The 72089-nt window shown below is 35.9% G+C and overlaps 2 protein-coding genes and 1 pseudogene across 2 annotated transcripts; all 3 read left to right on the top strand.

Annotated features, from left to right (window-relative positions):
- Nucleotides 1–12898: 12898 nt before the first annotated feature.
- On the top strand, nt 12899–13195 carry LOC125840553 (SKP1-like protein 5). The gene has a single exon (XM_049519525.1). The coding sequence runs from the start codon at nt 12899–12901 to the stop codon at nt 13193–13195; it is 297 nt and encodes a 98-aa protein (XP_049375482.1).
- Nucleotides 13196–36856: 23661 nt separating this feature from the next.
- LOC125840552 (uncharacterized) lies at nt 36857–38968 on the top strand (annotated as a pseudogene).
- Nucleotides 38969–43609: 4641 nt separating this feature from the next.
- Nucleotides 43610–50240, top strand: LOC125840551 (uncharacterized). Its single transcript, XM_049519523.1, has 8 exons — nt 43610–43670; nt 43904–43963; nt 44055–44123; nt 44654–44713; nt 44807–44875; nt 45434–45681; nt 49772–49873; nt 49953–50240. Exons 1-8 carry the CDS (start codon nt 43610–43612, stop codon nt 50238–50240), a joined length of 957 nt encoding a protein of 318 aa, XP_049375480.1.
- Nucleotides 50241–72089: the final 21849 nt, after the last annotated feature.

The following is a 72089-nucleotide window of genomic DNA, read 5'->3' as shown; positions in this document are numbered from 1 at the left end:
TTACAGTTATTGGGATAGCCGCGTGATCCTACCTGTACACTGTGGTTTTGTACTAATACTGTACTTGCTTGTTATTTGTTAAGTACAGGGCATCTTCAGGCAGCAATTGATAGACCTTAGCTAGGTGACTAGTGAGTGTGATCGGATTCAAGGGTAAGCCAGTTCTTTTCAAGATGCCATGGATCTTTCTTGTTTAAGTCCACTCTTTTCGGACTCGTATTATTTGTTAAGGTATTAGTTTAGTTTTGGGGTTGTACCCCTTATTCTTAGACTTGTCGTTAGTAGAGTTTTAGTACATTGACTTTCAGGTTCTAGGTTTTGAATTTCCATATTAATTTGGTTAGTTGTTTGTTAAAACCTTGGAGTTTATGGGAACTCCATATTTATAGTCATTTAAACCTGCTTTCGTATCTTTAAATGCCTTAGTTTTCATAAAAATTGTTTGTTTGAGTTGTAGTAATGGCTCTCCCACCGGAGGGTTAGCGTGGGTGTCAATCAAGACGGTCTGGGTCGTGACATAATTAGATCACTCAATTGTTACCAGAATTCCCTAGAAGTTAATGACTCCGATTTCGTCCAAATCTGGACTAGGTTGGGAAATTCCAAGTTACTACGAAAAAGTTTTTCGACCCAAAATTTTCCCCGTTGGCTGTTCTATAACGACGGAACCCAGTCGTTACACAAGTTATCTTAATAAATAATTTAGGACAACTATTTTTAATAATGTGGACAACTATATGGAACCGGGGGCCTAGGGGATTACTAGATTAATTAATTTTTAGTTTTTTGATTACTTTTGTTAGAAATGTAGTTAAACAGAACGAATTGAACAACTATCAAAAATGACTGGTCTTCTAGTAGATGATTAAAGAAATAGTGAGTTTTGAACTTTTCTTGTAACTTTCAATTATACCATTATCCTGATTATCTCAGAGTCTGTTTGGCATCGATCCTAAAAACACATTTTTTCTAAAAGCGCTTTTTTAAAATGGCATTTCAGAGAAGAGACTACGAAAAAAACAATTTGTATTTGACTAATTCATTTGAAAAGTGTATTTCATAAGTAAATTACGTTTAACTAATCTTTTAAAAAAAATGTGTTTTTCGAGTCAAATTACAGAAAAGGACAACTATTAATGTACTTCTAATATTAAAATTATTTTATAGAGAAACAATTTTAAATATCTATAGAAAAAAAATTAATCAAATTTTTATTTTTATTAAATTAAAATGTTTAGATTTCAATCAGTTATACTTTTTTTTTGGAAGGCTGAAATGATGGCATGACCCAGACCGTTGTGATTGTCATTCACACAAATCCTCCGGTGGGAGAACCACTACTACAACTCAAACCAAGAAATCAATATAAAAACTAAGGCTTATAAGTCAAATACTAAGGAAAGAAAATAGAGTTTCCATAACTCTAACAAAAGTCCAACAATAAGTAACAAATGCAGAAGAATTAACCTAGAACCTAAAAGTCAATGTACCAAAACTATACTAACGACAACTCTAAGAACAAGGGGTACAACCCCGAAACTAAACAACACCTTAAATAAAAGTCTGAGTCAGAAAACAATGGACTTAAACAATGAAGATCCATGGCAGCCTAAAAGAACTAGCTCACCCTTGAATCCGGTCACGCTCATAGTCACCTAGCTGGGGTCTATCAATAACCACCTGAAGATGCCCTGTACTCAACAAATAAAGAACAAGTGCATTATCAGTACACAACCACCGTGTAGTGGTAGGATCACGCGGCTATCCCACTAAGTGTAACATACATTAGTCAATACAAAAATATAATCACATGCACTTATCAAACATATACAATATCATTAACATAAACGAACAATGAATAACTTCACGATTCTCACATATCATACTTATATCAATTTAGAGCAACATACCGTCTTCCAACATCAATCATCATTAGATATGAACGAACTCATCACAAGTAGATACACAACACAATTCAATGGTCCTTTCACAAAACCCAATTCAATGGCCCTCTCATGGAACCCAAATAGTTAGTATGCCGGAACGTGGCAATCAGATCCCACATTTATGCCGGAACGTGGCAATTCGATACCATAATTATGCCGGAACGTGATAATCTGATCCAAGTTAGTTATGTCGGACTGTGGCAACCGATCCCCGTTAGTTATACCGGAACGTGGCTACCGATCCCATATTTATGTCGGAACGTGAAAACCGATCCCAGTTAGTGTGTCGGTTCGTGACACCTACCTATTCACCAAACCACAATCACAATCACAATCTATATTCTCACAATCATACAACAAGAGGTGATTCATGACATACAATTATTCAATCATCCTCAATTACAACAAGTGTGATCAATAATGCAACATTCGCATACATACTTGTATCATAATAAAGCAAGAACAAACATAGATCACACAATCATAGAATTACAACCATCACCTACCTCGAATCCAAACTTGAATCCCCTAAGGCACTTAAATCTTCCCTTTTCGGATTCTTTCCACTTGTTCTAAGTCTACAAACAACAATTTTTATACAAGGATCAACAATCAAAGGTCTAATTATCCGGATTATTACAAGCCCAATAACCCTAGACCAAACTCAAGATCCTAATACCTAATTTAGGGCTTTTTCCACCGTAGATTCTACAACAAAACCCTCCCCCATCAATATTCACCCATTCTATTAAATTCTACGAATCGAAAAATGGATTCGGGGAGTGAAAAGCTTACCTGTAGCCTCAAGAATGGTGAAAAACGAGTAAGATTCACATGGGGATCGTTCCTTAGCTCAAAATGTCAAAAAGTGCATAATGAAGTTGTTTAGGGGTTTATTAACGACTTTAGTTCGCGTTGGGCACGCCACATCGGCCACCACCCCGCAACAGCGGCCCTGCCAAAGTAGCAAAACCCAGCACCAAAGCGGCATTCTCTAGATAGAGAGTTATTTCAAGAATTCCAAAACTCCCATTTCACAACACACCTCTAACCCACGACGCTAAGTAAATACCCTTTATGCTAAGATCGATTCCGGGAGCTCTACTCTCCCGAATTCAATTCCGTAAAGTCGTATGGATTTCTTATGAGTTATCTAACTACTTATGTAATCAAAATCATAAATGATTCACCCGATTGCTACTAGATTTCCTTACACCTTAAAGACTCTGATTTCGTCCAACTCTTGACTAGGTTAGGAAATTCGAAGTTACTACGAAAAAGTTTATGGCCCCAATTCTTTCTCCATTGGCTTTTCCATAACACGGAAATCAGGTTGTTATAATAGATACCAATTTACCCATCACTCATCCCCGAGTGATCAACTAGGAAAGACTAGCTAAAATAAGGGCAGGGTAGTATCTGAATCATCGAATTACCTTGGGATACTTGTATCGCATGCCCTTCTTACCGAATCTCATTACCCCCTAAGGGTTTCACATCTCCAACCTCAAACCAACCTATTGAATACCTACACATCCCCCCTTACAATGCCTCAATGAAGTCATCTCAACCCTTGAGTGATAAATATTGTTGTATGTAAACTTTACTGACAACAAAACGATTCCCAACAACCACCAAAGTTGATCGTACACACCCCTGCTACATGTTATTAAGGATCTTGACACAAACATCAGGACGAATCCTTTATCACATAAATATGATAAAATTCTAAATCAATACTCGCTACAATTAGAGGTGGACCTGAACCAATCAACACACACTCATAATACCCAAACAATCATAGTAACAATATCTCCATCCCACAACATAAATTCACATGAACTTAAGTTATAACAAATTTAGATCTTTAGAAATTAGATACTCATCGAGGGATATGTCCAAGCATACAACCCCTCCAACAACACTATCGAAATGCTAGATTTAGTACTTGTAGATTACCTCTTAATACAGTAGAATTGGACCCAATGATCCCCAAATTCAACCACACAAAATTTATACATGACCTCGACGACAAGATGAAATAGTAGATTGTCGGACAACCATAAATACATAGGGTGGCTCTTTTATAAATTCTCATAAGCAAGGTGGTACATGTAGAACCACTAAAATTCTTTAACAACTTTAAGACAACACTAATTATGTCACTCGAAATAACCAAATCTTCCCCCTCAACCAAGAGAACATCGCAGGATTCTATTCCACCACTAGGGATCCACCCATAAAAGTGATACACGTGAAAGCATTAACGAATCATACTCACAATACTAACAACCATCATAAACACTCCGACCATTTACCTTATTATAAGCCAACACTTTTAAATGAAACCTTTCTTAGGTACTTTAACAATCAATAGTAGCAAACTTACGACTCAAGCCAGGTGTAAGTCCTTTCAAATGCTCAATACTGGATACAATTCATCATTCTCACCTTGCCAATTCATACTTTGACAAAATACATCACCACGAATGTAGACTCACAATGGAAAATCTTAATTGTAATTTCCACTAGATAATACAATCCCTTTCTCTATCAACATTAACTTTTACCTTGAGGATTTCTATGAATTCATGGATCTCTGTTTATCATTGATCACATCTCCATCGATCTTACAATATCCTTCGCCAAAATTCAACCGTACTCATTACTAAACTCAAAACAAACAAAGCACCTATCATCACACTCAAGCTAATGTCTATACACTCCTTTCTTAAGTCTCTTTCGATAGTTTTTAACCAATCCAACACATTTGTGACACTATTACCATAGTGACAGCAAAACAAATGAAATCACACATCTCTGAACCCAATTATCTACTCCTCTAAAGGTAACTATTTAGCCTTAAGAATCAAATAAAATATTCTTGCTCTAGCCTCTCTCCAAAGGTTTTACTACCTCCCACTATTTTACTTAATTATGACTCTAGCTCTTTAAATTCTATTTGAATGGTGTCCCACCATCTATTAAAACTTTCCATACAACCACGTTACTCACCAAATATTAGAAAACCATAACCTTAGATACTCGCAAGTCGTAATTACTATACAAAAATTCACTTAACCAACAATTATATTATATAGTTGCATCCCGTCACAATCCATCATGAACTCTTATTACCATTACGCTCAGTCAGCCTTAATTATCACCACGAAGCCAATCTTTCATGAACACGACACCTCAAACCCATGTATACTCATCAAATTCAGAGGGCTAACCCAATTTTTACGCACTTCCTCACTAAAATACTTCAATTTACTTCACCCAAGTATACTCAATGAGACTTTCTTTATCAATAAACTTGTCATTCTGGTATTAATCCACTCATTTATGGCTTAAGATAAATTCACCAGTCCTCATAACACCCTCATTCTACTTAACAAACAAGACAGGAGCACCTCGCGGGGAAGCACTAGGATGGATGAAACATTTATCATGAAGCTCTTGGATTTGAGCTTTAAGTTCTCTCAATTCTGACACCACATGAATAGACTCAATAGAGGGGGGGGGCTCAACCTCAACATCCCAAACATGTGCCAAATAAACCAAACAACCCTGCCCTACCAGTTTCCTAGCCCGAATAGAGGATATGATCTTAGCTAGCTTAAGCTTGTACACCCCTTCCCACTCTAATCTTTCCCTACCGGAGATCTCTCGAGTTACCGACTTAGTATTACAATTAAGCACGATATAATAGGGGGACAACCAAGTCATGCCTAAGATTATGTCAAGTTAGTTATATTCAGCATAACCAAATCAACCCAAATCTAAAAATCCATAAACACAACAGGACTACACGATATACAAGGGTGACTATGACTGACTCTTCAACTAGGGTAGAAACATGGATGGGGGCACCAAGTATATCACAAACGACATCAAATCCCAAAGCAATTGAACTGACACGTACGAATAAGAATAACCCATATCACACAAAATAATATCCATATGGGCATAGAAAAGAGTAGCACTAGTGACCACTGCATCACACCTCAAACTCGGTTTTACGTAGAAAAGCATATAACTGGGCCATGTCATCTTGACGGGAAACCTCCTCGCCTGGCTGCACTACTCATCTACATGCATTACCATTTCCCCGGCCTCCACGACCAAGCTGATTTCCTCATCATATGCCCATGTTCTCCACAATTTTAACATATCTTATAACTGATATTCGATTGCTGAACACTGAATTTGATCGCGGGGGTTAGTTCGGGTACGATTCGGGGTCCATCATTGTGACTAGGGGAAAACAAGGGAGACTGGGCTGAGATTCTGTCTCGCCCTATCCCGCTATGGCGAGTGATATCCCGCACTGGCGGTCTCGCCTTAGTGGGAAAATCTCGCCCTAGCGGCCAAAACGGAAACAGAACCCCTGCCAATAATTTTTCTGAGTTCTTTCTTTTTTAAATTCCACAAAGGTTCCCATCTTTACTTAGCAATTTTAGAATAATCCTCATAACTAGGATAATCGATGTCTACCCCTAGTCAATCCCACGATACACAAACCAAGTCATTCTTGTTAATTCAGAACCACAACCCACACATCCCCATGATACACCCAGAAACTCACACGATCCTTCGTCAAGATCTTTCTTTCACAACGAGTTCACGATACTCAAGTATTTACAACTTGCATAACTTCAACGACCAGGCCAACATATTGTACATATCAAATTTCAGACACACATTTATTGTGCACATAATCACCTCATCGCATTCAAGCAATTACAACTTCATATTCATAGTTAATTCAGACAACCAGAAGCACGCATTCAAAGTTTCCAAGATACAATTCACAGGTAAGTCCAAATTCTTAATTAATTATTTCGCTCCATGGATGACCATTCCTGATCATCCATGCATTCACACAACCCCTAGGGCCAGATATCAATTGGAACCTTCTTAGTTTCCAATTTGCTTTGCTTGGGGACCCTCAATCGTGACCATAACATCTAGTTCAATTCATTGAGATACCAATTGGAATCGGGAGATACCAACTGGACTCAATTCATACCTCAAGTGACAATAGTAGCTACCAAGTCCCACAAAACTGCTAATTTCAATCATAGAACTTGGTCGAACCTAATTCTTAACCACCTCAATATTTAACTGATGGTAACTAGACCTTAAATCAATCTTAGAGAAAATCGATGAACATTGCAACTGATCAAAAAGATCATCTATCCAAGGCAGTGGATACTTGTTCCAAATGGCGACTTTATTCGACTATCAGTAGTCTATACATATCATATCTTGCCAGTGATGGTGTTACCACTTTGTTGCTCTAGTTCAGACCATAGAGTGAAGGACGAAAGATACCAATTGGATTCAAGTCATACCACGAAGGAGTAGAAAGAAGTGAGTTTTTCCAAAAGCCTTATAGCCTCTAGAAGAAAAGTATGGACGTCATCGTACCATTCCGCAACACTCTACTAGACTCATTTTGGTATAATGAGATCAAAGAACCTAGGGCTCTAATACCAACTTTGTCACGACCCATATCGTCGTGATTGGCACCCACACAAACCCTCTTGTGGGAGAATCACTACTACAACTCAAACCAAGCAATCAATCTAAAAACTAAGGCATATAAGTCAAATACTAAGGAAAGAAAATAGAGTTTCCATAACTCTAACAAAAGTTCAACAATAACTAACAAATGCGGAAGAATTAACCTAGAACCTGAAAGTCAATGTACCATAACTCTACTAACGACAGGTCTAAGAACAAAGGGTACAACCCCGTAACTAAACAACGCCTTCAACAAAAGTTTGAGTCTGAAAAGAGTGGACTTAAACAAGGAAGATTCGAGGTAGCCTGGAGGAACTGGCTCACTCTTGAATCCGGTCACGCTCATAGTCACCTAACTGGGGTCTATCAATAGCCACCTAAAGATGTCGTGTACTCAACAAAGAAAGAGCAAGTGCAGTATCAGTACACAACCACCATGTACTGGTAGGATCATGTGGTTATCCCACTAAGTGTAACACACATTAGTCAATACAACAATATAATCACATGCACATATTGAACATATACAATATCATCAACATATACGAACAATGAACAACTTCACGATTCTCACATATCACAGTTATATCAATTTAAAGCAATATACCGTCTTCAAACATCAATCATCATTAAATATGAACGAACTCATCACAAGTAGATACACAACATAATTAATGGTCCTCTCACGGAACCTAATTCAATGGTCCTCTCATGGAACCCAAACCCAAACAGTTATCATGTCGCAACGTGGCAATCCGATCCCATATTTATGCCGGAACGTGGCAACCGATCCCATAATTATGTCAGAATGTGGCAATCTGATCCAAGTTAGTTATGTCGAAACGTGGCAACCGATCCCATATTTATGTCGGAACGTGGCAACCGATCCCAGTTAGTTATACCGAAATATGGCAACCGATCCTATATTTATTCCGCAAGGTGGCAACCGATCCCAGTTAGTGTGTGGGATCGTGACACCCACCCATCCAACAAACCACAATCACAATCAAAATGTATATTCTCACAATCATACAACAAGAGGTGATTCATGGCATACAATTATTCAATTATCCTCAAGTACAACAAGTGTGATCAATAATGCAACATTCACATTCATACATGTATCATAATGAAGCAAGAACAAACATGCATCACACAATCATAGAATCACAACCATTACCTACCTTGAATCCAAGCTTGAATCCCCTAAGGCACTTGAATCTTCCCTTTCCGGATTCTTTTCAATTGTTCTAGGTCTACAAACAACAGTTTATATGCAAGGATCAACAATCAAAGGTGTAATTATCCGGATTATGACAAACCCAATAACCCTAAACCAAACCCAAGATCCTAATACCCAATTTAGGGCTTTTTCCACTATACAATCTATAACAAAACCCTCCCCCATCAATAATCACCTATTCTAATACGTTCTACGAATCGAAAAATGGATTCGCGGAGTGAAAAGCTTACCTTTAGCCTCAAGAATGGTGAAAAATGAGTAAGAGTCACCTAGGAGTCGTTCCTTAGCTCAAAAAGTTGAAAAGTGCATAAAGAGGTTGTTTAAGGTTTTATTAACGACTTTAATTTGCGTCGGGCTAGACACAACGGCCACCCCCTCCCCCCGCCACAACGGCCTCGCCAAAACAGCAAAACCTAGCGCCAAAGCGACATTCTTGAGACAGAGAGTTATTTGAAGAATTCCAAAATTCCCATTTCATAACACACTTCTAACCCACGACGCTAAGTAAATACCCTTTATGCTAAGATCGATTCCGGGAGCTCTACTCGCCCGAATTCAATTCCGTAAAGTCGTACGGATTCCTTAACGAGTTATCTAACTACTCGTGTAATCAAAATCATAAATGTTTCACCCGATTGTTACTAGATTTCCCTACACCTTAAAGACTCCGATTTCAACCAAATCTGGACTAGGCTAGAAAATTCCAAGTTACTACGAAAAAGTTTATGGCCCCAATTCTTTCTCCATTGACTTTCCATAACAACGGAAATCAGTTCGTTATAAATATTTAATTATTGTTCTTTTCTAATCTTGTAAAAGTATTATTGTTAACTTTTTTCTAATTCTGCAAAATAATACGTAAAGTAATATTGTTAAATTTTATATATGAGCAACTTTTTATGTTTCAATTCTTTTATATATTGTATATTTATTAGAAATGACTAATTCACATTTACAGCAAATCAAGTTTTAAATTTCAGGTTCAAAATATTTTAATGACAGATTTCAATGGATACCCAATTTAAATATCCACTAAACAATCCTTAAATTTAGATTACATGATCTCCTATCAGTATTTCTATTCTTTTAGATTTTTCTCTTTACAAGTCTTTTTAAGAAATTATAATTAAGAAAATTGAGTTTACTAATTTATCCTTTAAGAAATTTGTTCGGAACTTTACAAACTTGTTTATTCTTTCTATTCTATTTGCTTCATCTTGATTTTGATTTGCATTTTTTCATCAATTACTTTGAAAACTAGGTTTTTTTGGAGTTGCAGATTTTGATTTTGTGGGATAAGGCATAAGTACCCGCCTAGACTATGATCGTAATCTCAAAGACACACATTAACTAAACTAAGGTCCTATTACCCCCCTGAACTCATTTTTTATATAATTTTGTACAGCTTTTGGATTATATGGCATACTCCATGACTCCACATAGTTCAAGCGCGCGGGAGATATTTGGATGCCACGTAAGTCAAAAAGGTGTACAAAATTACAGAAAAAAAGGGTTCGGTGGAGGGGGGGGGGGAATAGGACCTTAGTTTAGTTAAAGTGTGTCTCTAGAATTTCGGTAATAGTTTAGGGGGTACTTGTACCTTTTCCCTTGATTTTATTTGATATTTTTCGTGTCTCACTGCACAATTCATTTGTCTTTCTATCTATCTTCCTACTATCAAAATTGTTACTTATATTAGTGATATGCAAAAAATTGGAATTTATAATACTTTTCCGTATAGTTTTGGAATATTAAAATTTTTTCTTTAAAATATCAAATTAACACAATCTTATTTCACTTTGAAAATTAGTTGAATTAACTTTCGAAAAGTGCAACACGACAATTAAAAGTGGACAGACGGAGTAGCACTCAACATATTTATGTCAAATTAATAAAGTATACGGAAAAGCGCCAAAAATAACCTTAGACTATTTGAAAATGTTTAAATATACCCCTCATTCATTTATTTTACTAAAAATATCCCTCAATACACTTTTTTGGCCTATTTTTACCCTTAAAACTTGATAGAGTTTTTAAATTTGTTATTATTACTATTATTTATAATATGCCGTATAAGCAATTTTAGCTAAAAGTTTACACAACTACTACAAAAATATCATGAGACATACACAACTCTTTTTGAAAAAAAAAAAAAACATGTGTGGAAAAAGAAAAAGGCTCCTTACATAATGATTACTAAATAATTTTTCTCCTATTTGAGATTTGGAAGGAAAAAAAAGGCTTCATTTTCCTAATTTTATGCGGTAACATACATTTAAGTTGAATTTTTACAATTTCCTAATTTGACATTGTTTATGCAAAAACAGATTTTCCTATCGAACTCTTTTTTTTTCGTTTTTGACTTCCTACTACAACTAGGATGGTAAAAACCTAATGCTCTATAAATTAAGAGCTTCAAACTTCTTATACATTATAATCATTCAAATCTCCTTTCAATATTATTCTCAACAAAAACAAATTAACATCTCTTATTCAAATATATTTTTACCATCATGTCAACAAAGTTCTTAACTCTAAAGACTTGTGATGGTAAGGAATTGTACTCGACGAGGCGATAGCCACTATCAAGAATATAGTTGAAGACTATTGTGTTTCGAACGTCATTTCCCTACCTAATGTCGATAGCAATACAATGACCAAAGTTATCAAATACTAGAAGAAACATTCGAAGGAAGACGTCTCCAAAGAGATGTTGATCGAGTTTGACAAGGCTTTTGTGAAGGTACACCACTCGATTTTGCATGCTCTTATCTTAGCTGCTAATTTTCTTAACGATAAGGAGATATTGGATATGATGTGTTAAGAAGTTGCTGAAAGGATTAAAGGAAAAACACCAGAAGAATTTGATATCAAGAATGATTTTACTGCAGAGGAAGAAGAGGAGATCTGTAAAGAGAATGCTTGGGCGTTTGAATTATTTTATAGCATTTTGGTTTGTTATCGCGGGAACATCCTTCGGTTCTGTTTGCAGATCAGGAACATTCCCAATTTATCTTTCTGCTCATTGGGAGAACTCTCAATAGATTGATTTCCGAGAGTCGAGGTGGAAGTAGATGGAGACTGGGGAGAATAAAAAACCTAGTGCATCTTGCAGGGTAATAATGGATGAGCTCAACATATAACAATAGAAGAAATCAATTATTACAATTGCTATGAAAACATACTTGTAATATTCCAAATTTTAGGGCAATATTTACTACGGCTTCTCAAGTAAATGTATCATTGACCAAAATTATTACTAATTAAATGACTCTATGTATATGTAATGTATCAATATTATATAAATAGTGTAAGATTGTATATATGTATGATAATAACTAAATCACAAACACAATTATTTAATATTTATACATTATAATGCATCTTCCTCACGAGTTGAATTTTTTTTCAATACCGACTAGCTCAAATCTCCTCTAAATAGTCCTAAATTGTAGATATAAAAAAAATTGATGTTTTATAAACGTAAAACAAATTATAAATTTATTATAAAAAAAATTTAAAAATGAAATTCTTAAATAAAATTTAACCAAACTTATGAAATATGTTAATTAATTATTAAGAAATATAGTGGTCTATATGAAAAGGATATGTAGTCTTGAGAAACATAATTTTTGTTTCTGCCTCTACTTTATTAAAAAACAGAAACTTAGCTTCTTCCCAACCGCAAAAAAAAAATGCTTTTGCTTCCATTTAAAAACACTTTTACTTATTTGTTAAACACTTAATTTTTCAATAAAAGTGTTTTTTTTTTTTCAAAAGTGTTTCTGACCTCCCAATACCAATGACAAATAGGCTTTTAAGACATATTATGTAAATTTTGCAAAACAAATTTATTAAACTTCAAAAAGGGAAAAATAATAAGTTTTGGTCTAGATAATTTTGCTTTCCATATTCCTATTACAACTTTGGAAAGTAATTAAAACCTAATACACTAAAAAAGACCAAGCTAGTCTCATGTATTGAAATTATTCATTCATAGTTCTCTCCATTTTCTTTCATGTCTTCAAAAAAGCTAATAACTCTCAAGACTAGCGATGGTGAGGAATTCAAACTAGACAAGGTTGTAGCTATGAGGTCAGAAGTCATCAAGAACATAGTACAAAATGTGGATTGTACTTCTAATGTCATCCCCTTGTCTAAATTTAATGGCAAAACAATGACCAAAATAGTTAAATATTGGAAGAAACATTCGAAGGAAGGTGTTACCGAAGATCAGCTAAAGAATTTTGATCAGGATTTCTTGAAGATGAGCCAGTCAGAATTATTTGATGTTCTCCTGGCTGCTCAATTTCTTGACGATAAGCAATTGAAGGAGGTAATGATTCAACAATCTGTTGATAGTATCAAAAGGAAACCAATAGAGGAAATACGTGAAGTATTTGGTTTCGTGAATGATTATACTCCAGAGGAAGAGGAGGAGGTCCGTAGAGAGAATGCTTGGGCTTTCGAATGATTTTATAATATTTATGTTACTTCCTTAGCTATATCCTTTTTTTATTTTAATTCTGTTAGTTCTATCTTTCGATGTTCCTTTTTGAAGGAAATGTTGTTCGATTTTGATTGATTTATAAATTATGTTGGAAAGAAATTAAAGCTAGTTATATTGTTTGAGAAAAAAAATTATCCTTTCAGATTTATTTGTCACTCAAATCTTATCTAAATAGTCCTAAATCGATGTTTCAATTCTTTTAATATATTGTATATTCGCTAGAAATGACTAATTCACATTTGCGACAGATCAAATTTTAATTGAGGTTAAAAATGTTTTAATGACAGATTTCAATGGACATTCAATTTAATTCTCCACTAAAAAATCCTAAAATTTAGATTACATGATATCCTCTCAATATTTCTATTCATTTAGATACATTATTCACTCAAAATAATTCATGTGTGTGGCGATATCACATTTTATTATTTGAACTTACCTAAGTGTCAGATCAGAGAAGATATGAGTAGACATAGACATAATTAGTTAATGATCAAATGATCTTTCTATTGATTACTTAATGATCAAGTATAGAATCTTGGTAATTAACCATTAATTGGGTAATTTTTTGTTAGAACATTTGACTAAATGGTCATTCTATTTAATTATTCAAATCTACTATGACTAGTAGTAATAACATACCATTTAATTTAAAATATAAAAAATTAAATTTGAATTGCAATACAATCTTTTGTTGTTGAAAGATGATAATATATAACTTTTAAGTTTCACCTCTAAATTATAAGACCTAGAATAGTTTTTCCTCTTAGACCGTTCATGTTGCGAGGATAATTAATATACAAATAAAAATAATATGATGAACCTTCTCATATTAAATATTAGACATTTCTATTTTTAAAAAATCATAATAAAGAAAATTGATTTTACTAATTTATACTTTAAGAAACTTGTTCGGAACTTTACAAACTTGTTTACCCTTTCTAAAATAATTAATTGTAAGAGTAAAATGGGGAATTGCGAAACAACTCTCTTTGTTAAAATTTCGACTTTCTGTCTTTTTCACTCCCCAATTTCTTCTCTTCGCTTTTACCATAAGAGGGGGGGGGGGGGGAGGAGTAGAATTAAAATTTCCTTCAGTCAAGTCACCTGCACGATAGTAGAGTAGATAAACAGTAATAATAATGTGCAGTAAGTAAAAACACAACTAGTTTTTAAACTGGTTCTGAACACCGATGTGGTGCCTATGTCCAGTCCCCTAGGGTTTCAAGGAATTCCTTTAGAGCTTAGGAATGAACTTCGGATGTTACTGAGTTCTGTAAATTGATCCTTTCTGATATGCAAATCAGATGTTCTACCTTGACACTTCCTCCACTTGTAAACCTACACTTAGAATCTTTCTTTCTCTTTTCTTTTCAATTGTTCAAATCACGTGATTACAAAGCTTTATGAAAGATAAAAGAAGATTACACTATAAGCTCAAGTGAAGTTGCGTCCTTCACACTTAAGTCTGACGGAGGTATGAATAGACTTGTGCTCTTGTAAGGAAAACCCAAGGGTGTTATGTTTCAATCAGGGATTTGACGAATCCCTTGATTGAGGCGATTTGTTGATCCATGTCCATATTACATATGTGCATGGTAAATCGCATTTCTTCTTTCTTGACTGATATGGCTTGATTTTGTGCTTGGCTAGAAGATTTATCTTGACTCTTGGCTTGATATGCTTTCCTTCCTTCTCTTGGTGACTTTGCTCTATTCTTGGCTTGATTTATGATTTCTTGATCTCGTCCTATCAATCAAGATTAGCTTGATTGAGCTGTTGTCAGTTTTTGGCAATCTGTTATTGATTCTCAATACGTTTGATTACGCCATTCCTTTCTATAGTATTTGTAACGATCAAAATATATCTCTTTCCATGTTGGTGTTGTTTTCTTGGATCCTTTCATTATTGGATTTCTTTGCTTGTGAGAATTGTGAGTAATTGTTAAGTGTCATTTATCAAAATTTACTAACACTAAGGAACTAACAATCACCCATTTTCTATAATGACGATTAATTCACAATTTTAAATAGAGTGTAGAGAGACAATGATAATTACCTGAGCTAAGGATGTATGTGTAGCTCCCCCTATATATGTGGCTCCACTTGCCTTGAGAGCCTCATAAATATGTTGAACCGGTTCCCCTGTCTTCAGAATTGTGGCAAGTTTTTCCCCCTTTGGCATAATGAAAAAGAACAAGGCACATAATATAAACAGAAATAGGTAAAAGCAACTTAAAGTAGAGTGGTCAAGAGGTAAGATAGTCCTTAGGAAACAGTCCAAAAGAGAGATTTAGGGACAGACCCACATTGAAACAAGTCCAAAACGAGCAGTTAAAATAAGCATTCAAAAGCCAGAGGTTAGCGATCACCCAAAAAGTACGTTAGGGTGTTGATGTTTTTCCCACAAAAGGAATTTTACGAGCATTCCACATTTCGTGAGAAACTAGAGTAAGAGGTCTGAACTGTAACTGCAAGATCATTGTTAGAGGAGGTGACTCCACTTTTGAGAGAGTCAACTTGTCTGATAAATTTTTTGATTGTGGAGATCCCTTCATGTTTAATTCCAGTCATAGCAGTGCGCAGTTTACCCATATCGGTGGTAGAGTCCTTCTGTAGGACAAAACCTTTTCAACAGTATCGTGGAGAGTCTCCAATCCATGTTCTACTCCAAGAAGCCTGGTTTTGAGTTCATCATTGTCCTGCATCAGAAGGGCAGCAGAGTCTGCAGAGATTTTAGTCAGTTTGGAGGTCTTAGCTCTTGCCTTTACGGAGTCCTTTTTGACCTATTTGTTTTCGACCTACACATATCCCATACTTGAAAAAGTACGAGAGTCATAAGTGGCATTAATAACAATTGGCGTAAACATAGAGAGATCCACCAGACGATCCACTAAAATCCAGGATTTAGTGTCTTTAACACTTTCCCACATGTCTTCCTTGAACCATTCTTCCCAGTTGATATGATATTTCCTAAGTAAACAATAAAGAACAAACACATCACGAGTAGAGATATTACTCAGAGATCCGTTCCTGGGAATGAGAGAGGTTGTAACTATATGAGCCAAGATGCGATTCTCGAAGGAGAGAGACAGAGGCCCAAAGTCTGATAGGTCAGAGTCGGGTTCAACGACGACTCTCTTAGCACCTTCTAGAGAGACTTCAAAGTCATCAGGCCATATTTCGTTCATATATGGAATAAAACCAAACAAATTTGTACCAAAAACATCTTCAAACAATAGGTTATTGACTATAATGCGATTTCCCAACACCAGAGTTTCCAACTCACCACTATCAGAAGATATGTGAAGATTCGACTTACCTGCACGTTAGTAGAGTAGATAAACAGTAATAATAATGTGCTGTAAGTAAAAACACAACTAATTTTTAAATAGGTTCTGAACACCGATGTGGTGCCTATGTCCAGTCCCCTTGGGTTTCAAGGAATTCCTTTAGAGCTTAGGAATGAACATCGGATGTTACTGGGTTCTGTAAATTGATCCTTTCTGATATACAAATCAGATGTTCTACCTTGACACTTCCTCCACTTGTAAATCTACACTTAGAATCTTTCTTTCTATTTTCTTTTCAATTGTTCAAATCACGTGATTACAAAGCTTTATGAAAGATAAAAGAAGATTACACTATAAGATCAAGTGCAGTTGCGTCCTTCACACTTAAGTCTGACGGAGGTATGAATAGAGTTGTGCTTTTGTAAGAAACACCCAAGAGTGTTATGTTTCAATCAGGGATTTGACGAATCCCTTGATTGAGGCGATTTGTTAATCCATGTCCATATTAAATATGTTCATGGTAAATCACATTTCTTCTTTCTTGACTGATATGGCTTGATTTTGTGCTTGGCTGGAAGATTTATCTTGACTCTTGGCTTGATATGCTTTCCTTCCTTCTCTTGGTGACTTTGCTCTATTCTTGGTTTGATTTGTGATTTCTTGATCTCGTCCTATCAATCAAGATTAGCTTGATTGAGCTGCTGTCAGTTTTAGGCCATCTGTTATTGATTCTCAATCCCTTTGATTATGCCGTTCCTTTCTGTAGTATTTGTAAGGATCAAAATATATCTATTTCCATGTTAGTGTTGTTTTCTTGGATCCTTTCATTATTGGATTTCGTTGCTTATGAGAATTGTGAGTAATTGTTAAGTGTCATTTATCAAAATTTACTAACACTACGGAGCTAACAATCACCCCCATTTCTATAATGACGATTTATTCACAATTTTAAATAGAGTGTAGAGAGACAATGATAATTACCTGAGATAAGGATGTATGTGTAGCTCCCCCTGTATATGTGGCTCCCCTTGCCTTGAGAGCCTCATAAATATGTTGAACGGATTCCCCTGTCTTCAGAATTGTGGCAAGTTTTTCCCCCTTTGGCATAATGAAAAAGAACAAGGCATATAATATAAACAGAAACAGGTAAAATCAACTTAAAGTAGAGTGGTCAAGAGGTAAGATTGTCCTTAGGAAACAGTCCAAAAGAGAGATTTAGGGACAGACCCCCATTGAAACAAGTCCAAAACGAGTAGTTAAAATAAGCATTCAAAAGCCAGAGGTTAGCGATCACCCAAAAAGTACTTTAGGGTGTTGATGTTTTTCCCACAAAAGGAATTTTAAGAGCATTCCACATTTCGTGAGAGACTGGAGTAAGAGGTCTGAACTGTAACTGCAAGATCATTGTTAGAGGAGGTGACTCCACTTTTGAGAGAGTCAACTTGTCTTATAAATTTTATGATTGTGGAGATCCCTTCATGTTTAATTCCAGTCATAGCAGTGCGCAGTTTACCCATATCGGTGGTAGCGTCCTTCTGTAGGCGAAAAACCTTTTCAACAGCATCGTGGAGAGTCTCCAATCCATGTTCTACTCCAAGAAGCCTGGTTTGGAGTTCCTCATTGTCCTGCATCAGGAGGGCAGCAGAGTCTGCAGAGATTTTACTCAGTTTGGAGGTCTTAGCTCTTGCCTTTACAGAGTCCTTTTTGACCCATTTTTTTTCGACCTGCACATATCCCACACTTGAAAAAGTATGAGACTCATAAGTTGCATTAATAACAATAGGCGTAAACATAGAGAGATCCACCAGACTATCCACTAAAATCCAGGATTTAGTGTCTTTAACACTTTCCCACATGTCTTCCTTGAACCATTCTTCCCAGTTGATGTGATATTTCGTAAGTAAACAATAAAGAACAAACACATCACGAGTAGAGATAATACTCAGAGATCCGTTCCTGGGAATGAGAGAGGTTGTAACTATATGAACCAAGATGCGATGCTCGAAGTAGAGAGACAGAGGCCCAAAGTGAGATAGGTCAGAGTCGGGTTCAACGAGGACTCTCTTAGCACCTTCTAGAGAGACTTCAAAGTCATCAAGCCATATTTCATTCATATATGGAATAAAACCAAACAAATTTGTACCAAAAACATCTTCAAACAATAGGTTATTGACTATAATGTTATTTCCCAACATCAGAGTTTCCAACTAACCACTAGCAGAAGATATGTGAAGATTCGAGTTACCTGCAAGTTACTAGAGTAGATAAACAGTAATAATAATGTGCATAAAGTAAAAAGACGACTAGTTTTTAAACTGGTTCTGAACACCGATGTGGTGCCAATGTCCAGGCCCCTTGGGTTTCAAGGAATTCCTTTAGAGCTTAGGAATGAACTTCGGATGTTACTGGGTTCTGTAAATTGATCCTTTCTGATATGCAAATTAGATGTTCTACCTTGACACTTCCTCCAATTGTAAACCTACACTTAGAATCTTTCTTTCTCTTATCTTTTCAATTGTTCAAATCACGTGATTACAAAGCTTTATAAATGATAAAAGAAGATTACTCTATAAGCTCAAGTGAAGTTGCGTCCTTCACACTTAAGTCTGACGGAGGTATGAATAGACTTGTGCTCTTGTAAGGAAAACCCAAGGGTGTTATGTTTCAATCAGGGATTTGAAGAATCCCTTGATTGAGGCGATTTGTTGATCCATGTCCATATTAGATATGTGCATGGTAAATCGCATTTCCTCTTTCTTGAATGATATGGCTTGATTTTGTGCTTGGCTGGAAGATTTATCATGACTCTTGGCTTGATATGCTTTCCTTCCTACTCTTGGTGACTTTGCTCTATTCTTGGCTTGATTTATTATTTCTTGATCTCGTCCTATCAATCAAGATTATCTTGATTGAGCTGCTGTCAGTTTTAGGCCATCTGTTATTGATTCTCAATCACTTTGATTATGCCGTTCCTTTCTGTAGTATTTGTAACGATCAAAATATATCTCTTTCCATGTTGGTGTTGTTTTCTTAGATCCTTTCATTATTGGATTTCTTTTCTTGTGAGAATTGTGAGTAATTGTTAAGTGTCATTTATCAAAATTTACTTACACTAAGGAGCTAACAATCACCCCCTTTTCTATAATGACGATTAATTCACAATTTTAAATAGAGTGTAGAGTGACAATGATACTTACCTGAGATAAGGATGTATATGTAGCTCCCCCTATTTATGTGGCTCCCCTTACCTTGAGAGCCTCATAAATATGTTGAACTGGTTCCCCTGTCTTCAGAATTGTGGCAAGTTTTTCCCCTTTTGGCATAATGAAAAAGAACAAGGCACATAATATAAACAGAAACAGGTAAAAGCAACTTAAAGTAGAGTGGTCAAGAGGTAAGATTGTCCTTAGGAAATAGTCCAAAAGAGAGATTTAGGGACAGACCCCCATTGAAACAAGTCCAAAACGAGAAGTTAAAATAAGCACTCAAAAGCCAGAGGTTAGCGATCACCCAAAAAGTACTTTAGGGTGTTGATGTTTTTCCCACAAAAGGAATTTTAAGAGCATTCCACATTTCGTGAGAAACTGGAGTAAGAGGTCGGAACTGTAACTGCAAGATCATTGTTAGAGGAGGTGACTCCACTTTTGAGAGAGTCAACTTGTCTGATAAATTTTTTGACTATGGAGATCCCTTCATGTTTAATTTCAGTCATAGCAGTGCGCAGTTTACCCATATCGGTGGTAGCGTCCTTCTGTTGGCGAAAAACCTTTTCAAGAGCATCGTGGAGAGTCTCCAATCCATGTTCTACTCCTAGAAGCCTGGTTTTGAGTTCAGCATTGTCCTGCATTAGGAGGGCAGCAGATTCTGCAGAGATTTTAGTCAGTTTGGAGGTCTTAGCTCTTGCCTTTACAGAGTCCTTTTTGACCCATTTGTTTTCGACCTGCACATATCCCATACTTGAAAAAGTACGAGAGTTATAAGTGGCATTAATAACAATAGGCGTAAACATAGAGAGATCCACCAGACGATCCACTAAACTCCATGATTTAGTGTCTTTAACACTTTCCCACATGTCTTCCTTGAACCATTCTTCCTAGTTGATGTGATATTTCCTGAGTAAACAATAAAGAACAAACACATCACGAGTAGAGATATTACTCAGAGATCCGTTCCTGGGAATGAGAGAGGTTGTAACTATATGAGCCAAGATGCGATGCTCGAAGCAGAGAGACAGAGGCCCAAAGTCAGATAGGTCAGAGTCGGGTTTAACGACGACTCTCTTAGCACCTTCTAGAGAGACTTCAAAGTCATCAGGTCATATTTTGTTCATATATGGAATAAAACCAAACAAATTTGTACCAAAAACATCTTCAAACAATAGGTTATTGACTATAATGCGATTTCCCAACACCAGAGTTTCCAACTCACCACTATCATAAGATATGTGAAGATTCGCATAAAATAGTCTAACAGCCTATTCAAAGAATTCAAGACCACACAAAGTAAAAAGTAGGGTTAACTTTTGAACCTTGAGATAAGAACTTACCGGACAGTGAGAGTCCTTTTGTTGACTGTGATTAATAACAAGGCCTGGAACAATAGGACGAGTTTTGAAATTGTCATACCTAATCTTCTGTTCGATACCCCAGAATCGGTGCATGTCCTTCAGAGAGAGGGATCCTGTCACAAGAGGGTGAGGTTTCTTCAGATGCTTCTACTTGGAGGAAGAAGCTCTCCTCTTAGAAGAAGAAAGGGTAGGAGAAATCTATGATTCACACGAATCGGAGGATAGAGACAGGATGTCTACTTCAAAAGAGCTCGAAGGAGAGGCGATTTTCCAGGAGGCCATTGAACGATTTCTCGTCATTTTTGGTTGTGGAAGAAAGAAAGAGACAAACAATTATATAGAGAAGAGAGAAAGAAAAGGAAAGAATTTAAGAGAGGAAAGGGGAGAAGTCATGAAGGAAAAGACAGGTGATGGGGAAGCGGAAGAGACGGAGCAGGCCATAATTATGGTTGGAAAATCTAGAAAATCAAACACAATAACAAAAAAAAGGCTAAACGAATAAGGAATAAATTAATTAAAGCACGTAATACCAAGGCAATTCCAAAAGAAATAAAATATTTTCTCAAGCAAAGGTTTTGTAAAAATATCGGCTAACTGATTTTCAGAATCAACAAATTCAAGCACAAAATCACCATTTTCAACATGATCACGAATAAAATGATGCTTTACATCTATATGCTTAGCCCTGGAATGATGCACAATATATTTAAATAGACTAATAGCACTGGTATTATCATAAAAAATGGGTACTCCCTTGAAGGATAGATCATAGTCCAAGAGTTGGTGCATCATCCAAAGTAGTGGAGTGCCACAACTTCCGACTGATATTCAGATTCAGTAGTTGAAAGAGCAACGAAAGTCTGCTTCTTACTATGCCAGGAAATAATGGATTTTCCCAAAACTGACATGTTCCACTGGTGCTTTTTCTGCCATTTTTATCACCTGCAAAGTCAGCATCTGAATATCCAATTAAATCAAAAATTTCAGAAAAAGGATACCATAACCGCATATCAGAGGTTCCAATGAGATATCAAATAATTCGTTTCAGAGCGGTGAGATGTGATTCCTTTGGAGCGAATTGAAATTGTGTGCATTTGCAGACGTTGAACATGATGTCTAGTCGACTAGAAATGAGATATAATAGAGACCAAATCATTCCTCAATAATGTTTTTTGTCAACTTCTTTTCCTGTTGTATCAAATTCTAGACAAGTGGAGGGACTCATGGGAGTTCCAAAGGCTTTACCCTTTTCCATTCCAAACTTTTTTATCAACTCTTTTGCATAGTTTCCTTGATTTATAAAAATTATTTTTTCTGACTGCTTAATTTGAAGACCAGGAAAAAAATGAGAGCTCGCCCATTAGACTCATTGCAAATTCACCTTTCATGAGATTTGCAAAATTCTCACAAGAAAAAGATTAGAGCTTCCAAATATAAATTCATCAACATAAATTTCAACAACAAGAATGCAGGAATCAATTTTTTTTTTGTAAGAAGAATTGTATCATTTTTCCCTCTTTGAATATCATTTTTTATAAGAAAAGTGCTTAATCTTTCATACCAAGCTTTTGGGGCTTGTTTTAGACCGTAGAGAGCTTTCTATAATTTAAAAACATAATCAGGACAAGAGGTCTTTTCATAATGGGGAGGTTGTTTAACAAAAACTTCTTTTTTAATAAAATCGTTGAAAAGGCTCTTTTAACGTCCATTTGAAAAAAGTTTGAAACGATTGAAAGAAGCAAACACTAGAAGAATTTGAATAGATTCTAACCTTGTCACAGGAGCATAGGTTTCATCGTAGTCGACTCCTTCTTGTTGTGAGTAACCTTGAGCTACTAACCTGGCTTTATTTCGGATAACCTTTCCGTTTTCATCAAATTTGTTGCGAAATACCCACTTGGTTCCTATCAACGAACAGTTCTTAGATCTTTCAATAAGAGTCACACTTGATTCTTTTCGAATTGGTCAAGTTCTTCTTTCATTGCTTGTATCCAAGACTCATCTTCCATTGCTTAATTAATTCGTTTTGGTTCGATTTGAGATATGAGAGCCAATGAAGCTTATTTCTTGAGAGAGGATCTTGTTTGGATTTTGTCATCTGGTTTTCCCAGAATGAAGTTTTCAGGATAGCTGGCATTGTGTCTCCATTTCTTGGGAATATTGACTTTGTCAGCTGGGGTAGTCCACTCCACTTCTGCAATAGCTGGCTCTTCAGTGAAATTTTCAGTGGACACTTTTGGAATGTCTTCAGCTGGTTTGGATGACTCAATTTCATCCTCACATGCTTCACTTTCTTGTATTCTTGGATTAGTGTCATCAAATACCACATGGACAGATTCTTCAACACTTAAAGTTCTTTTATTAAAGAATTGAAAGGCCCTGCTAATAGGTGCATAGCCTAGAAAAATACCTTTGTCACTTCTTGGGTCAAATTTTCCAAGATTGTTTTTACCATTATTGTGGATGAAACATTTGCATCCAAAAGGATGAAAATAGTTGATGTTAGTTTTCTTTCCTCTCCAGAGTTCATAAGGAGTCTTCTTTAGTATAGGCCTGATGAGACACCTGTTAAGAATATGACAAGCAGTACTTACTGCTTCTGCCCAAAATGGATCAGAAAGACTTCGATCAAGTAGCATTGTTCTTGTTGTATCTTGTAGTGAACGATTTTTCCTTTCTACCACTCCATTTTGCTGAGGTGATCTGGGTGAAGAGAAGTTTTGAGGAAAACCATTTTCAGCTTAGAATTCTTTCAAAGCTTTATTTTTTAATTCACCACAATGATCACTGTGAATAGTTGTAATGAAGTAACCTGCTTCTCTTTGAACTTTTCTACAAAATACTTCAAAGTTAGGAAAAGCGTCATTTTTATGAGTAAGAAAAATTATCCATGTAAACCTTGAGAAGTCATCAACAATTACGAATGCATATCGTTTATCTCCAATGCTGGTAGTTCGAGTAGGACCAAACATATCCATGTGAAGAAGTTGAAGGGGTTTGGATGTACTTACAATGTCTTTTGTTTTAAAAGATGAACGAGTCTGCTTACCCAATTGACATGCATCACAAATGTGATTTTTCTCAAACTTTTAGTTTGGCAGACCAATGACTAGTTCAAGTTTTGATAGTTTCTCAAGGGCATGCATGCTTGCATGTCCAAGCTTTCGATGCCATAGCCAAGGATCACTTGAGACTGCAGTAAGACATGTAAGAGATGGAAAATCAACATTATTAACTCAATCTGCAATGAGGGAGGGCGAGCTTTTTCTGAGGATGTTTCATGATGCAACTAGTTGTATTGAAGGTGACTTGAAATCCAGCATCACATACTTGACTAATGTTGAGGAGATTATGTTTTAGTCCCTCATCCAAATACACTTCGACTAGATCACATGACGAGCTGAGAGTGATAGTTCCAACTCTGGTTACTTCCCCTTTAGCATTGTCTCCAAATCTAACACATCCTTCATCGATTATTTTGATAGTTTTGAAATTTTCTTTCTTTCCGCACATATGTCTGGAGCATCCACTATCAAGTACCCACATTCCCTTTTTCTAGGTTTTCTTGGATTGCTCCTGCAAAACAATAAGATTAATTTCTTTTAGGTACCCAAATATTTTTGGGTCCTTGATGATGAGTAGCTTTTGGTCTCCAGATCCATTTTCCAGTACAGTTAAAAGATTTGTGACCAAGACCAGCACAAGTGTAGCAAATAATTCTAATAGAATTTTCAGGAATATGAAAGTTAGTAATAGATCTATTTGATCTGTTGGAACTATGCTTAGGAGAATTTCTCCTATAACCAATAGTTCTGTTAGATCTGACAGAACTATGACTGGGAGATTTTCTGATGCTATTCAACTACCTTTTTACTTCCTCCAATTCTTCTGTTAGTAAATCGACTTCAATTTGACTTGCTTCAAGAAGAATCTGTCAGTCCTTCTTTTCTTGAGCAATTTTATTGTATTCGCCAATAACCTTCTGTAATTCATCAGCAACCATGTCCAAGGAGTTTTGTAAGTAATTACAATTTAAACAGTTATAAGGTCTTACCTCACTTGTTTCACCTAATTCCATGAAACATAGGTTAGCAAATTCATCGTGATCATCATCGGTTGTTTCTCCTTGATCCCGCGCTCCAAGGCTTTTTAGATCTTTATTTCTTCGATTGCATCTTCTTCTTCATTTCGGACAGTTTTGCTTGATGTGTCCAGGTTTTCCACAGTAATAACATCAATGTAACGAGCCGAACCGTGTTTATTTGGACAAACAAAAAATTGGGGAAATTTGTGACATTGTCTCACCACAGCTGGCATGATGCCGCTAGGGCGGCAGAGCTCGGGAGGGATAAGTTGGCATCATAGCGGGACAGGCGAGATAGAACGTAAATTACGAGAAATCCTATTTTCTCCATCTTCCTAAAATAACCAAATAAGTCGTAAAATACCCTAGAAACCTTAGAAAAACTTCTCTAAGCTTGGGAATGAAGGGGAAGGAGATTTCTAGAGTGGGGATGGCAAAATCTTGCGAATTCTTGGCTGAATTCACTGTCACGAAGCCCGAAAAACTCTGTGCAACTGCTTGGCACCCAGATAGGCTAGGTTTTTACAATTGAGTAGTTATAAATCTATGCTTACTACGTATTATGTGTAAATCAATTGTAGGGTTGTGTGTAGACCTTCGTGCCTTGAGTAATTTCCATGAATAATCCCTAAAACTCAAAGTATATGGGCTATGCCTTGTGAGGAAGAATTGATGAGTTGTTAGAAAACATAGAATTGCTATCATGGATAGAAGTTGGTCAAGAATAAGGACATGAAATCAAGAGTGGAACTAGATTTATGAATGTATGCTACATCTGGTAAATTGAAGTGATGAAATTAAGGAATTATGACAAATTGTGATTAAACCCTAATAAGAAACCCTAATGAAAAACTAGGGTTGGATATGGTTAATTATTATATATGTGATAGGGACTAAGGAGTAATTCGTAGGTTATGGTTGTGATTATATGTTTGTGTGATGTATGCTTGTTCTCGCTTCATTATGATACTTATGGATGTATGAATGTTGCAATGTTGATCACACTTGTTGTAAATGAGATAGATGAATATCATTGCCATGAAATCATGACTTAAATGTATACTCTTGATAATGTACTTGTGTTTGTGATTGTGGTGTCTGAATGGGATCAAATTGCCACGTTCCGACATAACTAACTTGGATCGGATTGCCACGTTTCGGCATAAATATGGGATTGGTTGCCACGTTCTAGTATTACCATGGGATTGGCTGCCACGTTTCGGCACACTAACTAGGATTGGTTGCCACGTTCTGGCATGCTAAATGTGTTGGGTTTGGGTTCCATGAGAGGACCAATGCTGTGATATAAAATGTGAGTTGTTTGTTGCTCGTGTGGTTGTTGATAATATTGTATATGCTTGATATACGCTTGTGATTAGAGTGTTGTATTGGTTTGTATATGTTGTATTTAGTGGACACGTGTCTTGACGATTTATAGTTCGTTGTTCATGGGTTTTATTGGCGAGAGTAGAGATAGTGAATGTGATGGAAAATGCTTAGGTGGATTTAACTTTGGGGGAAAAGAGGTTGGGCTAGTGTTAAGAAAGCTTGAATCATTGTATTTGTGACTATGGTTTGTAATGTGATGAAGAAGTAAGGTAGGACGTGTTCAGTTAGTTGATTTGCTGGTGATTGTACTTGGGAAAAATTTTATGTGTTTAGAGCGGTTATGCTATGATTAAGAATCTGGTAAGTGGGATTGGTTGAAAAAGGGGTTAGTAATCAGGGTGCTAGTGTATATTAAAGGTACTTCCAAGAGAGAGTAAAGGTGGAGAAGCGAGTGGTTTATTTTATGATCATACTAGTTGGTTTCTTATGTTATGTAGTGGGCGTCGGGTTGACCGATGATGCCTACCAGTACACGTGTTTGTAGTGACACTACTTTTGCTATGTCCTTTTGGACATAGTCTGGATGCAGGATTGGTGACGTTTCATTAGGTGAAGATGAAGAACATCTCCAACAACTTCTATTCTTCCTTCCGCATGGTGGGAGCTATGTCTTTTATTTTATTGTCCAATTGTACTCTTCGTAGCTCTTGTACCTATTTAGACTAGATCCATGGGAGTTGTTAAATCACTTTACAAGTTTAACTAGAAGCATGTCTAGAGATCTTATTTATAAATGATATTAATTTATTTTTCTGTCGTTTTATCAAAAATTATGCATGTTTAATTATTGGTGTAAGAGGGTTCTCCTACTTAGGTGGTAGTATGTAAGTGCCCGCAATGCCCGATGGTTTGGGTCGTGAAAAATTAGTATCAGATCATAGGTTACCGGTCTCCCATTACAAGAGAAAATTGTGGACTAGACTCCTGCGGATTGGTGTGTTGACGTCCACATCTAATCCACAAGAGACTAGGAAATATTCTAGAAAGTTGTTCCACTTATTCTCTCATTTTGTGCGAGTGTCGCTTGTGGTATTAGTTGAGTCCAATTGGTATCTCCCAATTCCAATTAGTATCTCAACAAGGTGAACTGGACATCGCTGGTACGACTGAAAGGATACAAGCAAAAGTTAATTGGAACTTAGAAGGTTCCAATTGGTATCTCACCTTAGGGGTTGTACAAGGCATAGACGATCAGTAATGGTCGTCTATGGAATGAACTTATCAATAAGGTGAAATTGTTGTGACGTGTAGCTGTAATTTTGAATGTATGCTCCTTGTTGTTTGGATTAGTTGTAATTATGAAAATTGTTCCTTGCTTGGAAGTGATAATATGTTTTTGTGTGCAATAAATGTGTGTCTGAACCTAGTTATGGTTAATGTGTTGACCGAATTGTTGAAATTATGTGCACGTGACTGCTTGAGTATCATGAATCTCGTTGTGGAAGGAAAGTTGTGACTAGTTAGGTGCATGCATCTAGATAAATTACGACGTGGTTCGTAGGCGAGAAATCTGGACGTGCGATGCGACCAGCTGGTAACCATGCAAACATCTGGGTGTATCTTTGGGATGTGTGGGTTATGATACTAAGTTATAAGAAGAAATTGGTTTGTGTATTATGGTTTGATTTGGGATAGCCAAGGATCGCTCCTAGTCAGAGGATTATTGGAATTTAATGGTATGATAAAGCGGGGGAACCATGGGAAAATTTAGGGGAACGAAAAGGGACCCAAAATTTTGAGTTTGAGTTTTGGTCCCGTTTGAGCTGTTAGGGTAGGAATATTCCCTCCATAGCGAGGCCGCCAGAGCGGGATTATCCCCACTAAAGCGGGACAGGGTGAGGCAGAATCTCAGCCTGCCTCCCCTATTTCCCTTAGTTACAGATTATCAACCCCTCACAATATCCAAATTGACCCCTGCAATCTCAGCAATCGGAAAAAGTTGATAAACTTAATAATTAACAGAAATACTTCGAAAACGCAGAAGAACAAGCATTCATGTGCTACAAAAACACAGTAAAGCGAAAGGTAAAAGCAGAGTTGTCCAAATTACAAGCCTAAGACGGGCGAAGGGAAAGCTGATCAGGGACTCTCGAACTGGGTGGTGTCGATGTCTTAATCGAGTCTCTCTGGGGTATCACGCAAGACCAAGCCTCATTCAGCATAGAGAACTCCCTCAAGTCCGGCAGCTCGAATCGGGGAAGTTCCTTGCCAAGGGCCACACAAGTAAACATGGTCTTGATAGTCTTCCACATTCGAAGCATCAGACGATCCCTGACCACACCCTATTTCCTCTCATTGTGCAGCTGGGGGCGGAGCATTTCGATATCCAGGGCAGTGCTGGGTGGAACCGAAGTGAATTCAGTATAGGCACTCCCCATCCTCTCCCAGACAGCCTCTAAGTCTTCCTCAACCCGTGCACCTAAGAGTGGGTCCTCGTTGTCTGAACATGCGGCCGCCCTGCTCGTCCTCCTCCTTTTGCTCCTAGAGATAGAACCTGACCTAACCAATAGAGGTTGAAAGGGGCATCCATAGGAAGTACCTCATCAACATCAAATAGTGGCACTCCCGCTCACTTGCACAGCGCAGTGATGAGTCCTAGAAGGAAGAAAGCCTTCGTGTTACCCTGGTAGAACACCTTCCACTCTGACATGATTTGTGCCCCCATTTCTAACTGGATGCCCTGTATAGCTCACGCCACCACCAAGGCCCAGGTAAAGGTCACGTCGGTACGGTTACCCGACGGGCGGATCCTCATAGTCACCAAGTGTAGCCACCTCATGGCATCAGGTGACCAGTCCGTGCTAGTGATGCCCTCTGCAGTAGCCCAGTAAACCTGATCCCGGTGTGTGGGCTCAACCAGCATGTCCCTTAGCCACTCTAGGTCCATCTCCCTCAGCTTGTCCTCATAATCATCATTCGAGACCTCAGGTACCTCTAGTACTACATTTATGGCAGTGGCATTCAAGGGAATGTCGACTCCCCAAACCCGGATGACAGGGTAAGGAACATCCCAGCGGACGGTAGAGAGGATAGAATAGAACTCCCTCACCCAGGTAGAGCGTGCATCTAGGGAGCCTCATTCTGCGGGATCCACCCGAACTCTACCAATCGAGCATAGAAGGCAGGTTCTTTATCCTCTAACCTGTGCAGCACAAAACCCCTCTTGCAATAGAACCACGTGTTACGATGGTCATGATGTCTTTCCTGACTTGCGGCATCGGGAAACCAAATGAAAAGTAACTGTTCATCATTTTGTCCTGCCATTAAGAAAGCCTGCAATAAGTTGAATATAAGTTAGAACACAATAGGATAGTTGGATGAGGCTAAGACAAAAAGAGAGAAAAACTTTGTGTTAAGGGGTGAGGACACTACTTGGCGCATCCTGCCACAGTGGCCATAATCCCTCTTTGGCGGGATTATGAAGGCCGCTAGAGCAGCCTTCATCTGGGACGAACACCAGGCACGACAATGGCACCCCTTCATCCCGAAACCTCCATATTTGAAAGAATTTCAGCAGATCAGAGTTATTTAACTATCCTAGAACATAAATAAGCAATTAGTTCGACAAAATAACTCCTAAAAGAGGCCTAAATCGGAGTTTTACACCAAGATACCTTTCAACTTCCTCCCACCCATTTCGGTATTGTTTTACCTGTGTTTTTACAAAATCCTTATGCCTAGGACGTTGTGGGAACGTTGGGAACGTAAGGGGAGTAACCATGCTACGTTTTGCTAATGAATCAAGCAACCTAGTTTATTTTCTAAAAACTACCCCAAAAACCATCTATTTTCGATCAGTTAAACGTCATGCAGTTATCATTAATCAAGTAAGGAAGTAGGGTGTGTATGTGACGAGAAGTTTATCTTGCTTTGATGTTCGAAGCATTTGAGTTGAGACAGTTTTTGGGATTTTGAGTTAGAAAAGGGGGAAAATGAGGAAACCATTCCCCATTCCCCTCTTTACTGTCTACGATCCCCTGCTGCAGCGGGAGATGTCCCACCACAGTGGCTCCACCTTAACGGAAGGTATGTCGCTCTGGCGAGATCAGGTTGTAAAAATTTGGACGCGTTCTTTCTTTGTAAGCTACCTCAATTTCTTCTAGTCCTTGAGTATACAACCTTTCGTGTGCTAATTGTCTGAAAATTCATGATTCGTCGTGATCCCGTAGTGGACCAATCCTATAATTTAGTAATGAATCAAAAGAGGGGCGAGTAATGACCCGTGCACTGGTCGTTCGGGGATGTACGAGGAGGAAATTGGTATCTATTGTAACGACCCGAACCATCGTTAATTAGGAGAAACAAAAATTTGGGGAAATTTGGGCCACTGTCCCGCCACAGCGGGCACGATGCCGCTATGGCGGTGGCGCCAGGGCGGGATAAGTTGGCACCATAGCGGGACAGGCGAGACAGAACATAAATTATGAGAAATCCTATTTTCTCCATCTTCCTAAAATACCTAAATAAGTCGTAAAATACACTAGAAATCTCAGAAAAACTGCTCTAAGCTTGGGAATGAAAGGGAAGGAGATTTCTAGCGTGGGGATGGCAAAATCTTGCAAATTCCTTGTTGAATTCACCGTCGCGAAGCCCGGAAAACTTATATCGAAGTCAAAAACTCCGTGCAACTGCTTGGCGCCCAGGTAAGCTAGGTTTTTACAATTGAGCAGTTATAAATTTATGCTTACTATATAATATATGTAAATCAATGGTAGGATTGTGTGTAGACATTCGTGCACCGAGTAATTTCCTTGAATATTCCCTAGAACTCAAACTATGTGGGTTATGCCTTGTCTGGAGGAATTGATGAGTTATTAGAAAACCTAGAATTTCTATCATGGATAGAAGTGGGTCAAGAATAAGGACATGAAATCAAGAGGGGAACTAGACTTATGAATGTTGCTACATCCGGTAAATTGAAATGACGAAATTGAGGAATTATGATGAAATGTGATTAAACCATACTAAGAAACCCTAATGACGAACTAGGGTTGGGTATGGTTTATTATTATATATGTGATAGGGACTGAGGAGTAATTCGTAGGTGATGGTTGTGATTCTATGTTTGTGTGATATATGCTTCTTCTTTCTTCATTATGATACTTATGTATGTATGAATGTTGCAATGTTGATCACACTTGTTGTAAATGAGATAGATGAATATCATTGCCATGAAATCATGACTTAAATGTATGATCTTGATAATGTACTTGTGTTTGTGATTGCGGTGTGTGAATGGGATCAGATTGCCACGTTCCAGCATAACTAACTTGGATCGGATTGCCACGTTCCGGCAAAAATATGGGATCGGTTGCCACATTCCGGCATAACCATGGGATCGGCTGCCACATTTCGGCATGCTAACTGTGTTGGGTTTGGGTTCCATGAGAGGACCAATGATGAGATATAAATTGTAAGTTGTTCGTTGTTTGTGTGGTTGTGGATAATATTGTATATGCTTGATATACATTTGTGATTATAGTGTTGTATTGGTTTGTATATGTTGTATTTAGTGGACATATGTCCTGACGATTTATAGTTGGTTGTTCATGGGTTGTAATGGCGAGAGTAGAGATAGTGAATGTGATGGAAAATGCTTAGGTGGATTTCACCTTGGGGGAAAAGAGGTTGGGCTAGTGTTAAGAAAGCTTGAATCATTTTATTTGTAACTATGGTTGGTAATGTGACGAGGAAGTAAGGTAGGATGTGTACGGTTAGTTGATTTGGTGGTGGTTGTACTTGGGAAAATTCTTATGTGTTTAGAATAGTTATGCTATGATCAAGAATCTGGTAAGTGGGATTGATTGAAAAATGGGTTAGTAATCAAGGTGCTAGTATTTATTATAGGTGCTTCCAAGAGAGAGTAAATGTGGAGAAGCAAGTGGTTTATTTCATAATCATACTAGTTGGTTTCTTATGTTATGTGGTGGGTGTCGGGTTGACCGATGATGCCTACTAGTACGCGTGTTTGTACTGACACTACTCTTGTTGTGTCCTTTTGGACATAGTCTGGATAGAGGATTGGTGACGTTTCATTAGGTGAAGAAGAAGAACATCTCCAACAACTTCTATTCTTCCTTCCACATGGTGGGAGCTGTGTCTGTTATTTTATTGTCCAGTTGTACTCTTAGTAGCTCTTGTATCTGTTTAGACTAGATACATGGGAGTTGTTAAATCACTTTACAAGTTTAACTAAAAGCGTGTCTAGAGATCTTATTTATAAATCATATTAATTTATTTTTCTTTCGTTTTATCAAAAATTCTGCATGTTTAATTATTGGTGTAAGAGGGTTCTCCTACTTAGGTGGTAGTATATAGGTACCCGCATGGCCAGGTGGTTTGGGTCGTGACAATCAATCATCATTTCTCTTGAACTCATTGTTTTTAGGATCCTATTGAGGTCTCTGTCTTCTATGTTTAAGTATTTGTCTTACTGCCCTATTTATAAGAGTCATTCCTTCATCTTAATATTCACCAGTTTCTTCTTCAAATCCAGATGTCTCGGCTGTAAATGCCACGGTCTTCTTTTTATCATTTTTGATGTACTTGTTAATATGATTCTATTCATAGGCGTTTAAGTTTCCTCGAAGTTTATCGTATGTCATTTTCTGCAGATCTCCATCTTCAAGAATGGCAGCTTTATTTTCCCATGCTTTGGGAAAACTCCTAACAAGTTTTCTGGCTTGTAGTCCATTTGAATACACCATTCCAAGTGATTTGAGTTCGTAGATAATTTTACTGAATCTCGAGAACATGGCTTCTACATTTTGATCTTTGGCCATCTTGAATAATTCATATTCATTTACTACTGAACTAATCCAAGCTTCCTTTACTTTAGTGGTTCCTTCATAAGTCACTTCTAGTTTGTCCCATATTTCTTTCGCAGTTTAATATGTCGATATATTGTCCTATTCAGCTCCACTCACTGCACAATATAACAAACTTATAGTTGTAGCATTAGTTTGAATTACCTCTTGTTGTTCCTTTGTGATATCAAATGATTCAGGATCAAATGGTTTTTCAGTGCTATCTTTTTCAGTCATTCCAGGAATAGGCTTTGGGCCCTTCTTGATCACTATCCATGCTTGATGATCATTTGAAGGGACGAAGATTTTGAATCTGTCTTTCTAGTGAGAGTAATGTTTTCCATTGAAGTACGGTGGTCGGTGTGAAGAATGTCTATCTTGAAGTAGAGCACCAGGAATATGATAGTGTGCTATCGGATCATCGCTCACGTGTGGTTAAACACTTAAATGGTGAGACCCACTCTGATACCAATTGAAAGTAAAAAGGGAGGGGGTGAATTAAAATTCCCTTCAGTCGACTTCCTATAATGGCCAGTCAACTCACCTGCACGTTAGTAGAGTAGATAAACAGTAATAATAATAATATGCAGTAAGTAACAAAGAGTTTTTATACTGGTTCGAAACATCGATGTTGTGCCTACGTCCAGTCTCCTTGAGTTTCAAGGGTTTCCTTTAGAGCTTTGAAATGAACTTCAAATATTACAGGGTTTTGTAAATTGATCTTGTCTGATATGCAAATCAAATGTTCTACCTTGACACTTTCTCTACTTGTAAACCTACACTCAGAACCTTTCTTTCTCTTTTCTGTTCAATTGTTTTACTCACGTGATTACGAAGCATTATGAAAAATGAAAGAAGATTTCAATATAAGCTCAAGTGAAGTTGTGTCCTTCACACCTAAGTTTGAGCGAGGTATATATATGAATAGACTTGTGCGCTTGTAAGGAAAACACAAAGGTATTATGTTTCAATCACGGATTTGAGGAATCCCTTGATTGAGGCGATTTGCCGATCCGTGTCCATATTAGATATGTGCATGGTAAATCACATTTCTTCTTTCTTGACTAATATGGCTTGATTCTGTGCTTGTCTAGAAGATTTATATTGACTCTTTGCTTGATCTGATTTCCTTCCTTCTCTTGGTGACTTGGCTCTATTCTTCGCTTGATTTATGATTTCTTGATCTCGTCCTATCAAACAATATTAGCTTGATTGAGTTGTTGCCAGTTTAGGCCATCTGTTATTGATTTTCAATCCCTTTGATTATGCATTTCCTTTCTGTAGTAATTGTAAGGATCAGAATATATCTCTTTCCATGTTGGTGTTTTTTGTTTGGATCCTTTCCTTATTGGATTTCTTTGCCCGTGAGAATTATTAGTAGTTGTTAAGTGTCATTTATCAGAATTTACTATCACTAAGGAGCTAATAGAAGTGTTAAGGAAGTCCAGACACTTTTGCTTTAGAACCTAACTATAAAGGTCTCCAAGTCCCTTTTTATTATATATATAAAGAGACCTAGTTTATGTTCTATTATATAACACTACAAGAAAATGAATTTTTAACGTCCAAATTTTAACGAAAGAATATAATTCCGGTCGTTATAAGTATATTTATAACGTCAATTTTTTTTCCAATCATTAAAAGACTATTTTAATGTAGTATTAGTAAGGCAACAATATTCAGACCTCAATTTGTTTTATAGCTAGACGTTTATAATAAAAATTTGACACATATATTTTTACTTTCCCCTTTTATATATTTCACAAAAGACTTATTATACTCCCCTTACCCCCGCCCCTCACCCCCTATTGTTGTTCTCTCATTACCCCCACATTCTACTTCTGGTCTCACACTACCCCACCACTCCGTAAGAACACATAATGAAAGAACAGATCTCGATTTTTCCGCAGAAGCTCACGTACACCCACTCCCCCACCCCTCCAAAAGGATGCGTATGTTTCTCTAGAACGTGTCTTCCATCTTCTCTGTTAGAAATAGAGATACCTAAGGGAGTGAATAACTCAAATCCTTAATCAGAGTGACTCTTCAGTTCCACTTCAAAAGTGATTTGTTGGAGAAAAATTAGCAAAACAGACCACAATAATGGTGGTACCGTTCCTAAAATCCAGGTTTGTTTGCGAAAATTAAGCTATAGCTCTCTGTTGAAGCTCTTTATAAAGGAAATCAATGTCTATTTTTTCTAATTGCAGAAGCCGGCTTTTTCTTTTTACTTCAAATTTCACCTGAGTTTTGCTGGTCTTTACTGCGTGTGATAGTAACTTGACATATTCTTGGACTTTCCTTCTCTTCAAAGTAAGTTTAGGTTGTTTTGACTATGAATTGTTATGTGGAAATTCAGATTTTGACCATTTTTGTGTTTATGCTTCATGCTTCATGATTCATTAGTTTTTTCAGTAGGTTTTTGGTGCACAAGCTCTTAAATTATGTATACTAGTAATTATTGCAGGCATATGTTTGTGGGTATTGATGTGTGTACGGTTGGTAGCCTCGATTGACAATCAAAAGAAGTCACAGTAATGAAATTATTGAATAAATTTGTTAGTCACATAATTTCTAGGACAAAATTTCCGTTATAAATGTTGATGTAAACAACAGAAATTAGGTTTTCTTATTCCTGTTTTCATTATATTTGTTATTGTTTTGGTCTCAACAATGTAAAGTTGTACAACTAATATGAATTCAAAATACTATCTTTTCAATAACCAAAAGAGTGGCTGAGGACCTGACCTTCTATGTACATGAGACGCTTTATAATCTTTGCAAAAAAATGTAGCAAGGAGGAATTCTATATAATCTTTTTGCTTATCTATGGTAACTTTAATTCTGTAACTTACAAAAAAAGATTAGTTTTGTTACACCTAAGTGTAATGTAAGAAATTTGACCCTAGTCTTATTGGTTTTGTTGTATCTGTGTTGCTTTATTACTTTATGATTATTTTGTATCATCTACAAGAGCAGGGATACATCTTGAATTTTCCCATCAGGGTATGGAATAAGAAATGGCTGAATTTTCATTGTGCAAACTTTGAAAACTTGGCAGAATACAATATTCACTTGCTGGAAGCCTTGTTTCAGCTTAGCTACATTATAAAATTTTGGGTCTTCTTTAAAGGAGATTTGAAAATATTACTACTCCACCAAACATAGCATACCCCACTTACTCAAATTTTATTTTTCTTACTTTTCTTTTGAGTTCGTTTCAACAATAACGTCTCTTTAGTCTTTCTTTTTTAGCAACTCTTTAGTTTCAAGTATCCACGTGACATGTCTATGATCACAAAATAAAGGATATCTTAACACGTTCTACGTATCTTTTGGTTTAAGACCATAATATTCAAAAGTTTTGTGTTTTCTTTCTTAAGCTCTTTATCAATTCAAAACTAGAGAGTTTCGTCTGGCACACTTAATAGGTTCACTTTCCACATTCATTAGTAACTCAAATCACTCTCTTTCCATACCTTTCATTATGTCATGTTCTAACAAAATCTTTCTATTGTTTCTTTCATTTCTTCTAATTCATCCACTTGAATCTGTTCCTAGTATCATCACACTAAATGGTTCATATACTGATAAATGTGGCAACATTTCCCTAAAATATCCCTTTGGTTCTGGTTTTGGTTGTGGACATCGTCTATTTTCAAGATTCATAAAATGCACTACTTCTGGAGTTCTTTAATTTTCCACTACTTCTAGAGTTCTTCAATTTTCCACTACCTCTGGCATTTACACTATATCCTCACTAGACTACTCAACCAACACATTTGTTTTAAGTGACCCTTTTATGTCAACATGTTCCTCAATGCAGAATTCAGGTAGTTTTACGTTGGATCATGATGATTCAACTCCCTTTAGTATTATGAAACAAAACATGTTTGTTTTACTAGGGTGTTCAACAACATCTGTTGTGTTTGATCAAAAATAGGACTTGTCTGATAGCGGTTCAGACAAGTCCTATGTGTGCAAGGGAATGTATTCTTGTAAAGGGGTGACTGGGATTGGATTAGAACCAAATGATCCAATTTCAACATGTTGTGTTTATGATCCACCAGTTCCTATTGGTTCAGGTTATGGTTTGAACTTGGCTAGGCTTCAGTGTTCTTCGTATTCATCGATATATGGTTTTGGATCCTATGAAATGGGAGTTTGGGATTTCTTTACTGTATAATGATTCATATTATGTCAATGAGTCTTGCAAGAACTGTGAGGATAGTAGTGGATATTGTGGTTTTTCTGGTGCAGATGAGTCTTTCGCTTGTATTTGTAGGAATGGTGTCCTAGAAATGTATTCAACCATTTCATTGTTAAGCAATAAATAACTTATGTTCTGATAAGGAGTGATGCAACATCTTAATGTTGCTATATCAAAACCTCCTTGTCTATACCTTTACTAGTCTATAAAGGTTATCATCATTGTAATCATTAGCTGGAATTCCCCTTTCCTTTCTGGCCAGCATCTTCAACTCTTTTTTTTTTCCTTCATTTGGTACCCAATTCAGTGTAGTTGTTGCCTTACCCTTCCAAATAAGTTTTAGTTGATGAATAAGCCAAATCTGTCAGTATCCATAAATCACTCTCCGCTAGCATCTCCATTAAATACAATTCTCGTTTATCCAATTGCTCGCTTTGATTTTTTATTCCTCTTCCAGCATTGTCACTTCCTAAGAATCAACTATTGGCCCGGGTGACAGCTTCTGGCGGTCCATGGCTTTGGCTGCGTCAAGTTTCAAAATTTAATAGTATGTGGTACTATTAGCAGGATTAAACTCTTCTGTTTACTGTTCAAAATGCATAGCCTGCTAATGATTAAAAAATTCATATCTCTGTTTAATATAATTTCAGATGTGGTAAAAGTGTTGTATATAATATATCGGATAGTACTAAATCAATACCTATGTTTAAAGAAGTTTTTCATGTGGAGTTCTGACCGTGAATACATGTTCTTTCCCTATGTATCATCTTCTTTGACAATCCAGTGGTTTGTTTTCCCTGAAGCTCCAAACTCATTGCCTCTCTGTGTCATTCTAGTCACCCATAAACTTTCTCCGATAGGTAACAAATGAACATTGAAGTTTTCAAATCTCCATGATCCCATTCACAACGTGTTATACCCCATATCAATTGTATCTTCTTCCATGTTAGTACCAGGGAATTCACCTAACAGATTCAGCAGTTTTGTTACCCATGTTATTTCCCAGTCTTTAAGTAGCCTCCAGAAAGTCAAATTCCACCCCTGTGATGACCATATTTCTTGTATTCCACACTTAAGGTTAACACATCCTTTCTTTTCTCTATGTATTTTTTCTTTCATTGAAATTGGATGAACTCTTTGAAATAGGAAATATACATTATTGGAAAGACTATACTGAAATTATGTCTATGTGGTTTCATGTGGCTTGTTGATTATTTTTTTGTAGGCTCTTTGTTGTATTTCATATTTTATTTTCTATAAAGTGTATCTCATGTTCAGATATTTCTTTCTTGGTTGTTGTAGGCTTTGATTACAAATCTGTCGGTGGTGGTGCTTGTTATTGTTGTTGAAAGTGTCTCCAAAACTATTCTTTTGAAGGCTCTTTGTTAATTTCTTTTGTAAGGTACGTTTTTCTCTTTTTCTAAACTTTTCTTCTTTACTGATGTGTTTTTGAAAATATTCAAAGTATTTGTCTCAATTTTGTGGTCATTTGTTTTGCTATGTTTTTTAATTTAGTTTTATTAGCCATATTTAAGAGGTAACTGTTGGTTGCGATCTTTTATTGTGTTCCATCGGTTTTTGAACAATGGTATGAGTATCGTGAAATGTTGAACTATCACGCACTATCAAAACTTTGATGTGTTCAATATAGGTAATAGCAAAATGCACAACTATAACAAAATTTAAATGCTACAAATAAAAAAATATAAAATATTTCACCTTTGTTTCTTTAGTCTTTACATACTCTTGTATAAATATAATTAGATTAGATTGTAGAACTTCTCTAAACTTTGTTTATAATTTTATAAATTTGTTATGAACCTGCTTTGTATATCCAGTTCATAACCATAAACGTAGAAACTATTTGGTCTTTTACTATTGATGTTTAATTAGAATATACATGCAAAAATTATTATTTTGAAACATAATACGTATATAACTATATGCATCTATTGTGTATGAATCTATAACTCTAAAAGTAAATATCTAATTAGTACTACTTTGTTGTTATACTAATGTATTATTATATTTATTTACATGCATGGAGATAATGGCGCCTAATAAACAATGGATGGAACTCATTAAAGACAGAATTGCTATTGCTTATATAGATGGGGTGGAGACTTTCTTGGATTATGCCTTTACAAAATTAGGAGAACCATAGTTGATACGTTGTCCGTGTATTAAATGTGGTAATGCAACTTCTAGAACATGTGTTGTAGTTAGGTCACATTTAATAGTACATGGGATAATACCAAGTTATACTCGTTGGTATCACCATGGGGAGATGTCAGGTGAAGAACAATCAAATTTTGAAAAAATAGATGATAATGACATTGAAGAGGATGATGGTGAGGATGAAAAAGATGGTTTGCTGAGACATTTGTACCCCGATTTTAATGGAGATAATATGAATAATAGTGCTGATGATTTGCTAGAGGAGGAACCAAATGATGAAGCAAAAAGATTTTATAGGCTACTTTGGTTAAATTGCTTCACCTTAAAAGTATTGGTCATTAGAGTAATGAGTCATTTACGATGTTGTTGAAGTTTTTGAAAGATGATTTATTGTTGGATGGAACAAACTTGCCGGATTCATATTATGAGGCATAAAAGGTAATTCGAGATCTTGGGCTTTATTATAAGAAGATTGATGCATGTAAGAATGATTGCATGTTATATTGGAAGGATGATATTTGTCTTCAATCTTGCAAAGTGTGTGGTGCATCTAGATGGAAGGATGGTAAACATAGTGGGGAAAAAAATTGAAAAAAGGAAAAAAGATACCATGCAAGATTTTACGTTATTTTCCTCTAAAGCCAAGGCTTCAAAGATTATTTATGTGCTCAAAGACATCTCCTTTGATGTCATGGCATCATGACAAAAGAGTTGATGATGCAGTAATGAGGCATCCAGCTGATTCAATGGCATGGAAAAAATTTGATGAGCTTCACCCATCTTTTGTTGCTGAGCCTCGTAATGTATGACTTGGACTTGCTAGTGATGGTTTCCAACCATTTGGAATGTCAAAATCTCCATACAACATTTGGCCCGTGGTACTTATTCCCTATAATTTGCCACCTTGGCTTTGCATGAATCAAGAGAACTTTATTTTGTCAATGCTTATACCTGGCCCTGAGAGTCCTAGTGATGCAATTGATGTCTATTTGCAACCTTTGATAGAGGAGTTGAATGAATTATGGGAAAGTGGAGTCGAGACATTCGATGCATCAACTAGAAAGAATTTTACGTTAAATGCATCTTTGTTGTGGACCATTAATGACTTTCCAGCATATGGAAATTTGTCTGAATGGAGTACAAAAGGAAAATTGGCTTGCCCATGTTGCAATAAAAAAAACACACTATACAAGGCTAAATAATGGCCAAAAGCAGTGTTATATGGGCCATAGACGCTATCTTCCTCTTACTCACAAATGGAGAAATGATAAAATGTCATTTGATAACACTATTGAGCACAGGCTACCGCCTGAAATGTTGTCCGGTGATGATATAGTTGATCAGGTTGCTGATTTAGATGGGTTGCCACTAACAAAGGGTCCACAGAAGTAGATTAAAATATTACACAAGAAAAGGGGTGATAATTGGAATAAGAAAAGTATATTCTTTGATATTCCATATTGGAAAACCTTATTGTTGCGACATAATCTTGATGTGATGCACATTGAAAAGAATATATGTGACAGTATTTTGGGGACAATCTTAGATGTCAAAGGGAAAACAAAAGACACCTTGAGTACTCGATTGGATTTACAACAAATGAAAATACGAAAAGAATTGCATCCAATACAAAATGGAGATAAATATGAGTTGCCAACAGCATCTTACACATTATCTGATGAAGATAAGTAGAAGTTTTTCAAATTTTTGAAGAATTTAAAGGTCCCAGATGGATTTTCCTCAAATATTTCTCAATGTGTCAACCTTTAGGATAAAAAAATTTCAGGAATAAAAAGTCATGATTGTCATATAATTTTACAACATTTACTCCCTCTTGCCATGCGTGGTATGCTTTGCAAATCCGTGTCTGAACCACTTATTGAGTTGTCTATTTTTTTTCAAAATTCTTAGAGAAAAATGTTTGAGCGTAGAGGAATTGGAACAAATAGAAGCTCAAATACCAATACCATTGTGCAAGTTAGAAAAGGTGTTCCCTCCTGCATTTTTTGATGTCATGGTGCACTTGTCTATTCATCTACACGATGAAGCTAAGATTGCCGGACCAATTCAATATCGATGGATGTATCCAATAGAGAGATACCTACACTTTTTGAAGTGTTTTATTGGTAATATGGCTCACCTTGAAGGTTCGATTGCAGAGGGATATATAGCAGTTGAATGTATGACTTTATGTTCAAGGTATTTAAATACAATAAAGACACAGTTTAATTGTCCAGAGAGAAATTATGATGGTGGTGTAATTGAATTTGAGGGTGGTTTGACAATATTTTGTGAACCTGGAAAGAGTTTAAAGGGTAGCACACCAGACAAACTTGATTCAAATGATATGGAGGATGCACATTTTTATATTTTGAAGAAATGTGATGAAATTCAACCATTTCTCGAGTAAGTATTGATTTAATCTAATAATTTATTTATACCTTATCTATATGTTTAATTTAAAATAACATGTAAAACTTCAATTCTTTGTTAGAGAATTTTCACAAATTTATAGTGAGACGTCTCAACAAAGTTCAGATGTGGAGTGGAATAGAAAATTCATTAGTTGTTTACAAAAAAAGGTGAGTAGAAATTAATCATTTTTATTAAATCAAGTATGTAAATATCGTTTTCTAAAAAGCTATTTGATGTTGTCAGGTTGCAGGATTATACAAACATGATGATAGTAAGAGAATGGAAGATTTTCTATCTTTATCACGTGGCCCTATGCCATATGTCACAAGATTCAAAGGTCATATTGTTAATGGATATAGGTTTCATGTGAAAGAGTGATCAATATTTGAAAACTCAAAATTGTGGAGTGGTTGTAGTAGGTGAGACCGGTGAAGAGCAAAACCATATGGATTACTATGGCGAGTTAACCGAGGTTCTTGAATTACAATTTGTTGGGGGAAGAAGAGTGATTTTATTCTGATGTATGTGGTTTGATGTGTATGATCAAAAGAGGGGAGTTAAAATGGATGAATATGGATTTGTAAGTGTTAACCGTCGGGATATTTGAAAATAAATGAGCCATTTGTATTAGCTAGCCAAGCATCACAAGTATTTTATGCTATTGATCATTCCAATAAAGGTTTGCACATAGTGCAAAAGGTTCAACCTCGTGATTCTTTTGATAATTTGGGAAAAAAGGATGATGACTTAGAAGAGTTAGATAACTCTACACAAGTGAAAGAAAAAGAACTCGTTAAGGTTTGGAGCTTTGTCATGCTTTCCTTTACTTTAGTAATTTTTTTATGGTAATGATTCTTTATAGTATTTCTATGAAAATTTGTTTGATGCACTTGGTCTTTAATGTTATCTTGATCTTACTATAGTAGTAATGGTTCATGTTAGGAACCTATGTTACATGTACATCTGTCTCTTTTCTGAATGCGTTTTCAATTCACATTTATTCTTATGAAAAACTTCCTAACCTATTTGAACTTTTGTTTGGAAGACTTTGCTCTTTTTTTTTTTTGTATTAACTAGGTTGACATGAATCCCTCAAAAACTCTGAAGTACAAAATGGGACAAGCTTCAAAAATTCCTAAGCATGAACTCATTCAGCCAGGTGCCTTAGCAAAAGGACTAGGTCAAAGTTTGAAATCTATGAGCACTATCAGAGTTAATGCTGAACGAAGGACTCCGATTGCCAAAAATAGAAGTTACTATACAACAACTTCTAAGTTGAATAAGCTAGCAGATAATAGTTTCCATGTGCATCCTTGTTTTGAGGAAAAGGAAGACAATGCTCCCCTCCATCAAGAAGCTAAAATGAATCAATACAATTTGACCAGTGATGCAAGGGGTCAGGAACAAAGCTTAAGGATTAATGCTGAAAAAAGGACTATGATTGGCGAAAATAGAAATACTACAACAACTTCTAGTCGAAATAAGCCAGCAAAGAAAAGTATCCCTGTTCCTCCTGATTTTAATCCAATGTAAGACAATGACATCCTTTTTCTAGAAACGGAAGTGACTCTAGATACTCTAAGAAGTTATCATTTGCAAAAGAGTTAGTTTGGTTAATATGTTTGATCAAGAAATTTTGCTTAGCTTTCTCTACTTAATCTCCTTTGTATTCTTTTTGTTACTAATGGGAATAAATTTCTTTTTTTGGTTGACTTCCATAAAAATTTGCAGGTCCATTTGAATTCAATAAGTCCAAAAAAGTGATTGAAGTGCCTCGAGTTTCCCAAAGAAGTGATACTACTATTTTATTGTATTTGTGCAATTTATTTTTGTTAGTTGAGTTGAAGTCTTGATTTTTTTTTACTTGCACTTAAATTTGCAGGTTCGTTTGGATCTAGAAAATCAAAAAAAGTGTTTGAAGTGGCTCAAGGTTCCAAGGGAAATCAAAATAGTAAGTATTTTCTTGTTGTTACATATAAAGCAGTAAACAAATTCTCTATGACTCGCTTCCCTAGTAAATAGATATGTTAGTATATGACTAGCACTTTAAGGAACAAGGACCTTCGAGATAAGGGCAATATTAGTAGTTATTTGTCTCAGTAACTCTCCATTCTGGAAGAATTGCAATCCTGCTTCAGCAACATCTTTCTTAGATTGTGTCCATTCCCCTTTTTGTATCACATTTTGTTTTTTGTGGGGATTCTCACATTTGTTCTGCCTGCTTTGTCTAGTTGTCCTTTGGTTTGGAACTGTGTATTGGTACCTCTCAAAGGCAAAGGAAATTTAGTGACCCGATAGCATGGCATTTTGGATATTCTGTCTTACAATCTTATAGAGACCAGACCATTGTATACATTAATAATTTCAGAACTTGACACCTAAAACGTAACTACTGGATCATTCTCCAAATTCTTTTGATTATTTGGCGCTAATGATCAATTTATATCAAAGAGCATAGTTGACTTACTTTAAACTTTGCAGGTCCAGTTGGATATGATAATGCAGAAAAAATGACTGAAGTGTATCGAGATGTTCAGAGAAGTGATACTAGTATATATTACTTTCTTTTGAGTAATTCTTTGTTGTTGTTAGTTGGCTTGAAGTTTTATTTTGTTTTAATGTTATAATTTGCAGGTCTATTAAAGTCTAAAAAGGCTAAAAAAGTAATTGAAGTGGCTGAAGATGCTACGAAAAATGAAACTAGTATGTATTTTCTTCCGTGTGATATTTTCTTTTCTTGATGTTACTGGTAAAATAGCTTAAAAGTTATTTTTCCTATGTATTTGACATCTGATGCTTCATTATGGTTTTTTTCACTAGTCCTAACCATATCAACCTCCACTGATTCTTGATTCATCAATTATTATTTTCTGAATGAAAGTTTCTAAAAATTAAAAGTCATTGATTTGGGATCTTAAGCTTTCCAAAATCTATTCCACTACTAGTTGCCCCTTTCTGTATCACCTTTTTTTGGCAACTTGAGGCCTTATCTCTTGCAATGGGCTATGTTCTGCCTGTTTTGTCTAGTTGTCACTTGGATTGGAACTGTGCATGGGTACTTGTCGAAAACCAGATAGAATGTTATTTTGCATATTTGGTCTTATAGATATAAAAAGACCAGACCATTGTATACAATAATAATTTCAAAAGTTGACACCTAAAACATAACTACTGGAGTATTCTCCAGATTCTTTTGATGGTTTAGCACTAAAGATCAAATTTATATCAAAGAGCATAGTTGACTTACTTTAAATTTTGCAGGTCCATGTGAATATGATAGGACAACCAAGGTGAGGGGAACAAACATTTGTAAGAAAGTTTTGCGATTAAGACCTCGAGAAAAGTTAAAAGTTACTTTCTATCAAAATCATGTCGTTGGGCCGAATGACACCTCATTTACAAGACACTTGGGTTTGCTAGTTTGTGATCGTAATATGTGCCCATTGCGGGTACACTCATGGATGGATATCGAAGAGCACAAGCTTGAGCATATGTGGGAAACTGTTACAGTAAGAATTACAACTGTCACGCCCCAAGCTACCCCCAAGACGCGGACACGGGACCTAGGACCACAAGTGATCCCAAGCTAACCCTGCTGGCATGATCATGAGCATACTAAAGATAATAAACTGATGCAGAAGCTAAATCATAAATACATCTGAAAAGATGGGGAATACCCATATACTGTAACTGAATATATGAAATCTGAGAGTTTAATACAAAAGAAATATCAAACTCAAAACACTAAGCTGAATCTAACTATGTCTGAAATAAGCCTCTAAACTGACTAGAAATGTTGGGACATGCCCCAACTAGATCTAGCAAAACTGAAACTAAAAGACTGAAATACTGAAAAGAACTCATGACTATTGTCCCCGAAGAATGAGGACTCACCAACTGATTCTGCTGAACTGAAGATCGGGAATCGATCTAAGCGTGATCTGGATGCTGAGAACCTGAACCTACATCACGAGAAGATGTAGCGCACGTATGCGTCAGTACTTGAAAGGTACTGAGCATGTAGGATAGAGTAAAGCTAAAAGAACATATAACTGAACAAAGCAATAAAGCAATGAAATAATCTGAACATGATATAGATACTGAAAATACTGATTACTGAGCTAACTGATGCAATGACCAAATTTATAACATGCTGAGACTGAATACTGACTGTACTGAAATGTAGGATAGAGTAAAGCTAAAAGAACATATAACTGAACAAAGCAATAAAGCAATGAAATAATCTGAACATGATATAGATACTGAAAATACTGATTACTGAGCTAACTGATGCAATGACCAAATTTATAACATGCTGAGACTGAATACTGACTGTACTGAAATATGGTCAATGCAATAGAGTCTGACTGAACTGTGGGAGCTACTAATAACCGACATAAAACCACATGAGCTAAATGTGGAGTCCGATGTATACGCCCCATCGAGAGGACCCAATATACCCTGCCAGAGGTATAAAGGCATGCTGGCGTGATCACTAAACTGATGTTGCCCACAGAGGGGACTTACACCTACGTGGCTCGTAGTTCTGGGACTATATGGGTACGCTGAAACCCTAGTCCAACTCGGTATTATGCTACTCCCAATGAATTAAGTGGTTAACTAGTTATGACTGAATTTCTGTAAATACTGGATAGCTCGAAACTGAACATGCAAACTGAGAATGCAACAATTAATCTGATAATGATGCATTCATAAACTGAGGCATGTATAACTGAATACTGAAATATCTGACCTAGCATGTGTAATTCAAGAACTAAAGAAATACATAGCTAGGGTTCTGAAATTCATGCGATAAACTGAGCACTAACATGATAATCTGATTTGGAACATTTAAATAATTAATTCATGATGATCTGTTCAAATTCTAGAAACCCTAGGTCTGTTCATAATCATGGAATCAAGAATCTGACTGAATTCTAGGGACCTAATGGGCGAAAGGAACCCACTAGTGAAATCCCACATACCTGGTGACGAATTCCACGGAGAAATCTTTCGATTTCGGGGCTGGAACTAAAGGAAACTTGCTGCGTTCTTGAACTAGGGTTCTTGACCTTTTTCTCCCTTCTTGCTTCTAATTTTCTATGTTTTGATTAATGAATTTGACTTAGGTAAGTTCTAGTTATGTTTCTAGGCTTAAACTAATTAAAACCTCATGATTTAGGGTCTAAACGACGTATCTTAGGGGTTAAACGAAATAGGAAAAGACCAAAGGACCCCTGAATTAACTGCTGTCGGAGTGACCGACGGTTTGGACCTACGGGCCGTAGGTCAATCTACGGTCCGTAGATTGGGTCCGTAGTTCGAGTCTGCCCGACAGGTCTTCACTAAAACGGGCATAACGTTTTACTCGGAGGTCGGAATTTAGCAAACTCGGTGGCGTTGGAAAGGTAATTCAATTATCTATATAACCATAGGTCATGGGACACATAATTCATTTTGTGCTAAAAGTTATGACCATCTGAAGTTGACCCATCAGAATTTTCAGCTAACTGGCTGCTATCCTTCGATCTACGGTCAGACCTACGGACCGTGGATCGAACGACGGTCCGTGCTGGTCAACCGTAGTTCATGTCAGAGGCTGGGTAAAGGAGGTCTTGATCCACGGACACAGACCACGGACCGTGGTCTGATCTACGGACCGTGGGTCTGTCCGTGAGTCGAGACTTAACCAATTTTCTGAGCTGGCTGGGGAGGGGTTGCAGTGGTGAACCACGGTCCACCAGCACGGGCCGTGGTCTGACCTACGGTCCATGGATGGTGACCGTAAGTTGCACCTGCAACTTCTCAAAATCTGCATTTTTTTGTCTATTTTGAATACGGGGTGTTACAACAACATTACTCTCTTTTATTTTCGCTGACATGATACCGTTGCTACTATAACAACAATATTTTCCCTCTTCTTCTTGCATTTGTTTAGAGTATATTATGGTGTTGTCTTTGTTTATACCTTATTATGGTCTTTGTTTAAGAATAGCTATTACCAAAACAAACAAAAAATTCCCCCCTTCAGTCTTACTATTCACTCTATATTTAGTCTCCTAAGTGAAATCTGACACCTCGCGGCACCCATTGTGTTTGCAGAATAGATGTTCTAGCTCTCACCTCTTTTTTATCTGTACAATTGCAAAACTTGTATTCACAATTATGCCCCTAATATCTTCCAATAATTGGCTTTCCATGTGTGGTAAATCATTACACCCCATATTGCTACCTAGACATCCTATTGTGTTTGCTTCCATTTCTTTCTTCTACACAATTTCAAACTTTGTGGCACATCCTTCTAAATCATTTGTACCTTTGTCTAGTTAGCCAGAATATGTCATAATACATTCACACTTGGTGTAAAGGAATTTCTACTACCCCTGTTAAACATAGACAACAATTTGCATATTGTACCTGCATGTTCAATCTCATCATTCAAGTCTTCGTAAGCAACTTGTTCTAGTTTGCCAACCAGAGGATAAATTTAATTATACTTTGGTTGCATAAATTTTGTCCAAGTAAGATATGCTTCCCAAAGACTGGTCTGGACCCCTATAACTCCTTAACTCCTGGTGGCTGATTACGTACGTTTCACTCTTTGTCAACTTGTACTTTCTCTTTTAGTACTAATCAACCCTCCCAGTGTTTAGAGACGTTAACTTTCTCTAGTAGCAACAACAATCTGTAGGTGGTATGTGATCTCATATATTGCCATATTACTTCATATACACTGCATGTCTCCATGATAACCAGAGGATGTCTAGTTATTCTGAAACCTTCCATATAGTAGTTTGCCAATAGAAGCTTCATTCCATTTCATACATCCCTTAACTTTTAGTCCTCAAAATTATATATGGGAGGCACACCTTATCCCAAACAGTAAAAGGTGTCTTTCTATGATCTGCAGTACCTCACCATACAAAGTTCTTACATAGTTGACATGTAATTAAGATCAACCCTTCAATCCATTAATCAAGAACATTAACTTGCAATCAAAGGTGTCTTTCTCTGATTCTGATGATATTTTTCTCTATTTCAGGAAAAGTTTGACTGTGATAACATGAATGATCAAACAGATAATGTTTTGCAACATATGAGAAAGCTTTGGAACAATTGGAGAGGATCGCTGCACAAGAATATGAAATCCAAGTCATTGCACGAGGTTCCAAAAGATGTGCCAATAGGAGTAGAGAATGGTTGGTCAAGGAACATTTTTTATCTAAAAAGTTTAAGGTATGATTGCATAGCTATTGATTAATATCATTTTATTCACATATGATTACTATTTTGGAATAGTTCTTTTTATTAACTGATTTCATTTGTGTTCAAGAGGATGCAAAGTAGTTACAAAAGCTAATTTAAGAATAAAAATAGAATCATTAAACAAGCTTGTGATAGTTTCATCTTGTGTTGTTAATGCAGGAATCAAGTACAAGAAACACAATCAACAGGTCTAATTTGTGTATGCCTCATCGTACGGGTAGCAAGCCTATAAGAAAGATTATTTACGAACTGGTAAATAAATCATGAAACCCTACAAGGAAACCTCCTTTTTGTATAAAAGATCTTATAGTACTTACTTTTTTTATTGTTAAGGGAGGCAAAGATGGTAATCCACCAAACATGGCAACTATCTTCTTTGAGACTCGTAAAAAGGGAAATGAGCTTGTCGAACCCGAATCCAATGAAAATATGTATGTTTATCGATAAATTTCATTTAACATTTTCTCTCTGGATTGATTCAGTGAAATATTTTAAACATTCTTGTATTTTATAGGCTGAAATTCAAGAGCTTGTACAATCTGAACCATCTCTTACTAATATTGAGGTAGTGGAACAGTGCTTTGTACCTCAATGCAAAAGTCATGCAGTTGGATTTGGTGGTGGGATAACCACTAAGGAGTTGAAAGGTGGTAGTACTTCTAAGGCTGCATTGTTGGAAGAACTGAAAACAACTCGAAAAGAAAAGGAATCACTACAAAAGTATATTGATATTCTAGAGAGTAAATATGATCGCCTTGAAAGTATAGTGGTTCGTCAGCATCCATCACCTCCACCAGGTTAGCAAACTTTTCATTACCTATTCCATGATGTGATTTTTCAATGAGTTTAGTGATGTCATTAACAAATGTTCATCTTTGATAAGGGCTTTGTTAATGCAGTGGTCTGTCTTCCTATGATAAGTTGATTTTAGAGGGTAGACTGTCTTTAGTTGTACTACTTTCCATGATAAACGAGACTACATGCTTATATAATTATGCATATCTCTGTCTCAATCAGGATGTATTCCTTTGTTCTGAACTGAGTTCCTTTCCTGCATGTGCACCTTAGTATTTGTGTTGCGTGTTAAATCTTTACTGTGTTATAGTTTTAGAATAATGATCTCTAAACTTGTTGAACTTTCTAAATTGTGTAAATGCAAAAGATGGTTATCTCATTTTAGTTTATCTCCATAATAAGGTTCACAGTAGATAATACTACTTTCATCGATACATTTCTTATACTGTTGGATGTTTGTTTCTTGGTAATCAGAATATTTTTTGGTTAGCTGGGATTTTTCATTCATAACCAAACTATTTAGTACAAACAAAGCAGTGATGGCCTAACTACTATATATCATTCTAGCCTATCCATATTACTACTCATTATGACATACAAAGCTAGAATAATTTATGTTTATTACACTGTAAAAATGCCTAGGGATACAAATTTATATTTTGAAGTACAGGCAACCAGTTTGTCTTTTGCTAGCCGCGGAGATGAATATGCATCAGGACCTCCCTCAAGACCATGTCTAGGCACATTCTTTCCTTTTGGAATCTGATTTTGTTCCTTCTCTCTATATAACATAGACTAGCATGACAAACACACTAGTAGAAATTTTGGCTTGTCCTACACTCTTTTGGCAATATCACTGATCCCAACCCATTCTATTCCATGGTAAAAAATAACTCGGTGAAATCCCAACCAGCTGCACAGTCTACCCCATAAAAGTCTGATCAAAAGTTTCCCCTGTTTTACTACAAAACACACAGTCATGTGGCACTTGTATACCAATTTTTTCAAGCATGTCTACTTTTGCTAGTCTTCTTTGGACAGCCATGTAACACCCCGACTTTTCAAAACGTCTAAATTAACTCGTACCTTCGTGGAAAGACAAGGAGGGTGAGTAATAAATTAAGAATCATGTGGTATGTCCTATTTTAAGTGTTCAAGTGTTGCATCTCAAGTTTTGAAGTTAGGTAAGTGGCAAAATAAAATTTGGCGGAAGTTATCGTAAGTTCCTTCTTAAAGATTTCTCTGAAATTTGGGTCAAATGTCTTGGAGGTTTTCTCCCAATCTATAAAGAGTTATGGGGCCCACAAACTATTGAATCGAAGGTCTACGAGTCTAGTTTCCAACGCATTAAACCGTTCATTCATACGAATTCAGAATAGAGAGATATTCACAATTTCCTGGGACTGCGCAAGCAGGCCCGTGAGGTGGGGCCCTAGGTCGGTGGAAAGTTGTATATATCTTCTTCTTCGAGTTTTTTCTTCATTTTAAGCTAAATATACAGAGGAAACATAGAAACCCATTTTTAGGATCAAGTGAAATATAGATTTTCTGGACGTAAGTCCTTGACGAAAGTTGTTCTACGCGTTGGGCTCAACATCGTGGTATAATTTGTTTTATCAATTGCGTAGCATATCACATTTTAGTGTTGGGACAGCAGGGGTTTGAGTATATTTGAAGGTTTTGAGGTGAATTACGAACTTAAGATCGAGGTAAGACCCTTCTTTCATCGACTCTAGCTTTTATAAGCAGCAAATAGCAATTTGCAACGGAAATACATATCTTTTATTGTATTGTCATGGTATCTTTTAATTTGTGTGTTGATTATGGTCCTACCTTGTTGTAGTATCGAGGGAGTTATGAGTTAAAGTCTTTAGGCCACGTGAATTTAGCGAAAAAGGTATGTTAAGGCTATTCTCTTCCTATGGCATGTTTCCTTAAAGCAATGTAATTGAGTTGTTATCGTTGTTATACTTATAGATATTATTGTTAATTGTTGGCTGCTCGAGTGTGTATAATCCTCTCTTATCGAGATTCTTATTCAGTAGTAACATTCGTATGTTGGACACGACTTAGAGGCTATATGTATAGGTTGCCTATAACTAAATTGCTCACTTTTAGCTGTTGGATTGTTATTGTTGCCTTTGGGCTATTGTTGTTAGCTGCAGGAATGTGATCTATGCCTAGCAGGGTTATGTTCTGCCTACAGGGCTATATGGATGCCTAAAAGGGCTATGAGTTGCCTATGGGGCTATATTGATGCCTAGAAGGGCTATGAGTTGCCTACTAGGCTATATTGATGCCTAGAAGGGCTATGAGTTGCCTACAGGGATATATATTGACGCCTAAGAAGGTTATGTGCTTCCTACAGGGCCATGTTGTTGCCTAAGAGGGCTATGAGTTGTCTATAAGATATGTTGATGCCTAAGAGGGCTATGTGACTGCCTGCGGGGCTAGGGAACTACCGATAGGGGTATACAGGTTGATTGACACCTTCCGGGCTTATAGGGGCCTGGGTAGGTGGTCTTGTGTGCTGTTTGTACCTACCGAGCTTTTGGGGGCTTGGTTAGGTTGTTGTTTTATTCTTTTTGATAAATTTAGATTTAGAAGCAGGTCAGTACAATTATCTTATCCTTAATTTATTTATCAGATTATTCCGGTATATCAGGATACCTCATCATAGTCTATTGCCTTTCATACTCTGTACATTATTTTGTACTGACGCCCCATTGCCTTGGGGGCGCTGCATTCATGCATGCAGGTCCTGACAGATGACTGAGTAGACCTCCATATCAACAGGATTGACTTTTATCCGATTGGTCAGCCCCTTTCCTCCGGAGCTGCCAGAGTTGGGAGGTTTGTTACCTTTTGTTGTATATATTCTCATGGGTAGGCTGGGGCCCTGTCCCACCAATCTCTACTACTCTTAGAGCCTTGCAGACTAGTGTGTGGGGTTTATAGCTACGTTATGGCCATGCTGGGCTATGTTGTTGGTTTGCTGAAGCTTGTGGGTTGTTTGATGTATTGTACTGATATTTACCTGTTTTTAGTTTTGGTATAGATATCATGGTGGCCTCGACGGCTCAATCAGGACTTCTGTGCTAGTTGGATATTTCTTTATATGAACTCTTGGGAGTAGCTGGTTCTTTTGTAGATCTGTTAACAGGGGCCTTGCCGGCCGAGGGCTTAGTTTTAAGCCGAGATATGCTTGTTTGTTTTCTTAATTGCATGTGACTGCCATGTGCTAGTAGCAAATGGTTCAGCAGGGTCGGCTCGGGCCTTAGTTTTGGCTTTAGGAGTCAGTTGCGCCCCTTGAGTTTGGGGCGTGACAAGCCAGCCACATAATAAACTTGAACCTAGGGTGCACTCCATGTTTGCAAGGTAATACTCTTCTACTCGAGTCTGGGAAATATGGTCATGAGATAGGTATATATACATCTTCTAAGTAGAGAACTTGCCTCCCCTCTGTACCTTTGCAAACTCAACCATCAAAGCACCCTAACTAGTTTGTCCTTGTAACAATACATCTCCAGACCCCAATATATTCCTCACTATCCATGATGATACAGATTTAGGTATGAGGACAGTTTCAATCTCCCTTCTTTTTATAAAATAACTGTGTACCCATCAGATCCATAAACAGTCCTTTCTCGCTACATTCTGAAATTGCTAATTAAGTATTGCCATATAGCTTTATTTAGTTCTATGATATTGAATAACCTGCAGCATGTGGTTTGCATATTGTTTCCCATGACACCAATGCTCTTCTGGACATTGTTATTGTCCGTGTCCAAAAGAAGGTCGTGCAGGTTTGTTCTATATCCTTGATCACTTTCTTGGGTAGAAGCTACATCTATCTAATAAAAGTATGGTTGTGCAGTAGCTCTAACACAACAAACACAAGCAACTCTGCGGGTTATATCTTCCATTGTGGCCTCATTCTTCTCAAAGCCTTTAGTATTCCTGTCCTTCAAATTAAACTGCATGAATGAATTATGTGTAGTCTAGTTCAATAGTTGAGCCTGGTGGCTTTCTCCAAATGCTAAGACACTGTTGGATCCTCTTTTCAGCAATATAGATGATGTATGGAACATACATTGTACATTTGCTTCTAAAAAATGAGAGAGATAATTGATGTTGATATGATATAATTTCTTTATAAAACAACTTGTAACAAGTCAAACATGTTGACTCTTGTATAAAAATGATATTCTTCACTTGGTCTAAATGATAGCAATCTGGAAAAAGACTTAGAATGCTTTTTATGTTACTTTTAAGCCATAGAATATTTTCTAACATCAACTGATCAAGCTTTCTAGACGAGAGAATGAATAGTATCCCATGTATTTTCTTACTATCCATGAAGTTTGTCTTGTGTTATAAATTAGTATCCCATGCATTTCCCCTTTTGGTTGAGTTTTTTTTATAGCTTTCTTTGGGTATATATAATATTGTGTTTAATGATTTGGGATCTTTGGTGATTAAATGATTGATTTATGCTTTAAAAGTTAAAAGTTATAGCTATCCGACATTCTGTTATGAATTGACCTCAAATTGTTTTTTTTAACAGATGAAGAATGTGATGAAAATTAAAAGAACGTGTTGTTGAAGAATTGTGGAGCCAGCTGAAAAGAAATATTATATTTTTATTGTTGGTGTAGATCTAGAGACGTTTTAACCTATATATGCAGCTATTTCATTTTCTCAATTTTTAGGATTCGATAGATGTCGAACATGTTTGTTTTATAATATTTATGTCAAACATCTATGTTATTTAGATCTTATGTTGAACATGTATGTTTTTTAGATATTGTGTTGAACACATATTTATATGTAAGTTTTTCAGTATGTCTTCTTTCATGGCAAAACAATTATGAAATTTTATATTAAAATTTTTATGGCTTGTGAAAAAAAAGAAATGATAATAAGATCCGGAACTGCTTGAGGATAAAAACTATATATAATTATTTGAAACTAAATTTGTGAAACAAACATGGTCATTAAATTTATTAAAATCAACGAAAGGAATTTAAACTTGGTCGGCAAAAGTAATGTAATAAATGAAAGAATCTGACAACTAAAAGTACTTGTAACGACTGGTTCAACGTTTTAACGACCAAATGACCATCAACGAAGGGAATTTGTGGTCGTTGTTAGTAAATGTAGCGACCAAATTTATCGTTGTCGCCAAGTAGTATCTAAAGACCGGCTATGCAATCCGGTCGTTAACCTTTAACGACAGAGATTTTAACGACCGGTGACGACCATTTTTGCCCGGTCGTCATAGACCTTTAACGACTGGATATGGACTTTTAACGACCGGATATCCTTTCGTTAAAAGTCATTTTTCTTGTAGTGTATAATAAGTATTAAATAATAATCTTCTATTATATTTATATATAATAAAAGAGTAAATATTCAGTCAATTGACTAATTTGTCCTTCTGTTATAACTTTTTTCGTTTTAGTTATATTTAGTAATTTCTTTGTTTTAATTTATTTATTTAGTTTTTAGTATGTTATGTATTTTAAATAAATGTAAAAAGAGATACTATAAATCATACTTCCTCAATTTCAAAATAATTGAATTGTTGAGACATTTTTCATATTTCAAATTAATTTAATTGTTTAATCTTCAAGACTGTTTTTAGAATATTCTTCCATTTTTATCCTTCATTTGGATTTTCTATGTGATGAGTTCATAATCTTCAAGACTGTTTTTAGAATATTCTTCCATTTTTCATATTGCTTTGAATTATTTTCTATGTGATGAGTTCTAGACATTTTTGAATTATTTAGAATTAGATTTTGTTATTATGATTGATACTTAGTTGTTCTAAAGATTAATTTGACGACAATTAATAAGGGTAAAAATGGAAAGTAATATCTAATTTATGTCCTAATCTTCTTCTTTTTTAAAGGGTGCGAAACACCCCAACAATTCAATTATTTATAAATGGAGGGCGTACCTTCATTTCAAAAAGAATTGTCTAGTTTAACTTGACAGGGAGTTTAAGAGAATAAAGAAGACTTTTCAGTTTTGTGGTTTTGAATTAAAATTTTATCAAATATACCAAAATTCTCTTTCATCTTGTAACCTTAAACATGCCTCAATTTATATGGCACAAAAATTTGTTGAACTAAGACTAACCTTATGTATGCTTGAGTTAGTCTTCTACTTGTAGTCAGCCAGGATGAGGGTTCACTTGGGGACCAACAATGATTCTTGAGTGCCGGCTATGTCCAGGGTGTAGGCTCGGGTCGTGACAAACTTTGTATCATAGCACAAAGTTCAAGTATACTAGGATATCTATGAAGCCGTGTCGGTAGGACCATATTTATGCTTGTGAGGCCCCCACTTCTATAAATGAGGGACTATAGACAATTAAGAAAAGTTTCCCTTCTTTCATACTCTAAATCGTGCAATAGAGTTGTGTCATAAGGAACTTATTCAAACTAGTGTTTTTCTCAAATTCAATCGACTAACCCCATACTCAAGGTAGTTTAAAAGCAAAGCCAGATCCTTATCAATGAGTTACACTAACCAAAAGTCTTCGAAAAGTCATGAGACTGTAGAGGGGCTTGAGAAAAGCTCATGCACTATGTATTACTGCTATTTTTCATAGTTATAAAATTCTAAGGATATATATATATATATATATATTATCTCTTTTTATGAAATTATTAGCGTACGTTTCAAATGTTCTTTAATAATAGCATGATTATGTAAGACATAATTATAATTACGATTTAGATAATTATGGTTTTTTGTTTTACATTAGTGATAACTTGAATTTTAATTATTTTTTTTATAAACAAAAGTAGAGATAACATGAAAAAATCTCAAAATCAAGTGCTTAGTCATTATCTGTTGATAATGCTAAGAACTTCTCAATTTTGTCTCTATTTCTTCAATAGCAATGGTAATAGAAAGTTAATTTTATATTATTATTGTCAAATTTAGACAATGAACTAAGCTTATATATTGATTCATTTACATAAATATTCCATTATAACATATCAATTTGCAAATTAACATTCTCAACAATATTATCTTTATAACAAGTTAAATTTTAAAATTATCGATAAATCAATATTTATGATTACATTTACCAACTAACCATGTAACGCGCGAGTACGTATATTAGTATATACTAATATAGAAGATATAAGAATTTAATTTTAAAATACAGAAGAGGTATAGAATAGAGTTTAGTGTAATTAAACCGTAGAGTTTAGTGTATAGAATAGAGTTTAGGGAGGGGGCAAATTTTGCAGTCCGACACTTTTGTGTTTTACGCAATTCCTCCTTTGTTTGAGGTAAGAAAGTTGGAAGCACACAATGAAGGAACTCTTTTTGTATGGTTAAAAATGTTAACTACTGTTATTGAAAGTTGTAGTACCTACTAAGTAGTAAGGCAATTTTTCACTATCTTTTAAGGGAAACTTTCAAAAACAACAAACATTAGGCCTTAGTTAGGACTTCATAGCTACTGTTTCACTAATTACAAATCACAGCTACACTTAATTGATTTGCTACGCATTTGTATTCGTTGTATTTTTTTAGTTAGTTTTAGAGAAAAAGAGAAAATTAAAAAATACAAATATAAACTGATTTGTATCAATATGAATATATATTATGAGGAGAGAGAAGAGCGATATCGAGAGAGGGAGGAGAGGGGCGAGCGAGATCGAGAGAGGAGGAGAGGGGCAAGCGAGATCGAGAGAGGGAGGGGAGGGGCGAGCAAGATCAAGAGAGGGAGGAGAGGGGCGAGCGAGATCGAGGGAGGAGGAGAGGGGTGAGCGAGATCAAGAGAGGGAGGAGATGGGCGAGCAAGGTCGAGAGAGGGAGTGTATTCGTTGTATTTTTTTGCTGATTTTGGATTTTAAAAAATACAAATACAGACTGATTTATATACAAATACAATCAATTGATACATAATACAAATACAGTTGAATATAAAATTCTTTTCTCGAATACAATCGATATAAAATATAAATCTCTCACCTATAATTGATTGGATACATTGATACATAATACATTTGACAGAGAGGATGAATTCATATTGTATTCATATGAATATGTTGACATTTTTGCCTTGTTCCCTAATTTTTCAATCTTTTTGGTTTAATGATGCATATTAATCTATAATATAATATCTTTGTTTCTAGTTTCTAGCAAAAAAGAAAAAAAGCTTAGATAAATACATAGGGTGGGGATTAGTTTCTATAAATAGGAGGTATCAAGATTCATTAGTTTCATAATTGCTTGCTCAAAGACATGGCAAGTATGAAGAGAGCAATAATATTCATAATATTTTGTTTTCCCATTGCTTATTCTCAAATGGTTATGACACCATTACTTCCATTTAAAAAGCTCCAACTTCCTTCGGGAATAGTAGGCCCTGAAGCCAGCGCTTTTGATCTTTTAGGCAACGGACCATAAACAAGTGTGGCTGATGGCAGAGTACTCAAATACCAAGGCCCACGTATTGGCTCCACCCATTTTGCTACCACATCACCATTAAGGTAAAAAATAAACAATAAAAAATATTCCGCTCTTGTTTACTTGTCATGTTAATTAGTAAAAGTAGTTATTTCTATTTGTCAATTAAAAAAAATAGAAACAATTAATGAGTGATTTGTTCTAATCTTATACTTAACTTTAACAGTGTAAGATTACATAACATGTTAATTAAAATCTAATCAGAACTCATAAAAGAGAACTTACTTATTCTTCATATAGCGAAAGCAGAAGAGTACGATGAACCATGGTTGGTATTTACGGTCGATGGTGGTTTTTCACATTATGTTGGAGCAAGAGAAACTCCCTATAATACAACGTAAAATCTAATTGATTGAGGAGAGAATTTAGTATAGCAACTCCATATACCACAACCTACACCCTAATGAATTGAGCAAGTGTAGAATTGTATATTCTCTATATGATGAGCCTTAAATCACCAATTATGGGTGTGTCCGAATTTACTACAAGTACTCTCTCTGTCCCAAATTACTTGTTCACCTTTTCTTTTTTAGCTGTCCCTAATTACTTGTCCATTTTGACAAATCAAGAAAGGACAATTTCTTTTTACCTATTATACCCTCAATTAATTATTTTGAAAAAGGTGAAACTTCTTGAAAATATTAAGTTTTTAATTCATGCACTTTATGATTAATAGATATGTCACCATTTATGAATTTCAAGTGCATTAAGAAACTAGGTAAGTTTACTATTTTACCGTTATTTAATTTTTTTTGAAGTCAAGTTTTCAATCAAAGAATACGAATTAATATTAATTAATTTGACCAATGAACATGAATTATTTACTTAGTTTTTCTATGTTGGTTAAATATATATATTTTAAAGGCTAATAACTTATAAGGGTAAAATACGAAGAATATTGTAATTTATGTATTGATTTTATGAAATGACAAGTATTATGGACCAACTATTTATAGTAAAGATGACATATAAAAAACAGAGTGAGTATATTTAAGTGATTTAATGATGTAAGAGTACATGTTAGTTTATCCATCATTAAGTTTTACTCCCTCCGTTCCTTTTTAGTTATTGTAGTTTCCTTGTTTAGAATCAAACGATATGAATTTTGACTAACATTTTAAGATGTACTTATTTGTTAAATTGATATGAAAAAGGTTTCAACTTATAGTACTTTCCGTATAGGTTTTGAATATCTAAAATTTTATTTTAAAATATCAAATGATCATGAGTGTAATCTAATTTAGCTTTGAAAATTAATCAAATTGACTCTAGAAAAGCGCAACATAACAACTAAAAGAAACGGATGGAGTAATTAATACTCTATGTGCAAACACATGTCATGAATCTATTAACTTGATATCAATATCAGGTGCGATTAAGTTTCTAATATTGTTTACTCAATATGAATTAACCTAGAAAAAGTATATGAATTGATAACCTAGAAAAAGTGAAAGGTAAAAAAACAACAGTGAATCGTATAAATCGAGACAAACTTTTTCCATTTAAAAAAAAATCTAGTCCGACTTCGCATGGAATTTAGTTCTATCTTCTGTTGTTCTTTTTTATATAATTGTTGTTTGTTTTTTATTGATTTATAAATTTATAAATTATGTTGGAAAGAAATTAAAGCTATTTATATAAAATTTGAAAAAAAATGATTGAGAGATAAATTTGATATCCCAAAAAGAAATATTCAAATTTATTTATAATAATTTTGAGCTATTTTCATGGGAAAACGGTCAAAAATGCCTCTCAATTTCAGTTTATTAGTTGACTATATCCTTGCCGTTAAAACAAAGTTATTTATGCCCTCACCGTTACTAATTTCACCATTTATACCCCTCAATTGACAAAAATCCCCAAATTGACTTAAATTACCAATTTTAACCCGATCCAACCCGACCCACTTAATAATATAAACCATTTTTGTCTATCTTGTTCATCTTCATCTTTAATGTTGGGTTCCTTTTCAAAAACAACTTGTAAACAATTCATTTGAAAAAACCCATCAAACAATTAGCAAAAACCACCTGCTCCATCCACGAACTCCAGTGAAGAGCGACCGCCGCCGGTCCCCTCCCTTTTCCCCTTTTACGTTTCGCCGTAAGTCCCCTCCCTTTTCCCCTTTTACGCTTCGCCGTAAGTCCCCTCCCTTTTCCCCTTTTACATTTTCTTCTATTGTATATGTGTTTTTGGCTGCAACTCCGGTGAACAATGAACATGAACTCCGGCGAGGCTCTGCATATCAGCAGCCACCACAGCCTCTCTCCCAACGCCAAAATTAGCAAATCCATTTCTCGAACCAGTTAACAACACCAACACAGCTCCACGACTGAGCTTCAACCCCATTTTCCGGTGACCCTCTATTATCTTTCCATTCTTATATTTTATGATGATTTATTTTTCTTTTACATTTTTCACTCTATGCTCTGTGTTTCAGATTTGGTTAGGGAGTTCAAGCTCCAATATTTTTTCTTTCATATTTCTTGTTCAAGTTTGTGTATGCTAATACATTTTTTTGTTGATTATTTTAATTTTTGGTTTGATATTATTGTTTTCTGGGCACTATTCAACAAATTGGAACTTTTCCGGACAACTTTTTCTTGTTAATTTGTTGATTTGTTATTATGTTGGATTTTTTTTTTATTAATTATAAAGATGAAGATTACTAGAAATGAAGATGAACAAAAATGGGTTTATAGTATTAGGTGGGTCGGGTTAAAATTGGGTAATTTAAGTAAAATTGGTTAATTTGAGTCAATTTGGGGATTTCCGTCAATTGAGGGGTATAAATGGTGAAATTAGTAATGACAAGGGCATAAATAACTTTGTTTTAACGGCAGGGGTATAGTCAACTAATAAACCAAAATTGAGGGGTATTTTTGACCCTTTGCCCTATTTTCATTCTAAGCATATCCAATAGACTTGATAATTTTTCCTAATTAATTGACACAATTTAAATACTGGAAAATTTCTTAACATAATTTTTCTTTGAAGTTACTCATAAAAATGATTTAAGTATTAGGAAATCTTTTAAAAGACTACTAAAAACATAAAAAACAAGAGAAACATTATGGTGTTTCTCTTTTGATATAAGGTTATAGTGGTTTACATGTCACTTTTAAAAATTTAATAATAATGTTAATTGGTGCTAGATCTTAAAAAAAATTCTTCGACTTGATTTGGGTAAGAAGTTAGAGAGATTGAAAGAACGTATAGAAAAATTCTTGAAAGGAAGTGTTACAGTCCAAGTGAGATCCTACTTGGCGCAAATTCGAATTAATTAAACTTTAATGCAGATATTACACTGAGTGAAAAGTTATAAAATAATAATTGAAGGAACGTATATATGTATCGTCTTTCCTTTTGCACAATATATAGTGCATCTTGCAAGTTATTAACAGATGGGTTTGACATATTACAACAAAAGAAATCAATTATTACAATTGCTATGAAAAAATACTTGTAATACTCCAAATTTTAGAACAATATTTACTACGGCTTCTCAAATACATGTATCATTGACCAAAATTCTTACTAATGACCAAATAGTGATTCTTGAAAATTAACTGTTTTTTTTTTCTATCAGAAAATCTCACCAAATGGTCATTTTGTTTAATTATTCAAATTTACTATCACCATCTTCCTATCTGTTACATTTGTTCTTAGTGATAAAGATTGAATCTTTAAAATCCCCACAAACTCCAATTACAATAAATTTTATATTTCTTTAAGCAATAGTCTCCATGAATTATTATGTATGTGTTTACAACTTTTCAAACACCATTGATATACCGTGAGTTTACGGTATTTCTAATACATTTCACTTACAAGTTGTGTGTGTCTAGGGCCTTTTTATATTGGTTTTTATGTGTTTTTATCATGTTTTGCAGGAAAAGTGTTCAAGCGCGGAAGTATAGAGACAGCTAAAAGAAATGCAGAAACAGGGCATTCACGGAGGTGATCTACGGACCGTAGGTCCATTCACGTCCGTAGGTTATGACCGTAGATCAGCAGGCATGGTATTGAGGACAAATAAGGGAAATCTGACCAAGTGTGGAACCACGGTACCCATTGACGGTCCGTAGATTGATCTACGGACCGTACTGTTGATCCGTAGAATGCTACTGCGAGGGTTCTAGTACCTGATTTTTGAAGATTCTAAGTATGGAGCTATGGAGGGGATTGACGGACCGTAGATCGATCTACGGTCCGTACTGCTAGTCCGTCGTTTGCTTCAGAGAAGCTGATTTTTTGGAGGTGGAAATATTTTCCAAGTCCTGGCTGACGGAAGGGACTTACAGACCGTAGATCCATCGACGGTCCGTAAGTCAGTCTCGTGGATTGAAGACGCGTACCTGAACAAACTTTCCTTAATTTGTTCCCCTTTTAATTTAGGATTTGTTTTCTATAAATAGGACATGTAAACCTTGTTTTTGGGGGTTAGACACTATTATTCTAGTTTTACTTTGTAACTTCGGATATTACTTTGAAACGCTAGCAATTATTGATTTCCCAAGTTCGTTTTGAAGATTTTGGCTTCGCAATTCAAGTTAAATTTGTGGGTTTATTATTCTCTTTACGTAAGTTCATGATTTCTTCATCTACAATTATGAATTGTGTTCTTTCCAATATGAGTAACTAAATCCACAACTAGGGTTGTGCGAACCATGAGCGATTAACAAAGTATGAATAGTAAATAAGCAATTCTTGAATAGTGTTGCATGTATTGATAATTCTTTCATTTAGAAGTCTTTTTAACGGTGGCCAACGTTAGAACTCGTCTTGTTGCTACTTGCCGGACCAAGGAGGTAATCAACAAGAAAAGAATTATCAACATAGATTTAGTGTGTTACTATCTAATAGGCTAGTGTCGATTGGTGCGAAGTAGTAACTAAGCCAAACATCGATTATGATGTCTAATATGAGGTAAAGGTAAGGGTTAGTAAATTATACACACGTAGCCGGACCAAGGTACGGGGTGAAATTCTCTAGATGCCGGACCAAGGATTTAGAGATACCTAACTTATCACTTTGCATGTAATACACTAGAAAAGGATTGTTGTTACTTGGATTACTGCGTTATGAGATTGTGGGGAACACGTATACCCTAGTTATTTCTCTTATCTTGATACCAACCAAAGTTGAGTTTGATTATTAATTACTTATTAAGTTCTTACTATTTGTTTCACACAAGCACAACCCCCCCCCCCCTTTTATTTCTTGTTTCTGGAAATTATTTGACTAATTGAATATAATTGTTGGTTAAAGTAAAGTCTAAACCATTTTCCTTGTGGGATCGATCCCAACCTACAAGTTGTGTTCTTTACTTGATAACGATCGCTTATACTTCTGTAAGGAGGTGTAATTTGAGCGTATCAAATTTTGGCGCCGCTGCCGGGGATTCTGGCTTTCAGATTTATTTTTAACTACATTATTGTACGTTAGTCAAATATTTCCTAATTTTACTTTTTTTCCTTTGTTTTTGTCTCTCTCAGGTTCCGACTCTAGTGTATGCCAAGTACACGGAGCTAAGGCGAATCACTTACTCCATACAATCCAGAGTTGAACAGAACTTTGCGAAGAATGAACAATCAAGGACTTCCAGTTAATCCTATCGGAGGAAATCTAGATGAAGCAGTTGAGTTACAACAGCCAAGAGTAGTTGGTGAGGGAAAACTGGGGTCTAGCTGAAAATTAATTGGGAGATGCAGTGAGAGTGCATGGTCCACCAGGCCCACAACAACATGACAACTATCGGGGCAACATCGATATAGCAGACTCTGATGGACCCATTGTCCTACCCCTCTACCTCCAGGGCACACATTTGTGGTGACTAGTAGTTTGATGCAGATGCTTATAGCAAGAGGCTTATTTTCAGGATCGCCATCGGAGGATCCACATGCTCACTTGGCCAAGCTAAGGGTGGTTTGCAAAAGTTGTGTAGGTAGACCAGACTTGGATATGAATGTCATTGGATTACGAGTGTTCCCTCTGTCACTGACAGGCGATGCTGCAGTATGGTTCACTGAGCTTCCGTATAACTCAATATTCACATGGGATCAACTGGCAGAAGTGTTTAAAGCAAAGTACTATCCGGTATCTAAGAAGCTCAATCACAAAGATAGGGTCAACAATTTTGTAGCATTACCTGGGGAGTCTGTGAGCAGCTCATGGGACAGATTCACTGCTTCGTAAGAGTGTTCCAAATCACCGTATTAATGATGAGTCGCTGAAGGAATATTTCTATCGAGGACAGATGATAACAATAAAGCAGTCTTGACACTATTGCTGGAGGTTCATATGGTGATTGTACATATGCACAGATTGCTGAAAATTGGAGAGGATCTCTCGCAACAATAAAGCGTGGAGCACTAGGAGGTCAGATACTGGGAGAAACACATTTGTCGTTCATAATGCAACTGTTAACTCTGCAGATGATATTCGTGAGGAATGGCTCAGATTAGGACAGAGTTGGGGTTGGTATTGAAGCATGTGAGTGGAGGAGCAGAAAAGGTAAATGCTGTAAACTACTTAACTAGAACTCCACCACTAGTTGAGGAGTGTTACTATGAAGAGGACACTTATGCGGTGAATGATCAGACGTGGGGTTTCCGTCCAAATGCCCAAGGATCCAACACGGAAAATTGGCGCCAAGGTCAAGGGAACCAAGGTTGGAACTATGGAAATTAGAACCGAGAGGGTCACTATGTCTGAGATGGGAACTTCAATCGCGACAACAACTACAACAGGAACAACTATGGCAACAGAAACGATCGGGTTGGACCCTATGTTCCCCATTAAAATCGGGAATCTGGTGCTAGGGAAGCTGGAGGTAATATGATGCGTATTGAAGATATGTTGCAGAAGATGATGAGAAGGTTTGATGCGACTTATGAGAATGTGAAGGAAATGAGAAACAACTTATCTGGTATTGGTCAAAAGGTTGATGCCCATGCAGTGTCAATAAAGCATCTAGAGCAACAGATGACGCAGTTGTCTACTACAGTGAACCCGCGTCAACCTGGCACTCTTCCTAGCAACACCATCCAGAATCCAAAGAATGATGGTCATTGTATGGTAGTTACTACTCGAGGGGGGAAGCAAACCATAGATCCAAAATGCAACTACAAAATCAAGTTGTTTGAACTCAAGATCCTAGTAATTGGCTAAGTAGAGATCATCCTTGTCTCTTCTGCAATTGTGTAATCATTATAAATAATTATTTAGTGGACACAAGAAGAAATACTAATAATAGTTGAACGACTTTACTTTTTTGCATGATGCTTTTAAAGACCTCGTTTATCCATTGTGAGAAGGATGACTTTAGTTCAGTTGGACCCTCGCCGTTAATGTTAAAGCCTTCATATGGATATTCTTGCTTCACATCACAACTGACGACTTCAACTTTCTTCTCTTTCTCTTTCACTTTCTCCTTCTCCTTCTCCTTTCCTTCTCTTGCTCCTTCTCCTTCTCCTTCTCCTCCTCCTCCTTCTCCTTCTCCTTCTCCTTCTCCTTCTCTTCCTCCTCCTTCTCCTGCTCCTTCTCTTTCTCTCTCCTCCTCCTTATCCTTCTCCTTGCCTTTTGGGTTTGAGTGTGATACTGGAGCAGTAGTCATTGATTTTTTTCTTTCACTAATTATAGATAGTGATTGGGAAATAATTTTTTCAACCTCCTTCACTTCAAAGGTTGTGAAATCTTCTTGGATGTATGGACATCAATATTATAAGTCATTTCCTTAAAAATATCAGTGAGTTCTTTAACACGACTAATAAAATAATCATGTTGTTGCTCACATTCTTCGCATAGACAAAAAGAGCATGTGATGTTAGAAGAGCTAGCAACACCAATAAAAGATTGAGTTGTTGTCATGGATGAAACTTCTCGTATCATTTCATCTACAATGTAAATAAAAAAAGAGTGAGAGTTTACAATTGATTATAAAATAATAATGGGTAAGCAATTTATACTTATGTTGACAGAGATGGATATTATATTACCACATATGTACCTTCTGTTGCCACGAATGAATCTTCTGTGGCCACACATGAATCTTCATGTGCCACAGATGAATCTTCTATTACTACATATGGCCATTTTGTTTCCCTAACACATAGGTGATATGTTCCAACATATGACAACTCTTTGGAATATATACCAACATATCACTAAAATGCAGCAACATACGACACATCTTTCAACAAATGAAATATATGTTGGACAACTGAACAAGACTATATTTCTAAAATTATATGAACAAAATGGTCACAAAAAAGAACAACAAAAGCAACAAAAAACGGGTTTCACTGAATGTTAACAATACATATACATTTCCTCAAAATTAGGGCTTTTTTGGGTTTGTTGATTTTCTTTCAAAAACAATAAATAATAGGTACCATTACACTATTATTCAATTTTCACATCTATAGAACGATTTATTGATCATTAACCCAAGAAAAAAACTTAGTATTGTTCGAAAATTGTAAAATCTTTCAAAAAAATGACTTACCCATTTTAAGTCGAACACAATCTTCAATTCAGAAAGAGGAGAGAGTCACAGCCGGAGATGAGGAAGATAAGATAATGTGGGAGAATATTTATTTTGATTGTCGGATTTTTGGATTTTCTAAGGAAGAAGAAGAAGAGAAGAGAGAACGTTGGGAGAAGAAGAAGAGAAAACTCTATTTTCTTTTACTTTTTTTAAAAAAAAATTGGTTTGGATAGAATTATAAAAGTTGAAAAATGAAATGATTTTTTGAAAGATTAGAAAGTTCTGAAAATGTTAATTTGGTTCTATATTTACTTAATTATATTTTAAAGTGGATTTGACCCTTTCTTGGTCAAAGTGTCACAAAAAACAAAACTCAAACTTAATTGACACTAGTGCCGGCAAAATGAGCCCATATTTTGGTAAACCGTCCAACCCGCCCATATAATGGGTTGGGTGAGTGACTTTTTATATGGGTAAAATATGGGTTGATACCCATATTCAACCCATAAAAATATGGGTAATATGGGTAAAATATGGATTAGCCAAATGAGTTAAGCTTCTAACTTTTATTTACTCAAAATTCATGATATTACCAAATATATTGTAACTTCTCTTCCTTTTTATGTTCTTCTATAAAACTAATTATTTTTCTCTATAATTGAAAATGTGAAGTCTTTGGCCCTCCAAAAATATCTATTTTAAATGTACGTTTCTTTTGTTAAATATAATTTTTATTTGTTTAATTTTATATTAGATAATAAATAATAGTATAAAATAAGCAAAACATGTTCTAGTATTGACATTGCTTAAAGTGCATTAAGCATGTTTTAGGGTGTGTTTGCTATGAAGGAAAACATTTTCACCCCTACCCTTGAACCCCCGCCCCCACACCAGCCCCCACCCCAATTTTTTTTTAAGTTTATTTTTTAAAAATATTTTGAACGTCAAAATTTCATTTTTTCACCCCTATCCTTGACCTCCACCCACCCACCCCCACCCCCCCAAAAAAAAATTATTTTAAGTTTGTTTTTAAAAAATTATTTTCAACTTCAAAATTTCATTGTTTCATCCCTACCATCGACCCCCCCCCCCCAAAAAAAAAGTATATTTTAAGTTTGTTTTTAAAAAATATTTTCAACTTCAAATTATTATTTTTTCACCCCTACCCTCATTCCTCCCCCGCCAGCCCCCCCTATCAGCCCCCCCTCCCCAATCCCGAAAAAAATTTTAAGTTTGTTGTTAAAAAATATTTTCAATTTCAAAAATAATTTTCTACTCTAGTAAAATAAAAGATATTTCTCAAAAAAAAATTCATTCATAAACCAAACACTACAAATCTTTTCCGGAAATTTTTTCTACTCACCAACCAAACATGAGAAAATAAGTCAAAAGTCTACTTGTTTTCCAGGAAAACATTTTCTAGGAAAACATAAATTTATTTTATATTGAAAAGTTATAGGATTTTTTTTTACTTTTATGATACAATAAAACTAAATGAAGCATTTTAAACATATTTCATCTAAAAAAAGACTAAAATATTTTCTCCATGTTGAATTCTTAAGTAGAGTACTATTTACTCATGAAAATATGGGTAAAACATGGGTAAACTAGTATTTTACCCAACCCTTTTGTTACCCAATTCATTTTTACTTATATCAAATATAGATGGATTGAATTATTACCCATCTTATGTTGACCCATTTTCAACCCGCCCAAATTTGATCCAACCCGCCCATTTGCGACCACTAATGGACACCTTTCATTAATTTTCTCCAGTTAATTGGAGTGAGATAAGAGAAATGGCAGTGCATGTTGATTGTGGATTGTTGCATGTGTCATGGCAGGGATTTGTATGCGGCTTCCTCAATCCCTGTCACAAATCTGAGATTTTCACGTTCACGCACCCTAAAGATAGTGCGGTGCTTTTCGACATCACCTGAAGACTTATCTGTGAAAAGCAACCAATGGGATCCTTTCATCAAAAAGAGAATTGTGATGCGCGTGGGATACGTGGGCTCTGATTATCGAGGTTCTTTCTTTTTCTTTCACCACAAGCTCATATACCTAAATATTGTTTTCCCCCCTAATATTGTTTATTGCAGGTTTGCAAATGCAAAGAGATGAACATCAACTCTCCAGTAAGATATTCTACCTATTTCTCTTTTCAATTTAATAACTACTATTGCTTCACCAATAACTTAGCTATAAAGAGTACTACTGTTATTATCAATAGCGTTTGATCCCAAATGCAGTTAGTTGTACTAGGCAGTGGCAGAGTCAAATTTTCACCCAAGTACTAAAGTGAACCTGCTTTTCTTAAAAAAGTGAATTTTTTTGCTACTAGTGGGATTCGAACACACTAACACTTTCAAGGAACTTGAACCACTAGGCTACATCATATTGTTGTGTCAAGGGTGTCCAAAATATGTTATTTAGCCACTTTGTTTATCATTTTACTTTTATATACGGTATAATATTTCGACGAAGGTCCAATTGGACACCCTGACATAAGGGTAGCTACGCCACTGGCACTAGGTCCCCTATGTAATCATAAATCCATCAACATTCATTTTCCTCCTTCACTCTACACAAAATCCTGACTGGTTATGATGCCTCAATAATATCTCACAATGTGTTTTGGTCCAAGGACATAAAATTTGTTTAGGTTTGTCCATCTACATACTGATAAGCATAAGGCTGATTGCATACATATGTCAGGTGAGCGTGGGATGTAGCAGACTTCCTACTATCTCATTGGTGTTCAATCAATATCTTTGTGTTATGGAAACCTTGTTTAATTTCATGCTAACGCAAATTGGATCACACTAGCATTTCTTACTCATTTTGAGCTTTCAATTGCATATCAATCTGATTGTATAATGCCTCACTTTCTCACACTCCTATTTGGATCCTTTGCTACAAGTCTTTCTTGATCGTTGTCTATGTCTTCATTTTTGTCTTGAACACCCATTCTCCTAAACTATTTTGGATCTTTGGCATTGAACTTGAAGTCTTTTAATAGTTGACATCTCCTCATTTTATTGCCTACTTTGAGTGCTCTCTGACATACTTTTAGTTTTTTCAGTTACCTCATAATTTACCATTCAAACGTATCCACACTCTGGTGAGGTCTCACGAGTAGCATTGCATGACAAGTTAAACCTCCTTGGGCTATTATATATCATGCAACTTTCTCCACCATGGGTTTGCTATTTGGCATCAGTATATTAGGCATATGATGCCTTGTTTTGTCTTTGTCCCACTAACAAAGCTCTTCCTTGTAAAAGATTCCTTGCTAATTTTTTTTTGAACATTGGTAAAGTTGTATTCTTCAGCATTAAGGACATGCTGACCACCTTCAAAATTTATATCCCTAAGCGAAATCACAAGCTCCCTATTAATTCTATAATTTGATCTACATATTCTATGCAGAGTTGTTTACACCAAAAAAGTAAAGATACCAAACAATTCCATTTTACTTTGTGAATGGAATTAGATCTATCTTCAAAACATCTCCCATTTCTTTCCTTCCACACTCACCACCAAATGCATGATGGTATTAGCTTCCAGCACTTCTTTTGAGTCTTGCTACCCCCCTTCTGATCCAACATTTAAAAAGATTAGAGGTGTGTTCTTGCATAGAACAGCTACAACATGTGATGTTGAGAAACAGCTCCCAAATCTGTGCAATGAATTTGCAATTTAAAAATAGGTGATTGTTTGTTTCCCCAATCAAATTGCATAGGAAACACCTAGGGACTAGTTGCTTTCCTTTCTTCTACAACACTTCTTGAGTTAAGCAAGCTCTTTTTATGACTAACCAAGTGAAGCATTTCACTTTGGTGGGAATCAATCCCCTCCAAATACTCTTCCAGTGATGATGGTAGCCTATAACCCCAACTTGTATGCCTTTCTTGTAAGCACTGTTTACTGTGAATTTTCCATCCTTGTTGTGCTTCCAAATAACTCTATCTGGTGCATTTGTTACTAGATTGGTTCCCCCTAATTTTCCCAGGAAAGAAGCCACTCTATCTACTTCCCAGTCATTCAATAGCCTTCTGAAAGATAGGTCCCAGCCTTGAGTTGTCCAGCATTCACATACTCTTGCTTCAGGATTGTTGCAAATTGAGAAAAGATCTTGGGAATGACTCACTTAGAGGAATTTGATCAATCCATCCATCTTTCCAAAACTTGATCTTGTTGCCATTTCCAACTTTGAGAAACACATTTTCTTCCATAGAGTTCCATAAAGCTCTGATTGACCTCCATACTCCCCTTCCATAGGGTTTTGACACTATCTGTGTACACCATGGGTTCAATTCCCCATACTTTGCCACTATCACCTCCTTCCATAGGGTTCCTTCCTCACTAGTATATCTCCACAACCACTTCATCAAAAGGCTCTTGTTTTGGATTCTCAAATTTCTAATACCCAGTCCCCCTCTTTCTTTGCTTAGCATCACAGTGTTCCATTTCACTAAATAGTAACCCTTGCCCTCTCCCTCTTTGCCTTTTTTCTAGAGGAAGTTTCTTCTCAGTCTGTCCATCTTTTTGATAACTATTGGAGGAATTGGAAATAACGACATAACATAAGTAGGCAGTGAATCTAAAATAGAGTTTATTAAGATCACTCTACCCCCCAAAGATTCAGTGCTAATTATGCTCGTCGATATATTGAGGCTGGACAGTTTTTGTACAACTTTTTAGCCACGAATCACACACTTCTCTCCTTTGTTTTGCATTTGGTACATGTGCATTAGCAATGCAAAATAAAATTTTAACTAACAACACCCATCAAGTCTTTTTCCATTTCAAGTTTCTTTGGGTCTCATGTCTTACAAAGCAAATGTTGGACTCCTACTG

Source organism: Solanum verrucosum, unplaced genomic scaffold, assembly GCF_900185275.1.
Source record: "Solanum verrucosum unplaced genomic scaffold, falcon-dt-bn FXZP01000181.1, whole genome shotgun sequence".
NCBI classification, from domain to species: Eukaryota; Viridiplantae; Streptophyta; class Magnoliopsida; order Solanales; family Solanaceae; genus Solanum; species Solanum verrucosum.
Note: the sequence above shows the minus strand (reverse complement) of the source record. Positions and strands in the feature narration are given on the sequence as shown.

Bases quoted from the DNA above. Each gene is read 5' to 3' on its own strand.
- LOC125840553 (XM_049519525.1), top strand. From the start codon at position 12,899: ATGACCAAAATAGTTAAATATTGGAAGAAACATTCGAAGGAAGGTGTT.
- LOC125840551 (XM_049519523.1), top strand. From the start codon at position 43,610: ATGATTGGCGAAAATAGAAATACTACAACAACTTCTAGTCGAAATAAG. The intron at 43,671-43,903 runs GTATCCCTGTTC...AAAAATTTGCAG, and splicing joins AAATAAGCCAGCAAAGAAAA to GTCCATTTGAATTCAATAAG. The intron at 44,714-44,806 runs GTGATACTAGTA...TATAATTTGCAG, and splicing joins GTATCGAGATGTTCAGAGAA to GTCTATTAAAGTCTAAAAAG.